At 43.2% G+C, this 72089-nt stretch overlaps 4 protein-coding genes across 4 annotated transcripts; all 4 read left to right on the top strand.

The window, feature by feature from the left end:
• On the top strand, positions 514-10245 carry LOC8073907 (lysophospholipid acyltransferase 1). Its single transcript, XM_002454443.2, has 8 exons — positions 514-977; positions 4166-4221; positions 6714-6934; positions 7010-7406; positions 7831-7916; positions 8745-8808; positions 9347-9459; positions 9865-10245. The coding sequence occupies exons 1-8, from the start codon at positions 676-678 to the stop codon at positions 9997-9999; spliced, it is 1374 nt and encodes a 457-aa protein (XP_002454488.1). The 5' UTR covers positions 514-675; the 3' UTR covers positions 10000-10245.
• Positions 35454-37554, top strand: LOC8073906 (protein DETOXIFICATION 49). The gene has a single exon (XM_002454442.2). The coding sequence runs from the start codon at positions 35649-35651 to the stop codon at positions 37350-37352; it is 1704 nt and encodes a 567-aa protein (XP_002454487.1). The 5' UTR covers positions 35454-35648; the 3' UTR covers positions 37353-37554.
• On the top strand, positions 52312-56993 carry LOC8073905 (RING-H2 finger protein ATL72). Its single transcript, XM_021458257.1, has 3 exons — positions 52312-53167; positions 55017-55114; positions 56189-56993. Exons 1-3 carry the CDS (start codon positions 52943-52945, stop codon positions 56526-56528), a joined length of 663 nt encoding a protein of 220 aa, XP_021313932.1. The 5' UTR covers positions 52312-52942; the 3' UTR covers positions 56529-56993.
• Positions 65336-67506, top strand: LOC110434463 (ethylene-responsive transcription factor ERF027-like). Its single transcript, XM_021458549.1, has one exon. The coding sequence runs from the start codon at positions 65928-65930 to the stop codon at positions 66834-66836; it is 909 nt and encodes a 302-aa protein (XP_021314224.1). The 5' UTR covers positions 65336-65927; the 3' UTR covers positions 66837-67506.

Here is a 72089-nt window from a genome sequence, read left to right as displayed (position 1 = left end):
AAGGCAAGGAAGGGGGTGACATGTAGGCTCCACGTGTTATTGGCTGTTAAACTGAATATGAAGCCACGATTTAGATAGTATTGCTGGAACTGGAAGCAAAATTTAAGTAATATAAAAATAGTTGGGTAGCTAAACAGACATCTAGGTCTACTAGATATGCTCTATAGCATAATAATTCAATCAAAATAGTGCTAGGGTTGTGTTATAAGCTAGCTAAATGCCGAGTTAGAGAAAATAGGAGAGGAGAAAAGGTGTAGAATGTAAGCTTACAATCTAGCTTAAACCTAAAAAACTAAAAAGATTTTTATAAAAGATTGTAAGCAATGCTTGGGACTTGGCATACGCGGAAATTCACTTGTAACCTGCGAAAAGGACAAGATTGCCTCCAAGACTCATGGTTGGACCATGCTTTTAAGTCAAGGATTGATCTAGGGAAAACTTGAGTGTTCTTTTCCCCTCTATTTCTACAAAATTTGATTAACCAAAAATAGAAGGGAGTTTTCTACAAAACCGTCTTCAACATGTCTGCCGCTGCCGCATCCATATAGACACACGCCGCTCGGAACGGAATCGGAGCTCGCATCCGACCGCGAGCAAGCGGACCAAATCCTCCTCCTTATTCTATCGCGCGCCCGCATCTGGCCGCCTCGACCATCGGCGGCGGCGGCGGCGACGATGGGGCTGGAGATGGAGGCGATGGCGGCGTCGATCGGCGTGTCGGTGCCCGTGCTCCGGTTCCTGCTCTGCTTCGCGGCCACCATCCCGACGGGCCTCCTGTGGCGCGCGGTGCCCGGCGCCACGGGGCGTCACCTCTACGCGGGGCTCACGGGTGCCACGCTCTCCTACCTCTCCTTCGGGCCCTCGTCCAACCTCCTCTTCGTCGTGCCCATGACGCTCGGTTACCTTGCCATGCTCTTGTCCCGTCGCCACGCCGGGCTCATCACCTTCCTCGGCGCCTTCGGCTTCCTCATCGCATGGTGAAACTCTCCCTTCCATCCTCTGTCTACAATCTCTCTAGCGGGTTAATACCAGGGCCTAGCTTCTGGGGATTAGGAACAGTGGACCCATACTGGTATGTTGAAATCTGAGTAGAACCGAACACGAAAATTACACTGACTGCAGTTTATTCGGATGAGAACTTAGTAATTGTGGACGAAGCACGGGGGCGTGGTGGCGCCAGCAGTGGTGCTCGAGTTGATTGAGTGTTTTGGACCTTTGTTCTGGGGTCTTGTGGTCCTGCTCGAAGTCAGATTTTGAAGGGGGCAAACTGTGGCCTTGCATTAACTCCACACCAATTTGCCTCTATGCCTGCAAACTTCACTCCACACCAATTTGCCTCTATGCCTGCAAACTTCTCGATAGGGGAACTCTTATTGTTCCCAATGAATAGGTTCAAATAGTTTAGTCATTTTCCCTTGTGGTCTAGTTATTAACCACAAAATATGGCAGTGGCTTAGAATAGAAGTTCATAATGTATGGATTGCATGTTCTAATTCAATCATATCCTCGTAGACCCGGAGTTAAAAGATTTTTGGTAGTGGCCTACGCTTGGAGTTCATAACTGCTGCATGGATTGCATCTTCCGTTCGAAATTCGATTGCTTATTTGTAGCATCTAAACCTGTTAACATTTGACCAGTAACCCGTCATATGTTGTTTTGTTTTATACACAGCCAAACATTAGAGTTCTAGGTCCTATACTATGGAGTGTAGAACCCTATGTAATCACTGGTGGTACTGTATTGATTTTAGCACTAAGGCGACTGTTTCGAGACTTTGAGTTGAAATTAGTGTCCTGCTACCAGAAAATTGTGGAGCTCCTTTATCCATACCTTCTCTTTTTCTTTTACAGTTTTGTGTGATTTACTGTGTATATGGCTACAAGCAGTTCTTGAGCTATCCAACCAAACAATTGTCTTTTCATGTCTCACTTCTATGGTTTCCTTTGCAGCAAGTCTTGGTTAGTTGTTATTTGGGTCTGCGTCGCTCTAATCTATCAGTTGTTTGAGTTATGCCCTGAGCATTAGGTCATGCATATGCCTCTGTATCCATCGGTTTACCCAATGGAACGTGTGCGTGGCTGTGGATGAATGGAAGTAAAGTGGGACCTTATAAGCTACACTTTTTTTAACTATTTGTTCAAACCTTAAGTCACCAGGTCCAGTGTTTTGTTCTGTGTGTGAGGTTGATTTTGGTTTGTATGGTAAGTAAATAGTAATACCGAGATTGTATTTATGATTCATTGCAAGGAGTAGTTGAGTTTCTACGAACATTGTTTGGCTAACCATGGGAAATAGACTAAAGAGTAAACCTCTCATCAAATTGTAAAGCTTTACATCTTCTGAGGGTTTCCCTTATTCTAAAATACACCCGGCTCCAATGAATAAGTAAGCACAATGTGTATTTGAATGGTTCAATGCTGTAGTTCCTATTTGGGTGTACTAGCTAGAGATATCTGTGAACACGCAAACAACCTTGTTAGGCACTGAGGTGATATTACTTTAACTTATTGTGTGTGTGTGTGTGTGTGTAAGATGGTATTGTGCATGGTAGCTGCAAGAAAATGCAACATTGCAAAAAGGTCAAGGTGCCATGAAAAATGAAGGAGCATGATGCATCAGCGTGAGAGAACCGCTACCCTACGCTAGCCATATTTCAGTTTGAAGTAATTCAAAAAAATTTAGATTATCATCCAAATGTCCAGAAAAAGGTGTGGTCTTTTTTTTTTGGGTATGCTTTGATGAGATTTCATTTTTTATCTGTGTAATCCAAAGACGCTGCCAAATTATTCTGTTATCATGTTCTGTTTATTAGGATTGGACACATCAATTCAACACAAACTTTTTCATAACTAAAAACAATCTTAGAATTATATTGTTGTTGTTTTATACATTGAATGAATTACTTGTAACCTGATTAATCCAAACCCACCTGTAGTATACTGTAGGGTCTTCACTGTTGTATACCACCCACATCCAATGAAGCCTGAGTATGTGACCACAGGTGAATCCTAGTTTCATTCTCATCAACTGACACTCCCTTGTCCTCTAATGTAACCTCTTGTGAAAATTGCGCTATACCAACATATTAGATTAACTTGGATCATCAATTTGATATTTAGGCTGATATCTGGTTAGAAGTGTAAACCAGGAGAGGGTATAAAATCAGATCAAAACCGCTGACAGACCATTCTAAGAAATCAGGCATTTTTAGTCCCCTTTTATGGTAACATTGAAGGTTTCAACATATGTAATAATAATGTGGAGGTTGCATCTAATAGACTTCTTTTTCTTTGGGTGAGGTTATACGGGTTCAATTATTTTTCCACATGGTGCTGAATACTATGGTGCCCTATTAGCGGGCCAACTTTTTGCAATTAGTTTCTTATTATCCTACTACGCTCCAAAACAATGGCAAGGCATTTTGGCAGGTCCTCGTACCTCATGCATTCTAGCCACATTAACCTTTATGTAAATAAGACACAATTCCTGTTTATATGGCAACAACAGCTCTAATGGCTTAACTTGTGTCAAACTGGGACCATATAGTGATTATCTGTAACTGAAATTAGGACCTTTCATATGCCAATTGAACACTTTTATGCTTTCCCTAAAATGATGTAGCTGTCCTCTTTTTGATCTCTGTACGTTCAGCTTAGGAATTAGGCCAACCTATCCGAGTACCTGTCTCTAGAATTGAAGCATGGGTATGAATATATTCTTTTTGTTGTCCAACCTTTGCATTGACATGTTTTACTTGCATGGGTGTAGTACATAGTAATATTGTATACTATTGATTAGTCTAAGCTTTTTTCCCATATTGTGTTTGCTACTGTGCCTTAAATCCCATGTGTCATATGCGAAGTTTTGAAAAGCGAGGCAAATCATTCAGCTGTTGTTGGAAATATAAGAAAGTGTGACCTTGAGTTCAAAAGGGCTTCTTGTTTGGGCACATTTGGTTTAACGCTTAGATCTTACTAAGTAAAATCTTGACCATGATATAGAATGTTGGGACTATTTTAATTTAGATATTGTTTGAAACAAAAGTGTTGACCATACTTTTTTCGATGGTCAGTATTTTTTTTCAATGGTCAGTATTGACCATATTGCATAATGATAATCAATTAAAATATTCTAAGGCCTTACATCTTCTCCTCTTATTACTAGTCATGTGTACTACATGAGCGGGGATGCATGGAAGGAGGGAGGCATTGATGCAACTGGTATGTCTATTGCTGTTTGTACATCAAATAGTTAACTTAGTGTTTGCTGTGCAGCTTTCTGGATCATTGCTGATACACATATGAAATAATGCACAAAAAAAGATTTCATGGAATTCAATCCCCCATTCCTTTGACACCGAAAGATGACTTGGTTCCTTATTTGACACTGAAAGAAAATCTTTCCCTAAATGACAATTTATTTTTATGCCCAATTTGACACTGTCCACTTCTGTTAGTGCTTGCTGTTAGATTAATCACAGAAGGACGAAAATGCCCTTGCCCAAAAACATGGATGGAACATTTCCCAGCTCTGTTTCCTGAGGAAACGCTCGGTCGCCTTTTCTCTCTATCTCTATCTCATCCTTTTCCATGTTTCTCAAGCTCCCCAAACCCTAGACCAGATCTAGTGCTTGAAGGCTGTTGGCGTGACATCAGAGAGGCTCCGGCGGCGGCAGCCCTTGCAGCATGGCCAGCCAGGGCGGGCGGAGCCCCGTGGCTGGCTGTACCCATTGCAAGCTGCGCCTCATGGCCCGCGGCGAGTAGAGCAGCTCAGTCAGGGATTTCTTGGCCAAACTGATAATCAGGAAGGAAGCGTGCTGCGAAGCGGTTATGTGAGTACTCTGGGAGATAAATTAAAGCCTGTACTTGCTGGTATGCTATGCAGCACGGATACGGATGCGCGTATCAGTATCGGAAGGATACGGATACACGGATATGGCAATTTTCTAAAAAATCTGATACGCGGATACGTTTTACTATTTTAAAAATTAAAAAGATAATAACTACTTAAGTTCTATTATTATGTTTTACTATTAATAAATGGCATTCAGCCTCTCATCAGCTCTCTATTTCCTCAATTGTTTCACTCATCCAAAACAGCGAGCTGCAGAGTAGATCGAGAATGGAAAAAAGAGACGCCATCTACTCATATTTGGAGACATGCCAGACACCATCCACTGCATACAAAGAAAATCAGGCAACAAGAAATTAAGAAATGCAAAAACAGAGTAGATCGAGAATGGACAGAGGAAGAGGAAGTGCGGACCAAAGAAATCAAGCAACAATAAGTCATGAACTGCAGAAATATAGTAGATCGAGAATAGGGAAGGGTATGAACTCACGGGATGGGAGGTCGGCAGGTCGCTGGACACCTGGATCCAAGTTGCAGGGCAGAGACTTTGCCGGCGGCCGGCGAGTAGGGGTGGAGCTCATCGCCGGTGAGCGCGGGCGGAGCTCGTCGCTGGCGAGCGGGGGCGGAGACTCGTTGCCAGCGGCCGACGGCCGGCGAGCAGGACAAGACATCACCACGCATGTTCGCTGGAGGTGGCACGAAGTGCGGGAGTGTGGGCGTCGGGGCCTGGCATTGGGGATAGAGGGAGTGCACGCGTGTTTGTTGGGCTGGGCCGTATCGAATGGGCAGATACGTATCGGTCGACGTACTCAATATTCATGAAATTAACAAAAATTCGGATACTCTTCCAATACGTATCCATCATGTATCCGTATCGGATATGTATCCGATACAGGATGCGGCACCTCCCTGGCGTATCCGTGTTAAGTAGCTGGTATGTGTGTGTTGTTTAATCTTTCATCGCATTTTGCGAATAAGGTACACACAAATGCAAGGATGTGAAAGTTAATTGATATATGGTGTGGCTTGGCATGCTATTGAACAGTTCCAAACCATGGTCTAATATGCAGGCGGCAGATGAGAAAATTGTCTCCTAGACTACAGGTGTATGACAAGGACGAAAATTAGTGGGTATTATTGTATACCTTGGGACCACTTTATTCGGACACATCACAAAATTAACTGATTAAAAAAATGATTCTGCCCCGAAAACTCATCATAAAAAAATATAGAACACAACAAATCTACCATAACTTGCTGCTGCAAAAGCTCATGATCTGCTGCTGTGAAATCTCAAGGTGCTGCACAACCACATCAAGGGAAATATTGTAATTTCCACTGGCTGTTAACAGTGTTAGAAGCCAAAACTAATGGTAGTGTCAAATTGGGCACCATAAATAAAGTTAGTGTCATATAGGGGAAGATTTATCTTCTAGGATCAAATAAGGAACCAAGTCACCTTTCAGTGTCAAATAAGGAACCAGGCTAATCATGGATTTCAATTCATTTCCTTGTATTGTGCTGCTGATAGTTAACAATGTTGCTTAAGGATTTTTGTTATCACCAGATAGTTGAGAGCAGTGCTCATTTTTGTAGGAAGCAAAGGTAATATTTCATACTGCTCATTTTCTAGAAGCGTAGGCATAGTGCTAAAATAATGGTTATATAGAGGCAAAGGCAAGGATAGTTGTAATTTGTAACAACATAACTGAAGGAAGCAAGCACATGTTCCTTCATTTTGGCATTAGTCAACTTGTTCTTTATGTTTGTATCTACAAAGTTTTGTTTGTTCGAAGGAAAATTAGCATACCCTGTTACATTATAGTGACCTTCCAGAATTTAATTTGTTTGTGCAATGCAGGCGCTTTAATGGTTTTAACGCTGAAAGTCATTTCATGCGCAATAAACTACAGTGATGGTATCTTGAAGGAAGAGGGTTTACGCGATGCTCAGAAAAAATACCGACTGACTAAGCTTCCTTCTCTAATTGAATATTTTGGGTACTGTCTCTGTTGTGGGAGCCATTTTGCTGGACCGGTATATGAGATGAAAGATTATCTTGATTGGACTGAGAGGAAAGGAGTAAGTGTCCTTCAACTACTATGTGTGGGTTATACTATCCTTTTGCTCTTTCTGATATTTGTTAATCTTTTGCAGATATGGGCTAGCCCAACTCCTTCGCCATTGTTACCTACTTTGCGTGCTCTAGTTCAGGCTGGTGTATGCATGGGGTTATATTTATACCTGTCACCTAAATTTCCACTCTCACGGTTTAGTGAGCCCTTATATTATGAATGGGGTTTCTGGCACCGACTCTTCTATCAGTACATGTCAGGCTTCACTGCTCGTTGGAAATATTACTTTATATGGTCAATTTCAGAAGCCTCAATTATCATATCTGGTCTGGGCTTTACTGGTTGGTCAGAATCTTCTCCCCCGAAAGCCAAATGGGATCGTGCGAAAAATGTTGATGTATTAGGTGTTGAATTAGCTGGAAGTGCAGTTCAAATTCCCCTTGTGTGGAATATTCAAGTGAGCACATGGTTACGATACTGTAAGTTCTGTCTTTTGGTAAAGTCCATTACATCACTGCTTTGTTGAATGATAGACTGATTCTTTTAAACATGATAGAATGATATTTTGAAACTGAATTTAATCTGTCTGTATGGACGTGCTTTAATCCCCACCCCACCAAAGATTAAAAAGCATAATCTCAAAGGAATTGAGAGTTTGATTTGCATCCAACTGGTATACATGATTGCCTGTACTACTATCCATGAACAATGATTTGTGCTGCTTGGTTTGGGAGATAATATAAAAATTACTTATTTATGGACAAACTAAGTTTTGTACACCTTGAAGAATTTATGCTACACGAGAGCCACTACTGAAATAGTGGATTTTCCTTAAATTTATTCAGACTACAGTTTATTATTCATTACATAAGACTAACTTTTATGGTTCCACAACTGTTTCAGATGTCTATGAGAGGCTAATTCAGAAAGGAAAGAAACCAGGTTTCCTTCAGTTGTTGGGTACACAGACAGTCAGCGCCATCTGGCATGTGAGTTATATAACTTATACTATTTCTGACTTCTGATTTATTTATTTTTGGTGATTGCAGCTTGTACTTTTTGTCATGTTGTAGAGCAAGCTGATGTTAGTTGGACCAGTAGTTCCTAGTTACGCTAGAAGATTACTTTGGGAAATTAGTATTGCTATATTGTTCTGGTGCCTTAAGCAAGGTCATCAAGTTGTCCAACTAATTGCAATTATTCACTATTAGTCGGGCTTATCAGTGCCATGGCAATCAATTATGCACTACGAGTTGTCCCAACTAGTTGCAATTAGTCAGGCTAATTGGTGCCATGGCATCTAGGGCAGATTAGACAGTTTGAAAACATATGCCTTAAGTGCCTTAGTATCTACCTTCGCAAGTAGAGTTCACATGTGAATTGAACTTGTTTGACTCCTAGCCTCCTAGGGGGTGTTTGGATTGAGGAACCTGAACCACCCCCATGGTGGTCCATCATGAGTTCATCCCATGAATTTTGGTGGAATGACTATCCCTCATGCTTAACTCCCTCAGTCCCTCAATGCTAGTTCATTTGCTTTGTCCTTAATGTGTAATGTCAGCTATTGTTGACTGGAGGGAGTTCTTGGTGCCGTGGTGGTGGATGTGGATCAATCCATTCCATTTCACAAACCAAACAGTAAAAGTAATGAGCGAGAAGATAATGGACCATCCCATTCCTTCTACCAGACGCCCCCTTAGTGTATTAAGATCCTCTCTTAATGGCATTCTTATCCCACCAGCTTATCTTGTGATTGACACTTTGCACAAATTTACCCACATTGATTTGTCCTTTTATGTGATCTTTTCATTCTGCAGGGACTGTATCCTGGATATATCATATTCTTTGTTCAGTCAGCATTGATGATAAATGGTTCACGAGGTACCTCTCTATCCATCATAGTTTTCTTTTAGTGAACTGCTACCCTCTTACTGTTAGGTTTGCTGCGTCCAGTGGCGGAATGCGTTAAAGTGTGTGTGTGTGTGTGTGTGTGTGTGTGGTGTGGGTGGGGGATTTCATGCCAATTAACAGCTATAAGGCTAAAGTGCTGCATTATCTAAGGCTACATCTAACTGCATTGAACAAACAATCAGCGTGAGAAACAGACTACCTTGCGTACATACTAGAAGTCCAACCAGCAACCATGGGCTGGTGAAGTGGTGAGCTACTATGCGGAGACGGTGAGCAATTGAGATGGTGGAGGTTCATGTCTGCTAGCCCTTGTAGCCATGCAAATTTCAGCAGCTTGGGTAGGCATGCAGTAGCTAGTGCCATGAGCTCTTACTTTTCTCATCAGGGGGGAGGGGCAGGTTGGCCTTAAGGCAGCTCCGCCAGTGGCTGCGGCTAAGCAATTTTTTCTGAGCTTGTTTTGATAAAATAGCTTTTTAACTTGTAATTTTTTCCTTTTCTTCCAATACAGTTATATACAGATGGCAGCAAGCAGTGAGCAGTTCATTCCTCCGCGGTATCCTGGCTTTTCTAAATTTTGCTTATACATTGCTGGTGCTTAACTACTCCTGCATCGGGTTCCTGGTCAGTGTCAGGCTCTTCTTTATTTTGTATCATGTTGGATTTGGAAATCACAAAACATGATGGTGCTTGTCTATATGAATTTTCAGCAAAAGGTTCTTGCATAATTTTTTTGACCTGATGTCCTCAGTCTATCTCTGAAACAATGAAGTTCCCAGAGCATCTATAGTTCCATGTATACTTTGCCTCTATAGATGATGAGATGGTTGTTAGGGGGGGGGGGGGGGGAAGGAACATGTTAAGAAGTAGTATGGATATCACTGTTAATAATGCTGCATTTATTGTAGTTTTAGTTTCACGTGTCTTAATGAAAAAACTTGGTACCTACTGCCTCCACCAGAATGAGGAAACAATTCCTTTTCGGTAACGGTGTGATACTTAATATACGCTCATTTTTGTTCTCTGAAGGTACTGAGCTTCAAAGAAACCTTGGCGTCCTACCAGAGCGTATATTATGTTGGCACAATTGTTCCCATTGTGTTTCTCCTGCTGGGCAATGTTATCAAGCCAGCAAGGAAGGCGAAGGCTCGGAAGACCGAGTGAGGAAAATACACACTCAAGTGACCATTACATAGAAGAAAGATGGAGAAGCTTCAACGAAGATTACGACATTCTAGTTTTCAGTTTATTTATTCTGTCCGTATCAAACCAAATTTAGTATAAGGATTAATGTGGTGACCCCAGTTCTCCTTTCACGGAACTCGATTGCGATTGACTCATCATTAAAACGTGGCATAACCACTGGGTTTTCCTTCTACTTAATGACTACTTATACGTGTGTGCGAATGATTTTGTGTGTTCCCATCTGCATGCTGAATGTCGGTCTAGACGTCTTCCCACCTGGAGCTTTTTTTTGACTGGCAAGATCTGCTCACCGTAAGTGATATCCATGAACAAATGGATGCAGACGTCAGGAGTGAGGATACAAAAACATCGAATTGCTCAGGCACATCGCACATGCTGTGATTTTTCCTCTCCAAATTGACCATGCTGAAAGTCATTTTCTGCTGGGAATCTCAGTTTCCACTCCACGATTCACGCGCTTTGGGAATATTCATCATGCCAACTTCTTTTGCCTCCTTTTGAGCAATCAGAATTTGAACTCAGATTGCTGTTATGGTCGACCTGGAGCTTGATGGAGGTGTGAATGCCCAAGATCCTCTACCACCTCACTTCCCATCGTGGTAGTCGACTAGTAGTTTTTTCGCAAGAAAAGTAGACTAGTACAGAAGTTGTTAAACAGTTGAGCTCCCAGAAACTGAGCATCCGTGTTCTGAACCCCGACGTCGCACCACAGCTCGCTTTGAATTTCAGTGCAGTTTTGGTGCTGTGGTAGCTGAAGTTTGAAGTCGTGGGCATCGAGATGAAAAGATGGTCATAAGAGACTAGGAACCGACGAGCCCGACGTCCAGTGTTTATGGGTCATAAAAATGGTGCTTCTACTGGACTGCTGCTGCAGCGGTATGTGGCCCGGTCCAACCCAACGTGCGGCAGAGGCGGTGGCGTGGTGGTGGTGTTGGTGCTCAACTGCGGGTCGCTTCGTTCTGTCTGGGCCATGCCCTATGTACCAATGCAATACGTGGACGCTAACTCAGACGTCTGAGTTGCTCCGTCGACCGTCGGTGGTCGAGCGCACTAGAACGACTTTGGTTGTAAACGGGACGTGGCACTGGTATGGTCTACAGAGTAGAGTGTTAAGGGCGTAAATGGCGACGCGACGCGACGCGACGCGACGGGTTGTGGCTTTGACCTGGTCACGACCGTGATAGGCTTCTTGAACCACGCTGATCCATATATCATGCCCCTAGGTGCCACACTCGGCGAGTCGGCGACAATGACGCCAACAAAGATCACCAAGAACGCCGAGACTGAGGCCTGAGCAGCAGCTAGCTAGGGTATATTACCAAGTCAACCTTTTCTTTCCAGATAGAGAATATGTTCGGGTCAAGCAGCCTAATAGCTAGCTAGTTGCCGACGACGCGACGCCTTAATTCTCCGCACGGCCGGGTTGGACTTGGACTTGGAATCGCCACTTCCAAGACGACTCGACTCAAAACATGGAGAACCGGCCGGGCCTTAGTCCACCGCTGTCTTTTCACTGTTCCTGTCGATCGAGGCTGCACTAGCGCATGCACGCCCGTGTGATTGTCAAGTGTCAACGTTTGCAGCCAGCCACACTGCCGGTCTTGGAAGAGAAGACCGACGCCATACAGTCAGGGGGTGCAGCAGTGGTCGCTTTCGTCGGTCTCTGATTGCAACAACGCGGCTTGTTCGCAGTCGCACTACCACCGCCGCCCGCGCCCGGCCGTCCGTCTCGCGCTCCGTGCCGCGCACGCGCCTCCACCCCGGCGCGCGGCGCGCGGTCTTCCCACTCGCGGTGACCCGTCCAGGCCGCTGCGCTGCGCTGCACGGGGATGCATGGGCGTGCCAGGCAGCGACCAGAGCGCGCGGCAGCCGGCAGCCAGCCAGCCACACGAGAGGCCAGGCGGCCGGAGGCCGGGGCCGCGTCCGCGTCCGCGCGCCCATGCCCTGGGCGCGACACTTGCAGCCTTGATCGATCGCGACACTTGCAGCCAGTGGCTCCGTTCGAAGTCACACAGAATATATATCTCACTATTACTGGTCAGCGCAGAGAACAGTTTTATGCATGGACGCACCGGCACCAGCACGAGCACCACTGAACCAGCATGCATGGACGGCCGGGGGACGCGCGGCTAGCTAGCGAGACAGCGACCGGACAACCTGAACTTTTGCCACGATACGCGCCCAGCCGTCGATCGATGATATGATCAAGCGACTTTGCGCCCAGCCCTTTGGACACGACGATACTATTACTAGGCCAAGGGACCAGGCACAGCCTTATCACTTATCAGACTCAAATGTTAGTGGGGATAGCAGCTTTTTGTTGGGTTTTATGGCTAAATAGAAATGATGCGGTTTTCCAAAATTTGGTTGCTAATTCTTATTTGCAGGTGATTTTCAGGGGGACTTTCTGGATCAGGCATTGGTCTCTGCTGTCTAAAGAGGAAGAGAGAAGAAATTTGAATTATGGCTGCAGATATCTGGAAGGAGCAGCACTACAACTCTTTAGTTCCTGGAAACATTATAAGAGAATAGAAGTGTAGAATCCTTCTTTTGTTTTGGTCTGTGCCTCGGGCAGTACCTGTTTGATTTCCTTCCTGTGTAAGGCAACAGATATCTGTTGTGTTTGCCCGGTTCGAGTGTCTTCATGTGTAAGGTTTAGATCTGTGGTCAGTTTGCTCGCTTTAGCTGCGCTCTGGACTTTGTCATAACTAGGTTGCCCTCATGTGTTAGGGCCCAAGTTTTTATCTAGTTTGCCGCTTAGCGGATTCTGGGTTATGTCTCAACTTTTGTAATGTTTAAGCTGTAAGCATTCACTCGTGAATGTGCAGGCTGGAATGGATATTCCTTTATCTAAAAAAAGACCTCACTAGTTCGTGCTGCATGGAAAATGCGTCTATACTATACTCCTGCAAGTGCCACAGGCCACAGCATGCATGCAAACGCAATGCGAGCAGACAGAGAGAGGTCCGCAGCTTTCCCAGGCTCATCAGGCGTCGTCATCACTGAGACTGTCTGGAGTAGGGAGTACTCCTACATCAGAGCAGAGAGTTTACCCAACTGCCCGCAGGCGGCCTCTCGTTTGCCCGTCTGACGCCACCGCATGCTCCCCACAAACGCATCAACAGGCAACTCCAACTACTACAGCAACAGGAGCGACAACAAGCGAGCGAGAGGCGCTGCCGAGTGCAGCGCGTGCATGCGCGCGGGAGCAACCGAGGCGGATCGGTGGCGCGGTGCGCGTCCGCGTGCGCTATTGTTACGATATATACGAACTAGAGAGGGCCCCCAGCCAGCACTGTGCACGCGCAGCCTGCAGCAGGAGCAGGGGGCGGCTTTCACGGCGGGCTTTTTTGCCTTTTGCGCCGCGTGCAATGCACCGCGCGGCGGCGGCGCAAGAGCGTCCGTCGTCCCACTGGCATGGCATCTAGCGCTGAATCGCTGATCGATCGAGAGAGCTGCTGGTGCTGGTCCTTTGCGTGAGCATCTGGGAGACGCGTACGTTCCACGATCGTACGTCCTCGTCGTCGCGCTTTTGATTCGATCGGGTTCTGAGCTGCCCAGCCTGGTGGTGGCCGGCGGCCTGCAGAATGCAGCATGCATGCATGCAGCTAGCGCGCTTGGGTCTCTCTCAAGCCCCAGGCTAGCTCCCGCCAGTGATCTGGTTTCTATTTTCTACAGCCCACCGATCGATCTGTCAATACGATGCTATCGCGCGTGCTTTTATCCCCGTCAGCATTCACTGAAAACGGCAGCCACAGGCTTGTGGCGGCGTTGCCGATTTTCCTATGGTATATGACGCTATCGTCGGCTCGTCTTGTTCGGTCGTCATGTTGTGTTTAGCGTGGCCGTGGAGTAACAATAAGGCTCGTTTGGCACAACTCTGTTTCACATCACTAGTGAAGCTGAGCTATATTTAGAAAATAATATTTAGCAAAATAGCTTCGTTAACCGCTTCATGTATGGTTAAGAGAGGAAAATGAGAGAAAGAGCTACTTTTTCAGTTTCACATCTCTTCAATTCATTGTGAGAGCGTTAAAAAAAAGAGCTTCACCTCATGAACTCTTTTAAAAAAAAGGTGTTTGATAAAAAAACAAAAAATAGTTCACAACATGACGACATAGCCAGGCTGAATTGTACGCGTGTGACCAAGTGACTGACCGCGCGGCATAGCCCTAGCTCGCCGTACGTGCAAATCTATCGATCCTTTCCCACTTTCCCTTCGTTCTAGAAGTCATTTACCGACATGTAATCGTCGTCTGTGTCTCTATACATGCAAAGACTTCCTACCACGTGGAGGAAAAACATGCATTGAAGGTTTTTTTTTATTTGACCGGCCGGCCGTGAGTCAACAATTTTCAGGTGCAATCTGCAGTTCTCTGGGGCGTTGGGACGTCAAAATTTTCTTGCATTGCGTGCATGCATGCATAAGCATAAGCTTAAGTATAGCATATAACATAGGACACACAATTCACACAATGTGCCCATTTTCTGTCCGTCCTCTAATAATCTATCGACAACAACGGCACGTAAAACAAGATGTCACTATCACACGTGAATCATACACGGTTGTAGTAGTAGTTAAGGAGTTAGTAGAATCAATTTGATTGCACACCAAAAGGGTTCAGAAATTGCTTCGAGTGGACGCCCATCGACTCCCATGTTGCCACATGTAATCTGGAAATTAAAATGAGCAGCAGGCCAGCCGGCCGAGAAACGAACCTAGCTGACACTGCAAAATCTCACTTGGCCGGCCGTAAGCTCTATCAAACTACTACTCGATCATGCCGCCATGGCGGTTGCCGGCCCGGCCAGTTCAGATAACGAAAGCGACATGGATGCATTGCATATTATAAAGTATATGTCAAAAAGGAAGCGAAAGAAACCCTAGCTAGCGCCCACACGATAAGCTCATGCGTGCTAATTTAGCAGCACCTGCGTCATTCATGATGCGTGAACCATTTATCAAGTCAAGGTAGAAGAATCGAACTCGCGTTTTCGGTCTGCCAAATGCAAGGCTTCCTGGCCGTTCGTGTATCCAAACGGTCTCACGGGAGGAATCAGACAAACTGGGATGAAGAGAAGTCAAAAGGCACAAATATATAATTTCAAATGTAAACGGCCGGCAACGAGCCCATCAGACTACTACAAAATAAAGACTCTAACGCTAATAGAGATCACTTCATATTAATCTGACAAGACACCTTCCAAGAAAAAGGTAAAAAATCAGAAAGATTTGACTATCAATTTTGATATACTCTAATTACTTTGGCATAATGAAAAGAAACATAAAACAAATCTATAAATTTACATCCAAAGCCAGTCATTATTAAACATAATAAAACAACCTCTTAAAATTACATCTAAGTTACATATCTGATATTATAGGTGTGTTTGGTTGGTTTGCCTCACCTCGCCTCGCTCGCGGCGCAGGAAACGAGGAGCTTGCCCGCTTAGAGCAAGTTTAATAATACAGCCCACTTGCTGGCTGTAAGGTTCCTTGCAGCCTTCTCCCAGCCCACCCATACAATAGTTAGCTATTCACTATTAAGACATGGCCCACTTGTCTCTCTCACAAAGTTTCTTGGTTGTGCCTAGGGCTGTAAGCTTACAGCCCGCTTCTCCTCTCTCTCCTCCCTTCTCTCCTCCACCTCAGCATTTAGCCAGCTTACAGCCCACTATAATACTTGCTCTTAGCGAGCTAAAACTACTCTGCAAAAGCTATGAAACAGCTAGCTAGCAGCCTAGCATAAATCCAAAAAAGACCGACCCGACAACCAAACGGCAGATGCATTCCGATTCTTCGTTATGCAAGAAAAGGACTATCCTGGCTACGAAACCAAATGTGCCCTATGATACATAATCTAAGTTGCATCTAGTTTACCCACTTATGCCATTATTAAATAATTTTCACCCAACATATATAACAACTATGCCTATGTGGTTGCATAATGCCCTAGCAACCTGTAAAGCACTCAAATATGTACAACAACTTGATAAATTTGTGCATATAAGGTCCAAACATTGTCAAAATACACATGCTACACTACGTCAGAAAGGAACAACAGACATGTACATTAGAGATGGTAAATCAGCAAGTGTATAGATTTGTCTAGTTAAAACTCATTTCTGTTTTGTTTTTCAAGAGCCACGCAACAAACATACCTGTATCTGATGAGCTATATCAGAGGCACATCTATAAGCCGATAGTAGTGGCAAAGGATTTTGAAGTGTCCAACAACATAGTCCTTGATAGAAGTGTTCTATGTGAAATATGGAGAACTATTGCCTCATTCTTGATGTCACAACTCCAAAGCCATCAATGATACTAGGGAATTCCATTCTACGGATTAATAATGTGGTTTGTAACGTTGTTCTATGAGCCGCCGTGTGCTATAGTTGATTAATTAGTCAGTAAATCAAATATACTGCATTTGAACTCTTTAATGTCTCTTAGAACATATATATGGTGTGCAATGAGATATTATGTTTATGTACTAATGATTATGATTTAATGGTTGTTGTGTGAACTAATTATAAATGCATGTGAGACAAAAATTGCATTTAACACAGACATGTTAAGGAACGTCGGAGGCACGTTCTAAAAGAACATCGTCTTTCATGCAATGATATTGTAGATATACCGAAATATGAACTGTCAACTACATATCTAATCTCAAACAACGCACGTCACTAATTAAACACATCACAAACATTACAAACGATGCTTCTAACATCATGTCTATGATATTGAGATATATCGAAGACAGATTTTTCTTAGTATCTGTCGCTAGTGTGTACTTTATATTAGAGACATTTTTTCATAATAGCTGTCGCTATTGTGAACATATTAGAGATAGTTTTATTTAGTAACCGTTTCATTGCACATAGCAAGAAGGTTTTTTCCTAGCGACCGCTGCTATTGTGCGTACATCAGAGACTAGTTTTTCTCAATAACCTTCACTATTGTGCATATATCCGTAAGTGATGTTGCCCACATCACAGATGTAAATTTTAGAGACGTTTCTTTTTTTCGTCACTAATGTACATCACGGTGCTCGCGTGCAGGGATGAAAACAAAAATGGTAATCTCCAATTTTCAGAAATCGTTTTCAAGTTTTTTCTGCTTTTTAGACCTAAATGAAAATGATAACAGTAACCGAAAAACAAAAACAAAAACATTAAAAATAATTGAAACGAAAGCGAAAATGATTTTGTCTTCTTCTGATCATTTTTGAAGATTCCCTTATTTAACTGGTAATTTACCATTGATAATTATCGATTCAAAGGTCTTTAATTAATGACATGCCTGACATTCATCTTTAGGAAGCTACAGGCTACAACCTCTAAAGAGGATCTCTAATAATTCATATTTTGATCACTATGCTATGTCGAGTCAACTTGGAACATGATCATTTATATTGTGGCTTTATCAAGAATTGTCGTACTGTTGCGTGATTTGCTACTGTTTGAGACCTAAGATGGTGTGAACTGTGTCGTTTCAGCTTGTCATCTTATCAACTGTTGTGTTATTTATCATTGTTATATGAGATATGTCGAGTTATATAGATCTTTTCATCTGTTTGACGGTTTGGCATATTTATCGTTTTTAGGATATCGTTTTCATAAATTTTGATCGTTCTCGATATATTTTTCAATCGACTACTATCATTTTCAAAATTATCGAAATACCGTCACCATATTCGTTTCCGATAATATTGTACCGATTTCGTTTTAAAAAAAATATGAAAACAAAAGTGATTTACCTCCTATCGATTTCCGGTCGTTTTCATCCCTACTCGCAATATGAGAGCATAGACCGCGGTAATGGGGACACGGTAAACGCGCCATCAACAGCACTAGCAGAGGCGCTTTTTTGCTGCATGGCACAGCGCCCACAGGAACGGCGCAGTGCAAGTCCGGCCCTGTGCGTCAGTCCTTCGCATCGCAGCAGGAAGCTACTAGCTTATGCTTATCTATATTACTATTATAATTATAATTAAAAACGTCATTAAGCTAGCCGTGAATTCGATACCGACAAATGCATAGCCAAGAAACAACAAGAACTCCGTTGTGTCCTTGTTGTCACGTACGAATTCGTCTTGTTTGAGCCAAAATCCAACACAGGTGCTCCAAGAAAGCCCACTCGTGTACTCCCCATGGGCGTTTGTAAGCTTGTTTGTGTGGCATTATGTTATGTTTTTAATACAAAGTCGCAGATGCCATGGTGATGCCCTACTATGTGTGGTGTTACTGTGTGAGTATTGTAGAAGCATATAATATTGGGCCATCGCTCGACCTCTAGCTAGCTCGATCAACATGTGAAATTGTGAGTAGATGAGTACGTATATGTCTGTTAATTAACTCTAGTGCAGACAAACGACGCCTGCATGGATCGCGCAGAGAATCCGTTTCTGACAGAAGAGGACGAAACACCCTCCGCGTAGCCCCAAAAATGCTCGGCTGATGCTCATCTATAATACAGCCACACCCACACTTGCTCCAAATGACCCATTATATACTCCATTAGCTAGATGCATGGCCAAGCAAGGCGTGCATATGCTCACGCATCCGGTAGACCGGGGTGGTGGAAACCAGAGCAGGGATTCTAATTTTCTCTTCTAATATCATTTTGCTGGTTTATCGATGCTATTCTGAAGAAATTTCTTTGCTGAAAGCTATTTGGTCTTCCTCACGTCTCTTCCTTTTTTCCCACCCCTATCGAGCCCAAATCAAAGGTAGCTTTTAGTTTTCTCTTGGTGAGCTCCCACTACAGGAAACTGGAATTGTCTTGGCGGCTCCGATTTTCTTTGGGGGCTAAAATCAAACCGCCAAGAAAATGACAGTTTCCTTGGCGGTGCTACTGCACACTCAAGAAAACATATATTCCTTGGATCCATTGTTTGATAAAACCATTGTCCAAGTGTCTCAAAAATTGTTCAATTCCATGACCACTTGTAACTTTATTTAATGGAGCATCATGTAAATTTTGTGGATTTGTAGTTAATTCTTTTTTGCTCTAAAACAAACCCGGATTTAACCCATGCATGCTAAAGCCATTGCTGCCTCAAGCAGTGTTGGTCGGTTTTGTCATCGTGACAATATCCATAAGTGCTTCAAAGCCTTTAAAAAATACTATCAAACCATCACTTACTGAGTTGTGCTAGTGAGTTGTTGATCTCAAGTCTGCTACCCATCCAATGCAACTCTACCATGCACATTGTTGTCAGCTATGTTATAACCACATTTGTTTTCTCTTGTGACTTGCTTATCGTGAAGGAAATGTTGAACAATATTCATTACAATGTTTGGGAGCTTGTCATGCATGCAATCGGAAAATCGATGGACTAATTAAGCAAGGTATCAAAAGTTAACACATATTTGTCACGTGCGCCTCATAATGTCGGACCTATTTCTTGTCCCCTATGTCATTATTATGAAACCATTTGAAATTGACACATTGTGTTTGGTTTATTTCTCCTGCAGCAAGGTATATGGCGATGACAACTTTCTAGCCAACAATTTTGAGTTTCCGAGAGAGAAGATACATGTAACACCCGAAATCTGATTTTCAAGAAATAGGATTTTAATTTGATTTATTTGAATATTTTTTTGTGAGCATTTAAATTAGAAAACAAATAAATTTTTGTTGAAATTAAAATTCATCATAAGCTTAGAAACATGTTTTGTAATCATGCTGGAGCACATCTTATTCTATGCTTGCTGTTTTTTTGTGAGAGTTTATTTGCATTCAAATTATCTGTTGAAAAAGGCTTTGGAAAGTAAAATAGAAAAAAAAAACCCTTTTCTCTCACTGACGTCTCGGGCCCGCAGCGCAGTGTCCTGTTCATCTTCCGAGCGTCACCGAGCAGACACCAACCGGAAGCCAAACCGAATCGCTGGAAGTCGGGATTTCTTCCCAAAATCGTTTCCTCGGCGCCCTATAAAGCTCCCTAGCACCGCAGCGAACCCCTTTTGCATCTAAAACGCGAAGCCAAGCCTTAGCCACCTAAAACCGAGCGGTTTCGGATCTCGCCGAAAGCCAACTCCATCTCCGTACGCCGCGAGCCGTCTTCGTCATCTCTCGGACCCAACCAAGCGCTTAGACGAGATCGTGGTGAGCTCCTCTTCATCCCGGTGTTTTCCTTTCGCGAAACGGTGCTCGGAATCGAGAAGTCCGTCGTCGCCGGCGAGCTCGAAACGGCCGGCAATGGAGCCACCGCACCGGAGCTGGTGACGGCCGGTTGAAAAAAAAAATGCTTTTCTGCTATTTACAAGATTGCCACTGATTTTGTTTTGCTCATAAAATATTCGTTTTAACTCCGTTTTTATCCATTCAAATTGCGTTAGATTCGTATTTACGATCTCTACATGTTAGAAATATTAGTTTACTGTTTTGAAACTTTTTAATTCTGCAGTAGCATTTAATTAATTATTTCTTTATAGGAAATCTTAGAAAATTCATATCTTACTCGTTTTAATTCCGATTTTCGTGAACTTTACGTTTGTGTGATCGTAGCGCTGCGTAGAATATTATCATAAACTTTTATATTTGTTTTACCACTGTTTGGTGTATTGTTCTAATTATACCTTGTTTGCTTCGTGTATGATTGTCTACATTGGATTGCGTGTTGTTGATTGATGATTGGGATTAGACGGTGAGCCGTACGTTGGTGATCAAGACCAAGCTTTTGAAGACCAGCGGGCTCAGGAGAGCTTTGGTCAAGGCAAGTATAACTTGGGATCATCCTTGTTACCTATTCACTTATAACTACACATATATATCATATGCATGCTATCACCTTGTCGACCTTAGCAAAATCATAGATGATTGTTACCTGGATTCCTTGTTACCTACTTGATATGCATTTGGTGTAGATGTGCTAGTGCTTGATATAATCCATGATCTTGTAAGATAATTAATAGCTATGCAATGAACGTTAAATGATGACAAATAACTATATGAGATCTTGTCTGTAAGTGATCACCGGGACAACAGTGCAACCATGAGGGCTATAATGGCTCTGGCTTTAGCTCAGTATGAAGACCTTTTCTAGCTTGTTAGAGGTTACCCGAAAGGGCGGAGGGGCTGAACCGACACGGGTATAGTGCGAGCCCCTGTCCCTATGTGTATAGGCTGCGCGTCATTGTGCCATTCGGAAGGGGGGTATCTATATCTGCTCGCAAAGGAAACCTTGCGGCCCTAACTTGTTAGACGAACTTTTGAAAGGCTTCATAGTGATCCCTGCCGACCTCCCTAGGAAGGGGGTTAAGAGATTAGCTACCTCGGGCGAAAGGGTAAATCATGACTCATGGGTAAAGATGTACAACCTCTGCAGAGTGTAAAACTGGTATACTAGCCGTGCTCACGGTTATGAGCGGCCTTGGGGGTTCTTGCTGCGCCGACGATGAGCTTATTAAGTTGTTATGTTCATTTGATTATCGTTTATGCAATGGATTAATTATGCTTACACATGATCATGGGATTAATGGATTATTTATGCTTCCTTGACAATTGCTCATTAATTATGAACATGCTATCCACTATTAAAAGCTAATTGCAGTCAAACCAGTGTCAGCTATTTGAGCCTCATGAACCCCTGGTTATACTTGTTGAGTACGATATGTGCTCACTCTTGCAATTTCCCAACACCTCAGGGTATGATAATGAAGATGACTGGAATGAGGATTATCGGTATGAGTACTAGGTTTGGAGTCAACCAGTCAACAGTGTCCCTGTGTGGAGCTTCCGTCGAGAGCGTTGTTTACTCTATGCTATCATTTTTGTATGAGACTATGTGATTTATTATGTTTCGCTATGTAATAAACACTGCAATGGTACATTTGAGATTTGTCTACTTATGTGTGCGACTATTCCTGGGGCACATATGAGTCTTTTATGCATCCTATTTTGTTCTTAAAATATGGGTGTGACAAATTGGTATCAGAGCTTTGTTGACTGTCGGACGCAAGCCTAGTTAGAAATTGGTCGTCTTAAGGTTTTGAAATTGCTATAAAATCCTTGCTCTATAAACCTTGATATTTTCTTCTACACTATATCCTATTCATCTTCACCTTGTTGTTTATTTTAAAGACTTGTTCTCATCCCCACTCCTTGCTTTGAATATGCTTTTAGAACCTTCTCTTACCACCTGCTTACATAGTTGAAAGAGAATTTTAGGAATCTTTGCCCTTAATAGGAAGAGAACGATAGTACCGCAAGTTGAGTTAATGCTTGAAATGTTAACCTTTGATGCTTGGTTTGGTTTGTTATTATGCTTATGCTTGATTTGGATCTTTGTAATGAGTGCAATGATCTTGTGGATTTCCTCTACAATTTCATTTAGTTTATAGGCTTAAGGCATAAGGATTAAGGAACTAAATAGTTGGGGTTGGTTAAAATTCTGTTTCTGTCCTTTGCTGTTTTATGGAGCAGTCTGCAATGAATCTGGTACATCTCAAAATCTGTTCATGCAATGTCCATCAAATTTTTCTGGGAACAAGTAGACTTCCATATCTTTCCAATGCCGCAAGAATGACCATATCATCGATTATGAGCTGAGAGTTATGACTGTTTCAAGTTGAGGTTTCTGCGCAGTCTGGAATTCTGGAACAGTTTCGGTTGCACACAGTTTTTGATTAACCTAACGTTAGAATCTGGTAAAATGATCTGAATGAAAGTTGTAGACAATTTCTTTATCTTTCCAACGGTGTACAGCATGTATCCTTTTGAATTCTGGAGCTCGATATATTACTGATTTTCTGAACTGCTGATGTTGGATGTTACCCAGAAAATTCCAGATTCCGTTAACTCTTGTAATTGTCATGTTGGACATTACTAAGATGTGTTTATATACCTTGGAATGCAGATGGCAGCAAGGGGAAGAGGCAGAGGCAGAGGCCGTGGCAATGGTGACAATGCTCCAATTACTGTGGAGGAACTTATGCAAACTCAGAATCAGATGATGCACGTCTTCATGCAACACCTACAACAACAACCTCCACCAACACCACCACCTGTTCATATGAGAGATAAGCGGGGGGAATTCATGAAGGGAAGACCTCCGGTATTTACACACTCAGCGGATCCCATGGAGGCGGATGATTGGTTACGTGCTGTGGAGAGGCAACTGAACATAGCACAGTGCAATGATTTGGAGAAGGTGTTGTATGCATCTGGACAGCTTCAGGGAGCAGCCCAAACATGGTGGGAGTCATATCAAGCTGCTCGTCCCAACAATGCTCCTCCTGTCACTTGGTTAGAATTTTGCAGAGACTTCCGAGCACGACACATCAATGAAGGAATGATGGAGCTCAAGCAGGAAGAATTCAGATCTCTTAGGATGGGTTCTATGACTGTGGCAGAATATCATGACATGTTTGAGCAGTTGGCTCGCTATGCTCCAAACGAAGTCAGAGAAGATGCTGACAAACAACGTCTCTTCATGAAAGGTCTTTACTATGAACTCAGATTGCAACTGGCTGGAAATACCTACCCTACATTCCAGGCTCTGGTGAACCGTGCTATTGTGTTGGATAACATGCGAAAAGACCAGGACAAGAAGAGAAGGATGCTAGCCCAAGGGTCTGGAGGCAACAACCGCCAACGTTTCAATTCTCAGCAGGGCGATCAACAGAGGTACCATGGACCAGTTAGTCAATGGGATCGCAACCAACAATCTCAGCGTAATCCTAATCATCAACAGAGTGGACAGCAGACTTCCCGCTCCGGAGATTCAAATGCCACCTCTATGAAGAGAAGTGCTCCCAATATCCCTACTAGGTGTTTTCGCTGTGGGAAAGAAGGTCATATGTCATATGATTGTCCGGAGAGATTCAACCAGCGGAACAACAATCAAAAGTCTAATTCTCATGGAGCAAAGGTGAACCATGTGGCTGCAGAGACAGTACAAGAGGGACCGGAGATTATGATGGGTACGTTCAGTATCAACTCTATTCCCGCTACAGTTTTATTTGATTCTGGAGCTTCGCATACATTCATATCACAAGCATTTGTTAGAGTTCACAGCATACCACTAGTTGCCCTGAAAACCCATATGCTAGTAAACTCACCGGGAGGGACTATACCAGTTTCATATTGTTGCCCCTCAACAAGTCTTTCTTTAAGGGGGGTGGATTTCCCTGTTAGTCCCATGGTAATGAGAACCTCAGGCATAGATGTGATATTGGGTTTGGATTGGATGAAGAAATATGCTACGGAAATTAAGTGCAAAGAAAAAGTAGTAGTTGTGACAACACCCAAGGGAGAGAGAATCAGTGTGGATGTAGCAGTGCAGGCTCCACCCACAGCTACAGTGAATCAGCTGGATGATGGTGTTGATCTTCAGGACTGTGTAGGGAATAAATTTTCAGATAAGTTACGAGGTATGTTACCTGGTTAGAGACATTGAAGTTGCTAGTACAATGGAATTGGTATTTAGAGACACAAGCAACTTGGAAAAAAAAAGAGAATGTTTGGAGAAGGACATATCCACAGTGGTTTGTTTATGCACTGCTCAATCTCGAGGACGAGATTCTTTTAAGGGGGGTAGAGTTTGTAACACCCGAAATCTGATTTTCAAGAAATAGGATTTTAATTTGATTTATTTGAATATTTTTTTGTGAGCATTTAAATTAGAAAACAAATAAATTTTTGTTGAAATTAAAATTCATCATAAGCTTAGAAACATGTTTTGTAATCATGCTGGAGCACATCTTATTCTATGCTTGCTGTTTTTTTGTGAGAGTTTATTTGCATTCAAATTATCTGTTGAAAAAGGCTTTGGAAAGTAAAATAGAAAAAAAAAACCCTTTTCTCTCACTGACGTCTCGGGCCCGCAGCGCAGTGTCCTGTTCATCTTCCGAGCGTCACCGAGCAGACACCAACCGGAAGCCAAACCGAATCGCTGGAAGTCGGGATTTCTTCCCAAAATCGTTTCCTCGGCGCCCTATAAAGCTCCCTAGCACCGCAGCGAACCCCTTTTGCATCTAAAACGCGAAGCCAAGCCTTAGCCACCTAAAACCGAGCGGTTTCGGATCTCGCCGAAAGCCAACTCCATCTCCGTACGCCGCGAGCCGTCTTCGTCATCTCTCGGACCCAACCAAGCGCTTAGACGAGATCGTGGTGAGCTCCTCTTCATCCCGGTGTTTTCCTTTCGCGAAACGGTGCTCGGAATCGAGAAGTCCGTCGTCGCCGGCGAGCTCCGAAACGGCCGGCAATGGAGCCACCGCACCGGAGCTGGTGACGGCCGGTTGAAAAAAAAAATGCTTTTCTGCTATTTACAAGATTGCCACTGATTTTGTTTTGCTCATAAAATATTCGTTTTAACTCCGTTTTTATCCATTCAAATTGCGTTAGATTCGTATTTACGATCTCTACATGTTAGAAATATTAGTTTACTGTTTTGAAACTTTTTAATTCTGCAGTAGCATTTAATTAATTATTTCTTTATAGGAAATCTTAGAAAATTCATATCTTACTCGTTTTAATTCCGATTTTCGTGAACTTTACGTTTGTGTGATCGTAGCGCTGCGTAGAATATTATCATAAACTTTTATATTTGTTTTACCACTGTTTGGTGTATTGTTCTAATTATACCTTGTTTGCTTCGTGTATGATTGTCTACATTGGATTGCGTGTTGTTGATTGATGATTGGGATTAGACGGTGAGCCGTACGTTGGTGATCAAGACCAAGCTTTTGAAGACCAGCGGGCTCAGGAGAGCTTTGGTCAAGGCAAGTATAACTTGGGATCATCCTTGTTACCTATTCACTTATAACTACACATATATATCATATGCATGCTATCACCTTGTCGACCTTAGCAAAATCATAGATGATTGTTACCTGGATTCCTTGTTACCTACTTGATATGCATTTGGTGTAGATGTGCTAGTGCTTGATATAATCCATGATCTTGTAAGATAATTAATAGCTATGCAATGAACGTTAAATGATGACAAATAACTATATGAGATCTTGTCTGTAAGTGATCACCGGGACAACAGTGCAACCATGAGGGCTATAATGGCTCTGGCTTTAGCTCAGTATGAAGACCTTTTCTAGCTTGTTAGAGGTTACCCGAAAGGGCGGAGGGGCTGAACCGACACGGGTATAGTGCGAGCCCCTGTCCCTATGTGTATAGGCTGCGCGTCATTGTGCCATTCGGAAGGGGGGTATCTATATCTGCTCGCAAAGGAAACCTTGCGGCCCTAACTTGTTAGACGAACTTTTGAAAGGCTTCATAGTGATCCCTGCCGACCTCCCTAGGAAGGGGGTTAAGAGATTAGCTACCTCGGGCGAAAGGGTAAATCATGACTCATGGGTAAAGATGTACAACCTCTGCAGAGTGTAAAACTGGTATACTAGCCGTGCTCACGGTTATGAGCGGCCTTGGGGGTTCTTGCTGCGCCGACGATGAGCTTATTAAGTTGTTATGTTCATTTGATTATCGTTTATGCAATGGATTAATTATGCTTACACATGATCATGGGATTAATGGATTATTTATGCTTCCTTGACAATTGCTCATTAATTATGAACATGCTATCCACTATTAAAAGCTAATTGCAGTCAAACCAGTGTCAGCTATTTGAGCCTCATGAACCCCTGGTTATACTTGTTGAGTACGATATGTGCTCACTCTTGCAATTTCCCAACACCTCAGGGTATGATAATGAAGATGACTGGAATGAGGATTATCGGTATGAGTACTAGGTTTGGAGTCAACCAGTCAACAGTGTCCCTGTGTGGAGCTTCCGTCGAGAGCGTTGTTTACTCTATGCTATCATTTTTGTATGAGACTATGTGATTTATTATGTTTCGCTATGTAATAAACACTGCAATGGTACATTTGAGATTTGTCTACTTATGTGTGCGACTATTCCTGGGGCACATATGAGTCTTTTATGCATCCTATTTTGTTCTTAAAATATGGGTGTGACAATACACTAAGGCCTTGTTTAGTTTCCAAAAATTTTCAAGATTTCCTGTCATATCGAATCTTGCGGCATATGCATGGTGCATTAAATATACATGAAATCAAAAACTAATTGTACAGTTTATCTGTAAATCGCGAGACGAATCTTTTAAGCCTAGTTACTCTAAGATTGAATATTATTTGTCAAATAAAAACGAAAGTGCTACAGTGCCAAAAACTCAAAGTTTTTGCGAACTGAACAAGGCCTAAGATGGCAAGATATACTACTATAGAGCACCAGGAGAAGGAGAGGTACGAGGATTGGGAGTGCTTCGATAATGTGATGTGGTGTCTAGTTTGCATATCTCTTGTGCATGCATGTGATCTCTATTCTCTGTCATTGACATTTTTTTCTTTTTCTTAATTACTTTTTGTTACCATAGCAAACAATATTTGTAATATTGATTGAGTTTTACACAACTATTTATTTCGAAGCTTATTCTATTTATGTTATTGGGCTATTTTCTTTCCCTATACCTTGCTATGGCTTATAGATCTGGACGGTTACATTTTGGATCTATAAGGTCAAGTTGGTAGTTTTTAACCCTTATGAGGGTAAGAGATTTTTTTCAACTTTACTTATTGTATTATTACATTAACCTTTTATTGTGTATTTTTAAAACATATGAAAACTGAAGCAATCTTTTTTTGTAATTTTAAAATTTTAATTTAGCTATTTAAGGACAATAGTTTTATAGATACTATTTATTTATTTATTTATTTATTTATTCCTAATTCACTTGGATATCAAGTATTTTTTTCATACTTTTACACTAACTCTTTAGTTATATTTTTTTTTGATCTCATATGAAAATCAATGTTCCATTTTTAATTTATTATGCTATTACTATTACTATATATATTTATGTTAGCCATGGACCTTTTGGTTTAATATAAGTTGTTATTAGCATAAATCGAACAATAAAGGTTCTTTTTGTTTTTATTATTGTGGTAATTATTAATTGTATTTGGCATGATCTATTTGACTTATTGGTAGTTGTTATATCATCACAAAATCCAACGTAGTAGTTTCCTAATTTAGTTTTCAATTATAAGGTCGTATTGTAGCTCAATTTATCACTATTATATACAGTTCGTTTGAACTTATCATCACAATTTTTTAGCCATAAAATAATATTTTTCTCTTATAACAAATCAGCATTAATATTAAAGAAACTTTTTTTAGTCAGTCGAACACGCGTAAGATGTTTTTAATTTTCTAAAGACTTTACTATATACTTAGATATACATTATATTTAGATATATAGTAAAAATAATATACTCCCTATGTTCCAAACTAAGGCACTTTGACTTTTTTGATACATCCATTTTGCTATGCATCTAGATATAATAATATGTCTAGATACATAGCAAATAGATAAACCAAAAAAATAAATAACTTATAATTTGAAACAAAGGGAATATCTAGAAAAGATAAAATGTCTTATAGAAACGGAGTGAGTAGCAAGATAATACACCCTATATTCCAAATTATAAGTCGTTCCAACTTCATTAGAGAGTCAAAACATCTCAGGTTTGACCAAACTTATATAATAAAATAATAACATTTATCATACCAACAAAGTATCATTAGATTCTTCATGAATTATATTTTCTTAGTTGATGTTATAAATCTTTGTAATTTTTTCTATAATTTTGATTAAACTTGAGATGATTTGAGTCTCCAAACAAGTTAGAATAATTTATAATTTAGAATGGTGGGTGTCAGATATATAGGCATTGGGTATCCTCATTGTCCATATATTCGACCTACGACTAGTGTGACGGGTTGAGGACATCGAAGGATGAAGCCCGCCAAGCGTAAATCTATTTTGGTGATTGTTCAATTATTTCTTGGCCAACGAACGATCCGGCTAGGTCTACATTCTGCACGCGCCTGCATTACCCATCCAAGTTCATGAGGTTACTTTTATAAAGCGAAACTTATTTTCAAAATGCTATAACTTTTCAACAATGTATATGTTTCGAAGAATTTTCTTTCTAGTATGTTTATTGACTTATACAAACCTGAAACTTATAATACAATATAAGTTATACATAATATGTTACGGGTATTTCTATAACTTACAACTTGGATAATTTAATATTTTGTAGAACAAAACTTATAACTTACACTACAAGAAACCTGATAATCCATGACGGAACATTTTCGTCACGAATCACCAAAAAACCGTCACTATATAGCATCTGTGACGGTTTTAGATACCGTCATAGATTGAGCGTCATGGATTGTCCTCCGTGACGGTTTATCGAAAACCATCACAGATTAACGTAATCAGTGACGATTTTAAACCGTCACGGTAGAGCCCAAGGCCTAATTAACCCAGCCCAAGCCCATTTTTTATGACGAAAAATAACTGTCACAGATTAAACAGCCACCTCATCTTTATACTGACATGGATGCTCACGTGGATGTTAAAGCAGCAATGACGTGGACACTGACATCAGTGCTGATGTGGACACTGACGTGGATACTAGCAGCATTCTTGCTGATTTTTAAAAATCTCGTAATAATATAACAAGCATCACATGCAAATAAATCATGTTTTCATTCCATTCCAGTAATCAAATACACCAAACAATATAATGGATGAAGTGTCGTAATGACAACTTGTTTCAGTAATCAAATACAAAGTCTCACGTTAATCACATCTCACGTTTCTACTAACCAAATACAAGGTCTTGTAATGCTACACGATTCAGGCTCTGCAGCAGTTTTCTTGTTGCTGAAAACACGATTGTCTATCCTCCAAACTGCACTATTTTCATTTGTCACCCTGCAGCAAAACACAGCACAAACGTAAGTACAGTCATTCCATTTGATCTGTCTGCACGGATGAAAACGTAGCAGTTAGAAAACAACACAATTCACATAATAAAGGAATGCAAAATACAAAGCCATTTCTAACATGTGCATAGAACAATGAACAAACCGAGTCATGGACAAAGCCATTATGCCTCTAGCAGCTAAAAAATACCAGTTTGCAGTTATAGCTCAAACATTCAAGTTGTTTAGACAAAAATAAGTGCTGCATACAGTAGGAGTCCTGGATTCCCTATAAACTAGTTGGCCCCCCCACACATCGCGCGAGCTTGAGGAAGCATAATATGTCACTAGTAGGAATGGCGCGCCCCTGCGCGCCGATTATTAACAAAATAGATAAGCGGATAGAAAGTATTTGAAGTTGATAAATATGTACAGAACAACAAGGTTTGTAATAAAGTTTTAGTACACTATAAACGATGATAGGAGGTGCCCCTGTATTAAGATGGGCAAGTTTAACAGACAAAGAAAAACATTGTCAAGTGTCGAATAAAGTTGTTATGCAAGGTTAGTATGAAGTGGGTTGATGCCTAGAGTTCTAGCAATTCTACTTAAGGAAATAACAGAGGCAATATTCTACAAACATTAGTTCATGAGTAGGTGGTGCCAATTAAAAGCTACGAAATTATGTAGGCATGACCCTTGTCATTCTACAAAAGAAGATGACCCACGTTTTAAGACGGTGGTGCACCCTGCGATAGCAAAGAATAAGAAAATGGTCAAGGGATTTTATAACATATAAATCCACGAAGGATTTAGGAGTATTGTTGACAAGACAATTTATGAGGTATTACAAAACAATATTATTAGGAGTTAAAAATATCTAAGGTTGTAAAAATAATGTACACATATTAGATTGAAAGTGAGTAACTACAAATACGGCTCACAAATAATATGTGTATATGAAGTGGAGCACTAAAATGATAAATTTGAGTGTTTGATATATTGTCTACTCTAAAACTGCACATGACAGGTAGCTAGAAAATACCAAACAATAATCAGCACTAATTCTAGAATCCCTACAATATAGGAGGTATATGAGGTAGCTAGAACCAAACATATAACAACTAAAGAATCACATAACACAAATAGAGTATCCCGCTTAATGAAAGTGGCTAGAGGTCGACTATGCCCTATGGGCCCACACAAGCATACATAATATGGACACATAGGAAATACCAACACCAGAAAACGTATAAGCTGTGACTGAATGGAATGTCACATAAGGAAAAAAATAGCAGTAAGCATAACACATAAAGCTTGTTTTTTTGTTGAGCAAAAGTTTTTGACATGGCCGCTAAGCAATAAAAAAGTAATTGCAAATGCTAGTAAAGTAGAAAATATAGTAGCCTAATGTAGCAAAGAAGATAAGTCCGCAGCCATAGCCACACGCTTACTTTCTCTAGCATTGTATTGGGTTCTTCCACATTCTTATCAGTATTGCCAGCTCTAGCTTCCAGAGCTTTTTTTGTTCTGTAATATCATTGTCGAGTTTCTCAGTTTGCAAGAAGTTGGATCAGAAAGCACAACAACCAGCCCATTACCTGCTTCTCGAGCTCAACAGCCATAGTACCTATCTTATGTGATATTTCCTTGACAATCATATGCGGTGTTTGAATTGCATCATTCTTGGTCTACAACTCTAGATTCTGCTATGCAATGCATGACTCTGCAAAATGAAAAGAATCATGCCAGTTTGTCACGCTTGGAAATTTTAAGATAAATGAAGAAACATTTTTCTATGATTAGAACTTGGTACAAACTTGCACTCAGCTACACAGGGTATTTTCTGCAGAATAGTTTACCTTAGACTGAAGCTAAAACTACAGCCTACAAAATATGATAGATTGGTATGAACGTATATAATGTATTATAACTCACAGGGGGAATGTAAGCAGAATGATGATCCTTTTTTTATTCTAGAGATCAATAATTTTAGCAATGTCATAGTTAATTCATTTAAACTGTTCTTAAAACAAGGTATAAACTTGACTGCAAGATGACTGACCTTTACAAAAGGCATCCTACGAGCTCTGCCCTTGTTGAAACTTGACTGCAATAACAACACCACGCTGCCCACTACAGCTAATGTCGTAACCTTTCCTCTTTATTGCCAAAACAGTTGTTCCCACATGTCTAAAAATCTGACCTGCTATTTGGTAATTCAATAGTTTAGATAGTTGGTCAAAACATCATAAGGAAGATGACATGACAAAAAAAACAATTGCATTGGCAAATCTCTGAGTACAGAATAAGTACTAAATTCATATTCAAAAATACAATGAGACAATATTGGCAAATTCATACTACAGAACCAATTAATTGATAGAAGCTGATATAGTGAGACAATATTGGTAAATCTGCAGCTGTATGTTTGAAGCGCTACTACACAGTGCTCGCTCATGGCGAAGGTGTGGTCACGGAGGGAGCAGATCTCCTGGCCTTGCAGCTTCTGCACACTACTTACCATCGCCTCTTTCCTTGGCCTAGCCAGCACCCAACACCGACTGTATAGGCACAGGCTCGCCGAGATCCACCTCGAATGCATTCCCAACCTAGGATCTGCAGTGTAGGGGACAGTCGGAGTAGGACGGCATCACAGGGGGCCTGGCCGGCGGCGCAGGAGGCCGAAGGAGGTGGAGCTCGTGTGGGGGGCAGGGGGCCTGGCCGGCAGCGCAGGAGGCTGAAGGAGGTGGAGCTCGTGTGGGGAGGCAAGGGTCTTTGCCGGCGGCGCAGGAGGTCGAAGGAGGTGGAGCTCATGTGGGGGCGGGCTTGAGGACGGTGGCGCTTGGGTGGGTGGCACGATGGGGGCAGCGGCGTCGGTTGGGAGTCACCGTAGGAGGTGGCGGCACTCGAGTGGGAGGTGTCGTAGGGGCGACCACGCACGGCCAGGAGACGGGGATGGTGGTGCGTGGTGGCGGCCAGTGGAGATTGGGAGGGGATGGATTTAGGTTTTGCCACACTTTATATATGCAAGCAGGTTTTGGGTTTTGGGCTGGATATCCATGGTGCTGGAGTGTGTATTGTTAGTGATAATGTACAATTGGTGACGTTTTTTGAATCCGTCACGAAGAATCCGTCACAGATTAACAGGTTTCTTGTAGTGTTATGTCAATCCTTAGAAACACAAAAGTTATACAATTTTTGTATCCCCCCTTTCTCTTTTTAATTTTCATAATAGTCTATCAATTTTTTATTTTAGACATGCAACCAACATATCTACGAATAAGTTATTATATTAATTTATACATCTACTCCTTCTGTCCTAAGTGTATTCTAGAAATTTTAAGACAAAAATAAGAGAGAACATAAAAGACATATATACACTCATCTTATTTCCTAATCTGATGCTATCATAAACGTGATTGATGGTGATTTGTTGATAAATGAAAAAATTTTAATGTAAAATTAGTTTTTGTCTTCTAGAATACATTATATTTGGACAAATTTTAAATGCTAGAATGCACTGTATTACAGGACGGAGGGAGTAAGTTGTATAGAATAACTCATGTATATAAGTTGTATAGAATAATTTATGTACACATGTTGTGTTTGATAACTTTTTTTAGATAAGTTATGTTTTATAACTTTTTATGTTTCTGAGTTTTGGTTATAAGTTATATGTGATAGGTTACATATTATAAGTTAGTTTGCTATTGAAAAAATTATTCAAAATATATGGAAGTGGGATCTAATTTTGTTTGCCTTGTCACGTAGAACACACTAGTGCAGAGAATTAACAATAGATGTACCATTCAAAAGTTATAATATTTTAAAATAAATGTTTTATGTGGACCCCAACATACAGTTGAATTTGAGTAGATACATACAACAGCTCGCTCAGCAGGAAAAGAGAACACTATCTAATTACGGTTTATGTGGAAATTATTCATTCTAAAAAAGAAGGTAGGCCTTGTCAGAAAATTATTCGCTCATTTATAGATCGACGAGCGTACGTGAATTATTCGTGTCGCCAAGACCAAACAAATCTATCAGCTTAGAGATCAAGTATATTGAGAATACGCAGCACCGTCGTGTCTAGATGGTATATTCTATATATAACTAGAAATCTAGGCCTTGTTTAGATGCGAAAAGATTTTGGATTTTGCTACTGTAGCACTTTTGTTTGTTTGTGGCAAATATTGTCCAATCATAGACTAATTATGATCAAAAGATTCGTCTCACGATTGTGCAATTAGTTTTTATTTTTGTCTATATTTAATGCTTTATACATGTGCCGAAAGATTCGATGTGATACGGAATCTTGAAAAACTTTTTGGTTTTTGGGATGAACTAAACAAGGCCCTAACCTGTTAGCCGATCTTTCTTACTGTAACCCTACTCCTTCAGCCTATATAGAGGATAGGGGCCTCGCCATTAGGATCCTAACTCATTCTTCTGCACCCCATCTATTCGTAGTTATTAGGAGCAACAACCATTGTAACCGAGCAACATTACCCCCAACTGAACTAGAGCACTCTACGAGTCCATGTGTCTAAACAACTATAAATCTTGTATCTCAAGTGCTATTATCTGAATCATTTTACGTGATTAGTTGCTAGGTATTGCTAGTAATATATAAGATATCCCGGTGCTCCTAGCCACCCACGTCACATCTGACGGATCGAGCAGGTGGGGTCAAAAAAAATTTTTGCTACCCATGTGAACCAAGCACAAAGAGCATGCACACCAGCGGTACGGTGCTTAGAAAAGTGGTACTTAGTAGAAAAAAATCTTATATATATGCTATGTCATTTGCATAATGTGCTTATAAAAGAGGATGAAAGACATAGATTTACTCCTTGTGCTGAGTTAAAGCACTGTTTACATGGATGAATTAAGAGGGTGTTTGGTTGGGGTTGTTAAAGTTTAACAGATATTGTAGCACTTTCGTTTTATTTAATAATTATTGTTCAATCATAGATTAATTAGGCTCAAAAGATTTATCTTGCAAATTACTCTCTAACCATGTTTTTAGTTTCGTAAATAATTTATATTTAGTACTTTATGCATGTGTCCAAACATTTAATGTGACGGGTGGTAAAGTTTACCACCCGCAACCCAACATACCCTAATTTTCGTGTATCAGCTTATGCTTAATGATGCACATGCCCTGATCAAAACTGCTCACCTCGGCCCGCACCAACCGCTACCAAGCGACTCATGAGTAACGACTAACGACCGCAGGTCCACACACCCTACCCCAAGCCGATGTGCTGACGAGCATCCTTTGTTAGTTTTCAACCAGATAAAACAATTCAATAGATTGATCAATTGCATCGTGGGGCATTTCTTTTCTTTTCTTTTTTGTGAAAATCCATCGTGGGGAATTGTTGGGAGTGAAAAGAAAGAGAGACGAGCCGAGCCTGCTGTTGTTGAACGCTGAACCTGAATTTTCGAGGTCGTCGGCATAACAGCCAAAAAAGCAGCAACAGCCGACAAGAGGGTTCCAAAAAACCGATCGAAATGGCGACCCAAACTCCGAACCCGTGCGTGGGCACCCGCCGGCCGGCGCCGGAGCACACAGCCTTCCTTCTCTCCCCTCCTATATAAACCCTCACCCCACCTATCCCTCTTGCACTTGCAGCAACCCTCTCGCCAACCTCGCATAAATTATTCGCCTCTCTTTGTCACTACCGTCGCCTCCGCGCCGGAGACAGCGCGCTAGCCTGCACGTCTCGGGACTCGCGCAGCGGCAGTCTCTCTGCTGGCTCCCCGGGACGTCCGGTCCCTCTCTCGCTCCGAGACGCACGTAGGAGTAGAGCGGAGCGTTCCTCTGTTTCGGCTATGTCGTCTTGCGCCGGCGCCACGGTGGCGCTCCGGGATGCCGCCGAGGAGGCCCTCAACGCCTCTCTGCTCTCCAAAGCGGACGTCCGGCTACCGGTGGAGGACGTGCCGCCGGTGCTCACGAGCAAGCCGCCAGGCCGGTTCGCCAGGGCGGTGAAGGAAGCCTGGTCCGTCTCGCTGTCCGTCACATTCCCCATGATGCCGTCCATGTCGGCCGGCGCCGCGGGCGCGGAGGCGCGGTCCATCCTGGGCCTCGCGCTGCCGATGATCCTCACGGGCCTGCTCCTCTACCTCCGCTCCATGATCTCGATGCTCTTCCTCGGTCGCCTCGGCGGGCTGGCGCTCGCCGGCGGCTCCCTCGCCATCGGCTTCGCCAACATCACGGGATACTCTGTGCTGTCCGGGCTCGCCATGGGCATGGAACCAATCTGCGGGCAGGCCTTCGGCGCGGGCCATTACGAGCTCCTCGGCGTCACCACGCAGCGCGCCGTGCTGATGCTGCTCGCGGCCGCCGTGCCCATCGGCGGCCTGTGGGTGCACATCCGGCCTCTGCTCCTGCTCTGCGGCCAGGACGCCGGCATCGCCGCGGTCGCCGAGACATACATTCTTGCCTCCCTACCGGACCTACTCCTCCAGGCGTTCCTCCACCCCGTCCGCATCTACCTCCGGACGCAGTCCATCAACCTGCCGCTCACGCTGTGCGCCGCGCTCGCCATTGCGCTCCACCTCCCCATCAACTACGTGCTCGTCTCCGTCCTCGGCCTCGGCATCAGCGGGGTGGCATTGGCCTCCGTGCTCGCCAACCTCAACCTCCTCCTCTTTCTCTTGGCTTACATCCTCTTCAAGGGCGTCCACAAGCGCACCGGCGGCCTCGCGCTCTCGGCCGAGAGCTTCCGCGGCTGGGGCGAGCTCGTCAGCCTCGCGCTGCCGAGCTGCGTCAGCGTCTGCCTCGAGTGGTGGTGGTACGAGATCATGATCCTCCTGTGCGGCCTGCTCGCGAACCCGCAGGCAACGGTGGCCAGCATGGGCATCCTCATCCAGACAACGTCACTCATCTACATCTTCCCGTCCTCGCTCGGCTTCGGCGTCTCGACGCGCGTCAGCAACGAGCTCGGCGCGAACCGGCCCGACCACGCCGGCCGCGCGGCCACGGTCGGCCTCATGCTCGGGTTCGCGTTCGGTGGCGTGGCGTCCGCGTTCGCGTACCTCGTGCGCGGCGCGTGGGCGACCATGTTCACGGCCGACCCGGCGATCGTCGCGCTCACCGCGTCCGTGCTGCCGATCCTGGGCGCTTGCGAGCTCGGCAACTGCCCGCAGACGACCGGCTGCGGCGTGCTGCGGGGCAGCGCGCGGCCCAAGGACGCCGCCAGCATCAACCTCCGGTCCTTCTACCTGGTGGGCACGCCCGTGGCGCTCGTCCTCGCCTTCTGGTACCACTACGACTTCCAGGGCCTGTGGCTGGGCCTCCTCGCGGCGCAGGCGACCTGCGTGGTGCGCATGCTGCTGGTGATCGGGAGGACGGATTGGGCCGCCGAGGCCAAGCGCGCGCAGCAGCTCACCGGAGCAGGCACGGTGGAGGAGACCAAAGACAAAGAGAGCAGCGGCAAGGGCAGTCATGCCAGTAAAGTCACAGCAGCCGGCGGAGACGAGGAGCTGGGCTTGCCTATCGACGTTGTGATCGAGAGACCAAAGGATCAGTGCTGACATCCAACGGCAACCATCTGCGTGCCGTTCGACAATTCGAGCGATTTTTTGTCATATAATTTTTGGCGGGAGGGAGAGGAACCAGAGGCTGACAGAGTGACTAGTTTATTTCGAATTGGTTATTTGTAAATGATTTATTTCTGATGGTTATTATAGGAAATGAGAATATTGACAAGAAATACGAGAAACCTATACCTGTTAAGGGCTCGTTCTGTTGGACTTGTTCCTCGTAGAGAATTATTCCTAGTGAGAACTTGCTATACAAATTACACAAAGAATTCCCTGTAGGAATGGTTCTAGGGCATCATTCCTAGAAACCGAATGGTGCCTAAGGCTAGTTTGGAAACTTGAATCCCATTGGGATTTCAGATTTTTACTCGGGCAGCCAATTCATGAAAATATCATTTTAATAGCCACTTAGTTCTTTATAGGGGGGGTCTCATATCTATGTTTGTCCTCTTATTTTCAAACTAAGCCTTATATATATATACTCCCTCTATACCCATAAAGAAAGTTATTTTCTACAAGGTTTAGGTCAAATATTGGGAATATAAATCATGAATCATGAATAACTTTTAAGTTATTGAATTTAATTTGGAAATGTGAAAACCATATGAATAGATTTGTCTCCAAAATACGAACATAAAAGTATACATATACCACTTTTTGATAAATATTTTTATAAAAATACGGAGTTGAAGTTAAGGTTTGGAGACCGTGTCGTTGTCCTAAACGACTTCTTTTATGGGTATGGAGGGAGTACTCCCTCCGTCCTGTAATATAGTGCATTATAAGAAAGTGCATTATAAGAATTTTAAGACAAATTAAGAGAGAATATAAAAGATGTATGTACCCTCGCTTTGTTTCCTAATCAGATGCTATCATCAACTTGATTAATGGTGATTGGTTGATAAAGGAAAAGTATTTAATGTCAAATTGGATTTTAACCTCTAGAATGTATATATTTGAGGACTAATTTTGAATGATAGAATGAACTATGTTACAGGATGAAGGGAGTCCCCAAAAAGAATGAGCCCCACGAGCTGGTACATAGTCTAGGATTTTGGTTCGAACGAAGCATGTCACACCCTGCTTGTTCTCGTGCTGGTGCATGAAGAGCCATACCATGTTCCTTGCCTTGGTCCATTTTGCGCGACACAACACGACCCAATTAAGTGGCAACCCGAGGGCAGTCCTTTCCCCGTACGTAACCTCTGGTCCCCATAAAATAAAACCTAAATTATCCTTTTTCAACTACTAATGTTGCCTCCTCTTCATCTTAGTTCTATCTTCACCTTCTCCTCCTCCAACACCTACCACTCTGGGGGCTTCTCCTCCATCCCCTCCTACTTCGTTGGCAGTTGGGCCCTAGCCAGTGCATGGAGGCAGATGCAATGTGGATCCACCCAGTGCATGGAGGCACCAATCATGGGCGGATTTAGGGGTATTCCCCTGTATTCCCGGGAATACCCAACTATTTTGGTACACTTATATATATATATATATATATATATATATATATATATATATATATATATATATATATATATAATGCTATAATATATAGTATTTTCGCACTTTTGAGCTCAAAACATGTAAAAAAAACTGGCTTTTCAATTAGAAATCTATATTCTAGAAAGCAAATTTTGGTTTAAAGTTGCTGAGTTGTAGTACAGTTAGCTATAGTTTAAGCCTATAGATTTAACTTTGTGGAAATGGGAATACCCAAGTTTTAAATTCTGGCTCCGCCACTGGCACCAATGCTATAGAAATTTGATTTGGTTTGATTTTTGTGCATGTGAACAATGAATATATGGTTGGAGGATGTACTTCTAAGACACTAAGAATGACTTCCTAATATGTAGTTTGTTCTTCTTGCTTTTGTTCCTTGTTGGGCAAGTTAGGGCATGGCAAGACTAACCTAGCCTAGTGTCGTGCATGGGCCACTTGCCGAACCTACAGGCTAGCACGACACGATTAATAACTAGGCCACGATGACCCAATCTTAGGCAAGTTGTGCCTCATCAAGCCTAGACATGTCAAATAGATCATTTGATGATCTATACATCTCCTATACATCAAGCACCTAAAATGATGTGGTACAAAAAGATAAACCTAGTTGGATGTATATATGTGATTGTAGAAGGTATCGTGCTACCATGGATGAGATATTATCATATTAAGATAACACCAGCATAGACCAACACGGTGTTAGGCTAAAACAAATGTATTAGATCATGTCTATAGCGCAATGTGAGACCATAGAACAATTCATAGCGCTCTCTCCCCCCGCCACCCATTTGCCCTTTGCCCTAGTAGAGAAGTAACCTCAGTTTTTGTAGCGTATGCGAGGGAGTGGTTCTGAGAAAAACATGCCATAGAGTCTCGCATAGCTCCAACACATGCCCTAGTGTTTTCATCAACCAAAGTCTACATGATTCTTGAATTATCCTTTGACCACCCAGGAAGCCACCATTGAACTACTCCAAATGTTAAGTGCATTAAGGTCAGTCATGTTGGGAGCACCCTTATGAACGATCTAGAAAGTACCTTTTCAATCACTAGATGTAGATGACATTCACATAATCACATCCTCGATCTCTAGCATATACCAAAATCAACTGGCCAAAGTGTGTTAGGATAACATGGCTAGCAGATAGTGACGTCATTGACAAACCTACGTGGAGGTGAGAAGAGTCAAAAAGTAAAATGCTAGTGAGTATCTTAGAGGCTAGGAGGGAGGGAGAGTGTGAGCAGACCCCAAAGGGGGAGGAAATAAGACATTAAACGAAGACAATTCTTACATGAGGAATCCATGATGTGAGTTCGTACTCAATAGCAGTAATTAGCTTTATTGTTGAGGGTGCTCGTATAAATAGCTCGTGAAAAACCAGAAATGGAAGATGCCAATTTTTAGAAATCTAATCGAAGAATCTATTAGAGATTTTTTTTCACTAAATCAAATATTTGTCTCTATCGTTACATAAGGATATAAGGCTCTTTGCACTTTCTCTAAATCCAGTTGTAGTACATCAGCGTCGTAAAAACTACATGAATCCACTAATGGGTCAATCACGACTCACAAATTGCTTGATCAATGATAGGCCAAGTTTGTGATCAATAGGAGCACGATTACAGCTGCAATTTCCAAGGATTAACAAACGAAGATTCCCTCGTGTATCGAGGTAGGTACTCTAATACCTCTACGAATCAACAATGACGGTCTCATCTAGTTCAAAGATCAAGAACACATTCTGAGCACTAGTACCACTGCATTAATATTTGTGAGAGAGCACCTCTTATATTATAGGATATAAATAAAAAGTAGTTACACTTTATATACTAGAATGGAGGAAATAGTAGGATGCTAACAAACCTCCAGATGCAGACCCGTGCTAACAGTGATTACCGTTGAACCTTGAACATAGGAAGCACAATTCTGAGTTCTAGTTTAGTTGAAGGTTTGAGCTACGCTGACAGCTAGCATATTTAAACAAGTATACACTACAGTGTCACTAGTCTTAAACAAGAACCGCAGAGCACAGGAGGTGTGTACATGTGAAAGGCTACTTGTACTGTACAGTAGTGTACGCATCCGGCGAGCAGCCGGACAACTTGCAAGTCTCGCCGACGCGGCTCGCATCCCGGCGAAGCTAGGCGATGAGATTCCTCTGCTCCCGGCGGTGTCCGGGCGCAGGGCGCAGACCAAGCGAGCCAGCCACCGGGCGCCCCGGCGGCACGAGGCCGAGGTGGATCCGCCTGTGCCGCGCATAATTATACGCCGGGTTCGTACGATGGCGGCAGTGGCTAACTGGCCGCCAGCTCGTGGGCGTGACGGCTACCGGCACCGGCACGGCATGCCGATCAAGGGCGTGGCGCAGGTTTTTTTTTTCGTAAAAGAAAATCAAAATGGTCAGCCAGTGGCAGTGGCAGTGTGGCTCTCTCTCACTGTCACTGGCCTTCTTCGGACTCCGAGAAGATAATATTGTTTGGATGGCCCCAAGAGCCAGTGCAAGGCGTATTATATACTCCTGATATTAGTCAGTAAAAGTATGGTGCTCATCATCATTCATGCATGGATGCCCTGGATCGAAGCTGTGGATTCTGCGTATTACTTGTCGTAGAAAAGATGCACCCGTATGTATATGTAATATAGGTTAAATTAATGGGTGGTGTAGGTTAGGCCTTGTTTAGTTCCAAAAAATTTTGAGAAATCAATATTGTAGTAATTTCGTTTGTATTTGACAAATTAGACTAACTAGATTCAAAAGATTCGTCTCGACAATTCAGACCAAACTGTACAATTAGTTTTTATTTTTATCTATATTTAATATTTCATGCACGCATCTAAATATTCGATGACAGGAAATCTGAAAAATTTTATAAAATTTTTTTGAACTAAACAAGGCCTTAGTTAGCCGTAGCGGTAGAAGTAGATTTTGGGGTTGGTATACGTTGTGATTCGGCGTGGTAACATCTGGCGCTTGCGTGGAAGCAATCGACACTTGTTGCTTGAATCAACAGCCTAAGCTCGCTCGCTCGTTCGTCGCCGATGGGATAAGGAGCAGTAATGGATGTCCCTGAGTTGTGCACTCGAAGTCAATAGTCCTTTATTTCCTCGATTTGATGATTGCAAACTAACGGATTGGAATATGGAATTCGATTACGGCTATCTGATTTGAGGAGGGTTCCACCGGATAATTGGTTGGAGGTTAACAAGCAACTAGCGCCTTTTCAATGAAAGCGATCGCGTAGATTGCTTTTAGCCATCGAACTTAGAAGCAAAGAGAATTCATTACCGTGTATTTTTTTTAATAAAGAAAATAACATTCGGCTTCATTCTCTAACCAGTGGAATCAGACCAAATCTATTATAAGGTTTACCATACAAAAGGACACATGGTTCTCAAACATCCTTAATTAAAACCAAGCCTAAAAGTTAAGGGTCATCCATGAAAAGCAAAGAAGGCCGTCGTTGGAGGCTCCAGTTTGCCACATGCATGTAGGATGTGATCTTTTTCCTCGCTGCTTTGCTGCAATTGGGCCCAAAATTGTAACCAATGCGTTGGGTGTTAAGTTGGCGGTGACATGGTAAGTGATTGTGACGACACCAAGCTCTCAAAGAAAGATGGATCGATTTTGCTTGCGCTCTCTCGCGTTATGTCATCCTCACAACATTGTTACGAGGTTAGACAACATGGCATATCACGTAGGATAAGAGATGAGGTTGAACTGAAAAGATGGAGGGTTGAAACACCAACTTTAATAGTTCATGGATAAAATTATACCCAAAAAATAAAGTTAAGAGCTAAACATCCACTTTGATAGTTTTAGAACGAAATTGAGTTCAAAAGTAAATCTGAAGGAGGGAAACAACCTTCTTAAAAGTTTAGGGACAAAATTAAATCTTAAATGATAATTAATGGACCAAAAATAAGCCTTGAATGATAATTTAGGGCACAACTATCACATTCTTACTCTGATCCTATCATAGAACCTGTCATCCTCTCTTTGAAATAAGGGGCGCTTCCGATTCTATGCATACTTTAAACAATTTAGACTTTTTAGGCTCCTTTATTAATATTGAGGTATATTTAATTAGATCGGTCATCGTAATCACATAAAAATCATGATGGATAATCTTAATAATCGTAGCTTTTGTGTTTTTTTCTCGAATTGTAGCCTGTGTGTTGGATATTAGCCATAGCAGAAAGTAATGTTGACTGATTTATTGTGAGAGAAAAACACTGTTAAATGGCTGGTAGATTCGCCTGATAAGCCTAAACGAACAAGGCAAGTTTGTAATACTTAGTACCAGCCGCCATTATGACGCATGATTGGGCACTTCTTTCCACCCGCATGTCACATTCCACAAAGTCTATGTGCTTCATTTACTAAGAGCATCTCCAAGGGCTTTGCAAATCAACTTTGCATTGCCCAATTTGCAAAAAAGAGTAGAAAACATCTCTCCAATGGCTTTGCAAATGAGGTTTGCAATTTGGTAAGGTTTGCAAATAGAGGTGGAAACTTTGCATATATGCAAACCTCCTCAAGGCTTTGCATTTGGGATTCGCAAGGAATTCGGTCCGCCACGTAGGCCGCTCGGTCCCCTCGCGCGAAATATTTTGGGCGGCATCGCGGTTGCCCGACTCGGCGCGCCAAAGGACTCCCGCGCGATTTATCTCCCCCCCGCGATCTCCCTCCGCCGCCGCCACGCGACTTCTTCATCGCGCGGCTTCTTCATCGCGCGACAGCTCCCTTCGCCGCCGCCACACAACGTCTTCATCGCCCGACTGGCCTGGGCGAGTTTGGGGATGGGCGAGGAACGATGGGCGACGGGGAGACGGGGGCGATGGGCACTGGAACGACGGACTGCGAGGAACGATGGGCACTGGAACGACGGACTGCGATCTACGATGGCGTGAACACGGACTGCGACCTGGCACTGCGCGCGAAATTTTTTGGTCGGATGGCGCGTGGGAAATAATTTCGGGAAAGGACTTGATGAGAATGCAAAACGGTTGGAGATCCCCCCTTTGGGAACTTTGCAAACTCATTTGCAACTTTGCAAATCCCCTGAAATGCAAAGCTGAGAATGGAAAGCCCTTGGAGATGCTCTAAGTAGGGAGTTTCATCAGCTAAGTTTAGTCTCACAAGTTCGCTCAAAAAAAGTTTAGTCTCACAAGAATGCCTGCAACTCGATTGTAATGATTCTCCTTAAAGTGAAGTTATTTCCAAAAAAAAGCTAAGTTTGGTCTGACCTCATTGGACTGTGTTTGGGTTCCATGGTCTGCTTGAGTGCTTGGTGATTGCGCTAATGAAATCTCAGCGTTTAGTTGCCCTCAAGAGATGTGTTTCTAATCAAGTTGTCAGATTGGTGCCTTTACTGCTTTCGCCACTCATATAATCCCGTACCTCGACTTCTCTACTCATTTGCCCCATTTGTTCACCCGTTGTCGTCTCTTTGACTTCGTCACACTCGCTCCCTCTGTTGTTTCCTTCTATTGCCTCCACCCTCATACTTGGCATGAGTCATCTCTTTTTTGTAATGTACTCACATTTTGTTGTGCTCACCCTAGTCAACGAGGAGCGCTAACTGCCTATCATTGACGGTTGACGCTATCAAAAGTAATGGAATACGTGGTGCAGGCAAGCCCTAGGACTTGCAACACATTACCAATCATTACTAATATACCTTTGATTATTAAGCTAAGTGCTCCACATAAATTAGATAGGCCCGGTCAACACCGGTGATCCTTGTTGAGTATGACACACTCTCATTGTGGTATATATTTCAGACCTATTTGGTCAGAGCCTAGGCATCTCCCAGCCTCAACAATCTTAGCTCTATGTCTTTTAAAACTGGATGTCTAGGATTTATGCCTAGGCTAGGCAGGTTTGCCTGTGCTAAAACATGCTCTTGGTATGAAATTTGGTAGAGCTTATCAGCTAAATCTGTCAGTCATTCAGTAGTGTATTTCTCTCACAGCAAATCAACCAACAGTACTTTCTACCATGGCTTATCAGCCACACGAACAACCAAACAGCAAAACCACACACTAATTTTGTGGGGAGCAAACAAAAATCACTTCTTCATTTATACTAGGATCTAGAAGCTAAAAAACCTACTCATCATTGCTCCATATTCAATCCACATCATATACCCTGCTTCCACCAGAATCAAGTACAATTATTCCACCAGAGAATCAAGGAGCAGAGCAAGACAATCTAGGAGTGAAGCTCTACCAAAAAAAGCCTTAGTTGTATTCATCCTCAAACTCCACTGCCTCGAGCTTTTGGACTACCTCTAGAAATTAGAAAGATGCCAACTTAAGACACTTTTAAATTTAAATGACCGACTCTGAGCTAGTATAAACACCACATAAAGGAGAGAGTGGCCAAAAGCTTTGAATGTATCGGATACATAACTTCTTTGGAGAGAAAATATATAGATAAAAAAACATGACATTAATATCTTAGTTTTATTGTTGGGCGTGTCCTAAACAGCTACTCTCTCCATTCCAAAGAAACGCAATCCTATTATTCAAATTTTGTTCCATAAAAAAATGATGCACACACAGAGCAGAGGGTAGCGTGGGATCCATCCATCCAAAACGAATAAGCACACGGCCTCTTCTACTCGTTTTATCTCCCCTGAAAAAAGAAGTTGCCGCACTCATAAAAAAATCGGCCATAAGTTTACCAGTTCGTTTGAGTTTATCTGTCGAATCTATTAGCCATTGAGCAGTACTTTTTTTAAAATAATAAATCAGTGAATATTACTTTCAGCTATAACTTTCAACTAAACAAACAGGTCCGACAAAGCTGTACAGGGTATTTTTGTAAGTTGCCGTTACCAGTCAGAGTGATTTTGCCAGCACCTTGGCTCCGCGTGAGACAAGTTCAGAAGTTTACTAGTATATGTCTGTACTCGTGACCAAACAGAGTGTAAAGTAAAGAACATAGGAGTACGTGGAACGGAACGACAGAACAGAGTGTAAAGAGCATACGCGCGTGGAATGGAACAAGTGAAATTGTGCCATATGCCCAAGTGCGTGGAACTTTATGGCAGCCGGCAGGCAAACCTGACCGCAATCCGTCGGCCTTCCTGTGACGTACCAGTAGACAGTGGTTCCGGTGGGCGACTGACGTGCCAACCCGATGGAAGGCGGCCTACACGTACGTCCTGCTCGCGCACCAACTGTTCGCCGAAAGCACGCTCGTACTCGTACGTCCTGAATCCTGATGCGCCGCGCGTTCGCGAGCAGCCGGCCGGCCGGCCGGGGGAAGCCGTGCAGGCAACGGGGCACAGCACAGCACCGCCGATCGCGACGGCGCCTCGTGGTCTCGTGGGGGCATTTCTTTACGCTGGCCTATTCATCAGGGACAGGGAGGGCGGCCTGGGCCTGGGCGCGTGTCTAGTGGTGGGGGAGCAGGAGCAGCGCCACCGGTGGGGCGGCGCGGGGGGTTCAAAGGCCGGCCTCCCTCCACGGCTCCACCTGCGCTGGCGCTGCGGTTGCGGGCCGGTGCAAATGGAAATGGAATACACTGGATGCATGCATGCATGCGCGATGCGTCGCATCAGCACGCACCGGCCGTCGCACGCGCGGACCCGGCCAGCCAGACGTGCGCGGGACGTCGTCTCGGATCAATGAAACAGGCACGCGCGCAGAGCGCCGGTTGGCTTGGCTGGCCAGTGTAGGGGCGGTGGCGGTGGCGGCGTCGGCCGGGCTGGCGGTCGTCGATGGGGGCGGCGGCCAGCCGTGACGGCTCAGTGTTAGTGCGGCGTCATGGACCAGTTGGGGAGGTCGTCGCCGGGATGCACCGATCCTGGCTCAGTGCCGACGTGGATACCTGCTGCCGCTGGAGACGTGCCCACTAGTAGATCAAATGCACATAGCTGATGACCTGATGTGGTTGTAAAATAACAGATATTTTTCAAAGGGATAAGAATAAGAAATATTAAAGTGCATTCCAATGTGCTGCAGTACACATGCCTCTCTCTCTCTCTATATATATATATATGAGCACGGTACAATAATGAAGCTCAACAGTTCATAGCATGTTGACAGGTTGGACTCTAATGTCAGCGGAATTGTTTTTTTTTTAATAAAAAAAACTCTAATGTAAGCGGACAGCCAAAGCGTTGCACCAACGCAGCTGACATATGACGACCTGCTGCATTTTTCTATACAAGCTGACGTTCCGCATGTCAACTCGAAATGTCTATTTTACTTAACACAAGTATTAAAAATCAATAAATCATAGACAAGTACCCGATTGATACTTCATTTTATTTTATTTTTACGACGCATGCTTTGTAGATCATTTCTGAGACATGCATGGGGAGTGCCTTTTTCTGCTTCTTTTTCATTTGATTCTCATCTTTTCTTTATCGGTAATGCTTCGTTCGATGGCCACTTCGTCTCAAACATATTTCAGAGTTTCAGTTGCTAACTCTGTTCGGTATAATATCGCACTCAATATCGCTGTAGAAAACGATTTGTAGATCGCTCAAGTATCAGTACCCAATGATTTTTATTTGCCCGATTGAGGTGACAGTGTATCTAGTGTACAACACTATCACTGTATGAATTAGTCTTAGCCAGTACGGACAGAAAAGGATCCGACCGTCAGATATCGTCTGCTCCTTTAAGTTGAATCAAACAGGCACTTTTCTGTATTCTATGCTGCCGATTTCCTTGAGAATTTACGTCTAGAGCCTGCGTTAACCAGATCTAGCTAGTAAAAAGCAGAAAAGGATCAAAGTAGTACAGAGATAATACTACGACTTAATAGTTTAATTAATATAATGCATTTCCTCCAAATATTTGATGGATATGAAGGAGAAGTAGTTTCAGCATGCATTTATGCAGCTACAAGCATTAGCAGCAGTTCGCAACAGACAACCTCAGTTCCTATAATTTAGGAAAGGAAAAAGAACTTCAGTTGCAACAGAATACTTTGGATGATAACGGCCTTATTATACCTGCTGAAACGAGCCAATGAATTTTTTATCTGCACAATGAACTTCAAAGGCAAAGTACAGGAGTACAGCGATTATGCATTATAACAATCTGTTGACTTCATTTTCTTGCATTCTTCATAAGCTACTAGTACAGTAGTTTGAATACTTATAATAGATGGGTTAGAAAGTCAACACAGAGAGTATAAATAGACACACACTATAAAGTCAAACCATGACATAGCCAGTCACAGCATGCGATCTGCATCTCCGGCAACGGTTGACGACATATAAATTAGAACAAGGAAATGCATAAAAGTCAAACTATCACTAGAAGGGATTGGAAAGCATTAAGTTGAGCTCTACTTGTTTAGGTTTATATCACGTTGACTGCTCATGAGGAAGACAGTTCACTAGCTAATGTTATTCGGGTCTTTAAAATCAGTTTCTTAGCTGTGGTTTTCCTTGCTTAATTAAATTATCATAATATTGTTTCCAAAAATCCAAAATCGAAAGAAAAATAGACATACCACACTCGGTGTTGCTAAAACTGCCAAGGTGGCCCATACAAATATAGCAGAGAGCTAGCCTTTTCTCTCTATAATAATTAATTTGTCTTACTTGAAAAATACCTTTCATCCATAATTTTGTTTTTTCTTTGATTGTATTGGTTCTCTCATCATGCACCTCCTCCGAATCTATCTGTGTGAACTCCTTATAGCTATTGTTGATGTTTTTTTCACTGAAAGTGCTCTCTCTCTCTCTCTCTCTCATCTTATTTCATCCCACTATTACCCATTGCTACATAACCGTCCAAATTATAAGTCACTTTGACATCCATGATATGGCCATATTTATTCCTGCTTATGATACGCTTTTTTCAAAGAAAAACCGAATAGTGTTAGTCGTCTACTGTGAGCTTCTCATGCATGCGCAACATATAATCAATGGAACAATTACATGAAGCTACTCTCTCCGTCCCATTGAAAGTGTCGTTTTTTACTTTTAAATTTCTTGTTTGACCATTCATCTTATTTATTTTTTATACAAAGAGCAAAAAAAGATAAACCATTGTTAAAGTGTTTTTATTGACAAACAAGTCATAAGAAAATAAATAATGTTTATACAAATATTTTGAATAAGTCGATCAAACAATAAGTGTCAAAAAATGACACTTTCAATGGGACACAGGGAGTAAGTATCAAAGGCTAATATGTTTGTCCATGACTTGGCCATAAACTAGGAATGACTTGCCGAGCTTCATAGAAAAACGGGATTTTTCTCACATTTCGTGGAGTCCAACAAAATTAGATTTTATATTTTATAATTTTTCTAAAATTTACTATAATTTTTAAAAAATTTAGCCGAAATAATTAAAAAGGGAAAATACAAAAAAATTATAGAAAAAAATTTATACTAAAGTATATCATATTATATATTAACTATGTAGATCTACTCATGTGGAGTCCAACAAATTTAGATTTTCTATTTTATGTTTTTCTATAATTTATTCTGTTTTTTCAAATATTTAGCCGAAATAAATAAAAAATAAAAAGACAAAGTCAACGTCATTGTAGCAAAACCATCATTTGTTGTAGCAAAACCGCCTCCAAAACCGCTCCAGAAAGATAAAATGCATGGTTTGAAAAAGTTAAAGAGAGGTGGTTTGTCACGGTTTAAAAAGTTAAAAGAAGTGGTTTGTCTGGTTTTGATGTTGAAGGAGAAAAACAGACTTTCATGAAAGTTGGGAAGAAAAAGTAGATTTTTTCCGCTGTCTAAAACGCAAGGTATATTTGGGCTGTAACATATCCTTTTTTTTCTGAGTGGAAGGCCAGAACTTTTTTCTTTCTTTTTTTTTGAGAGAGAGGCCGGAACATATCTGGTACCAGTCCGCTGAGCACCAAGTAGTCGCGGCCCACCAAATCCAACGAACTTTAGATATGTGTGTGTCAGTGTGTGTGGCCCGATGAGACGAAAAAAAATGGACGGATGAACATCTTCCAGAGTCCAGACGTGCAAGTTGGCGGCCTGGCCCGTAGGATGCACATAGCTGCTACTAATACTTCCGGTTCGTTTAGGCTGAACATCACCTCGGCCTGCATGGAGTGATACAAGGAGCAGCGGGCCCCCAACTTCCAGGTTCCAGCGGCAGAGGCTCTCAGCCCACAACGTGTTGGTTTGCAATTCCGTTTTTCTTTTCATCTAATCTAATCACATGATTCACATCATGTAAGTTTATCATTTACACCTTCAAATTCTGGAAACAAAACTTTAATATTTTTTAAAATGTAATTGATTATTTTGAGTGTCTGAAATAGTTCGATAAAAATTGGAAGTTTGAATCTAATATGAGAATGTAGAAAGTCATGATATCAAAACTCGAACTCTTACTAGTACAAAATCAGTTTTAACTGTCATATTTCTTTTCACCGGCGGTTCGCAAACAGCAGGCACCACTACAAAACAAAGAGTGGGTCAATGTTGACAAACCACATGTAGATATATTTTCATTGGTGGTTCCCTTAAACCAGGTACTAGTATAAATAGATGTATTTGTATTGGCAACTGTCTTAAACCACCGTCTGGTCTATAGATGTGGTTACTTAAAACATCAGCGTATAAAAATTTTCTTACTTCTAGTGGCGGACAACTTAAGCATCTCGGCCTAAAAAATCAGTTTTTACATGTGGATATCTTAGTCTATTGCTAGCAAAAAAGATTCGTATTAATGCTCTAGATTAAATCCACCAAGTGTATACAATCTAATTAAATCTCTATTTAACACAGCAAACTTATGAGATCTTTAATCATATTGTCATTCAATCCACCAAAGGGCTAGATGCACTTAAACCTCCGCAAGTTGTATGTCTTCGCTGCCTTCTTCGGTTTGGCGTCTTCGAGGGCCACTTCGATTGGTAAGTTAAAAGATGGTTTGCCTCAAACACTTACTTAGCTTTCAAAGTCCTAGCAAATTTCTTCCTTTGCAAGTGGCGTTGGCTTGTTTCTAAGGGTGTCGGCTTATGAGGTAATTTGATGAGCCAAAATGAACAGTCAAGGGAGCCAACGGATGGATGTGCCCTCTAATATTAGAGACCTTTGTATAGTAGTTTCGTCTTTAGCAAAAAGAGTTAGCAACTAGAAATTAGGGCCCTAATCCAAAACATGTTGCGTTGTCATGTACGTTCGCCTGTCGCACCTCTGGCCTCATACGGGTGGGTGTGAGGGCAAGATTGAGCCGCTGTATGATAGTCCTGAGTCCTGACCAAGTGACCATGCGAGTCGCCACCCCTGCTCGCCACCGTCGCTCATATGCCTGCCTACCCACCCGAGTCCCCCATTCGCCCACCAGCTCCGGCAACCCCATTGCTTGTGTCCGCACCCCACTTACCGCACACCCAAGCAATTGCCCATGCACTTGCTATCTTGGTGGTTTAACGGGGCCTAGTGGCATGGTGGTGAAAGATAAGGATAAAGGGTAGTGTGGTCATTTCCTTATGTTTACACTTTTCTCTTTTTTAGTTCATTTAATCTCACAACTAACCTCTATCCAAAATGGACAAAACTCACCAACAATATTTTTATTTTAAAATTATATGGATATAATCACAAAGTTGTAAAACATGAGGTAAGCTTCTGTAAGTCTATGTAGCAAGAGGGAAACATTAAATTCTCACTACGAAATGGGGCGTAACAATACAATACACTCAAATTGGATTTGAATTGAAAGGAGAAAATCATCTGGTTCCATATTGGGCCATAATAGGAGCTCATCGAGTACACTCTATGGAGTACATACCACACCGACAGCTCCGAACTTATGTTTTCAACCATCCTATCCAAGAATTTTGAAAAGTGAAAGCATAAAATTTAACCAAAATTATAAAAAAAAACTACAAAGTTTTAGGGCATCAAATAGATATACTATGAAAATATAATTAATGAAGAACCTAATGATACTTAGTTGATATCATAAATATTATTATCCTACCATATAAATTTGGTAAAATTTAAGATGTTTTGACTCTTTAAGATTTTTAGAATAACTCACAATTTAAAATGAAAGGAGTAAGTTTTTTATGAGAGAGAGAGAAAATGTAGATTTGTCCTCGTACAGACGCGAACTGTACCGAACATACTCTAAACCTAACAGATCCGCGGTTGTTCACGAACACGATGGTGGTGGCAGTTCATGGTACTTCCAGCTTCGGGTATGTCGCGAACCGTCGTTTCGTTCGGGGAAAGAAGATTTTTTTTTTCTTTTGACACGGGGGAAAGAAGATCTTTGCAAAGCTGAAAAGCCCGTGCACGCAAACGCCGCTTCTTCCCTGTCCCGCTCGCGTGGCAGTGGCGACTGCCAAATCTTGGACGATTCCCCGGCGCGCACCTGCCCACACGGCCACACCACCGCGGCGGGGCCCGCGTGCCTCCCCTACCTATCGAGACTGTGGCTCCGGCCACGGCGCTCCCGTTCCGTCCATGACAGCTGACCCCGCCGTGGACACCGGTCCCGCGCGTCATACGCAGTCGAAACGAAGAAGTCCCACGGTCGCCAGAGCAAAAAAAAACAGCGGCATCACTGCAGCAGATCCGGCGTCGTCGCAGAACGCTGTGCTGAGCAGCATCGCGCGGGCGCAAGGCAGGCACCCCCACCCTCGCAAGTCACGCACACAGGAGGAGAGGAGAGGAGACGAGACGAGGGGCGAGGGAGAAGAGAAGATACTTGTTTCTCCCAGGACCTCGCTCACGGCTCACCATTTCACCAACTCCCGGAATCCGCCAACTCCCGCCGCCACCGCCGCGGGCGCATCATTCCTTGCCAGCGGCCCACGCAAATCCCAGGACAAATCCCAAACCCCGCGCCGATGGCTACCAGCCCCCTGCAGCGCGACCCCAGCAGCCGCCCGCCGCGCCGCTCTTATACGCCGCCCGCCCGGCAACTGCTCGTTGCTTAATCCGTCCGTCGCGTGCTGCTGCCGCGGGCTGTTGATTCGAGTGTGCGTTTTTGGGAGGGAGCGGGGCGTCAGCGCAGTTGGACTGGGGGGAGGCGAGGCGAGGGGGGGCAGTGCGGCCGTGGCGGCGCGGCGGGGGAAGGGAAGGGAAGGAGGGGCGGTGGCGGTCGAGTGGAGATGCTGGGGTCCGGGCTGAATCTGGTGACCACGGTGATCGGCTTCGGGATGAGCGCCACCTTCATCGTCTTCGTCTGCGCGCGCCTCATCTGCGGCCGCGCCGCGCGGGCCGACGCCGACGCCGCCGACGCCGCCGCGGTCGCCGCGGCGCGGGCGCTGGCGCAGCCACCCGTGCCGTTCGACTTCGACGTCGAGTTCCGCAACGTCGCGGATCTCGACCGCACGGTGAGCCGCCCAGCACCTGCCACCCTGCTTTCTGCTAGCGTGTGCGTGTGTATCATTGCGTTTGTGAAGCACGGAAGCGACCCCTGAGTTGCGTAGTGATCCGGTGATCCCAAGTCATGCACGGGCCTGTTATGTTCAGGAAAATACTCCACTGAATGCTTGTTTTTATTTTACACACTGGAACACCGTTCGATCTTTTCATTCACATTGCTGTTTTATATTAGGAGTCATGTTTATTATATGGGCTACAACAGAACTTGAGGTCGCATGCGCATTATTTGTGTGATATAACTTGTAAGTTGGCTTGGTTATGGCCGAAAAGTAAATATCTCGACCAAATTCGCATCAAATACTTACGAAGGTCACCACCAGCAGCGGATAGAACTATAGAAGATGTTGAAGGGAAATATCATGGCACAGATGCATTAGGAACTAACCAAACTGCCTTCTCACTAATAACTGGAGATGCTATTTAAGTGTGATGCTGCTTTCCCTTTCTCTGCAGAGTTCTTCTAGCTACTGTGCCATGTTTAGTTGTTCCTGTTCCCCTCAGTTAGTCACATATTGCATCAACTCTTTTAGTCTCTACATTGTACAAATTCTTGATGAAGTTGCAAGTTCATTGGCATGACAAAACATAACCACAGTGTCCAATTCAGCTCTGTCACCAGAATATGAAAACAGTCCACCTTGACCAAATAATTCAGCCCAAGATGGGCCAAGTCGAATTGGTTAGTCATGGCAATACCATGTTACTTACCATTATATTCATGATCTCCGTATCGAGAACATTCACAGCAGGTGTTTAGATTGTCATCTTGAAAAATGGTGTTTTTAGCCCTGTAAGTTATGGCCTTTCGACTGGCAGTGTGGTTATCAAAGATGATTTGATTAGGTACACTGTACATTTGAGTATCTGGCAGTATTTTCACCCTCAAAATTTAGGTATCATGTGTGGTTCTATCCTATCATCTGATTTGTCTCAACCATGGACAATACTATCAAGCATGTTATTATTTTGTCGTTTCAATTAACAGGCTGGTGTCTATGTGCATCATCTCTCTCAACTGCGAATATGATGTATACAAAATTATCTTAGTCTTTTAGTGATAAGTTAGGACTTGGGTCCATATTATGCCAGCATTTTGTACTATCAGTCCTTTACGATTGCTTCCATTTGTAATTGAAAGTGGAATGCAAGGGTTTTTTTCTTTTGAATCTAAGCATGCACATTAGGTTTTCCATTTGACTATTTCTCAATGTTCTATGCTTTCTTTCATATCCCATGCATTAGTGGTTGAGTGAATAACTCGTGCAGAAACCGGAATAAAAGTCCCTTTTTCTAATAAAAAAATTCCATGCATTAGTATGTATGTGGTTTTGCATAGCTAAATGGCATGATATGCACATTATGTATGCTCCTTTCTTTATCTGCGATCAGAATACAGATAAACAAAATCTTTATGCAAATATATGTATGACCAAGGAATGTACTTCAATCAATGCTTAGCTCGGGTATCTGAAAGTTTTAAGATAACTCTTCCAACTTTCGTCTAGGAAGTCACTCTAAAATGCTATTGCGCACTCAGATTAAGTCGTTTTTAGTTTGCTTGTTTCACTGTTTTCAATGCGATGCTTGAGATGACTAAACAATTGAGGGGTTAAAATTATTAACGGTATGTGTCCACAACTCACAAGCATTATGTTTCTGTTATGTGTTCGTTGATTACTAAATGTTATGTGTCGCAAGCATTATGTTTCTGCTAGGTGGTCGTTGGTGTCAGTTTACTTACAGCAATTCAGACAAGACTTAAAAAACTGACATGGTTCCTTTTGCTCTGTTCAATAGATTGAACGCTCCCGCTGTGGGTTGGACCCTTTTGCTGTTGCTGCAATTCCTACAATGAATTATAGTTCCGAGGCCTTCCATTCAAAAGATGATGCTCAGTAAGTACATAATGCATGCTCTATAGTTAATTTACTTCCATGCTTGCAAATGTACCATAGCTCCTTCAACCAAATTGCCTATTCTCAGAGGCAGAGGGGACTTGTACGGTTCCCTTTTGTATGATTGTCAATGAAATTTGATGCAAAGAACATGCGACATATCAGTTAGTGTTCACAAATATCAGTGTTTTTTTCTCTTTTCCTCACACACTCTTCTTTATACCTATTTTAATATTTAACAAGTAGGGGGAAACCTCTCCTGTTGTTTTCAAAAAAGATATCAGTGTGTATACCAATGAGTTGAAACGGTGATAGCTTGATCATCAAAGCCTCCAGAATTTCTAGTCTTTTGTTATTGGGTGACTTAAGTTCTAAATTACTGTATGCATATAGCTGCTACATGGTTTGTATAAGTAAAGATGCTATAACTTAGTGAAGCACTTAAATGGACAGATTTTTAGTTGTATTATCTAATGTAGAACCATACTTTCTTGAACAAGAAGTACAGCTACCCCTTGTCTGTGTTTTGTCTCTTATAAATTATGAGAAGGTGGGCAGGGCTGATAATTGATCCTTGACATGGCATTCAATAATCTTTCATGATTGTGCATGACATATAAGTACTCAACTGCATAGTTGTGATAGAAAAATAATCTTGATTATTTACATGTACATGCACTACTTTTTATTTGCATAACAGAAATTTATGTACCTGCAGAGGAAGCATTTATTGATGAATATATTCATCAAATAGTTCTAGTATCTTTTGGTGGTCAGCCACAACTAGCATGCACAGCTCTGTTATTGAAAGAAATGAAATATCTAAAATGAGACATGACTTATTATATTGGATATATCCTATACGATAATTTGGCACATGACTTATTATATTAGATATATCCTATATGATAATTTAGCAAGTTAAGAGAGACATATTTCTGTTAAAACTATAATACCACTTGCTGATTGTTGATGGGCATCATGAAAATTAAGGAATTGGATAGGTTACCTTTATGTGGTATGTTTACTTGTAACTCAAAAGAAAATAATATGTTCCTTATTTTTCTTTGACAGGTGCTCCATATGTTTAGGTGAATACAATGATAAAGAGATACTGCGCATAATGCCTACATGCCGACATAACTTCCATCTGGAATGTATAGATGTATGGTTACAGAAACAAACTACTTGCCCAATATGTCGGATCTCATTGAAGGACCAACCCGGTGCAAAATCTACAACATCCCCTCTCCGTACCCTCCCTCAATTATTGGGACATGCCGAGAGCTCTGTTAATAGATCGCCTCATTGGATACTTCCAATTCATCGTGATCGTGCTGGAGGTAGACAAAACAGTCCAACCTCGCAGGAATCATTAGAGGTGATAATTGAAATCCAGCCACAAAGACAATGAGGGATACAAGGTTGGAATTGGTGAAGCTATACTCTTCCTGCCGGGCGTCAAAAGGATCTGCCATTGCAGAAACCATGCTTGGGCTGTTCGTCCTGCAGCACAGTAGTTGGGTACATGATGGGCCTGGTGTCTAGGAATTCTTTGTACATTTGGGGCTGTAGATTAGCGGATGCATTTCACAATTTGGGTACCTGACTTTGGGTTTTCTTTTTGACGTGTTGTCATTGTATTCTGTAAAGAAATGATAAACTGTTCAGATTTGGAGCTGCGAAAATATTTGCAGTGGCTCCGCCCGCCAATAAATTGCCAGTGCTCAAGGGAGCATTTTGGCTCCTGAACCTGTGGAAACTGCTGCATCTCCTAGACGGCTAGGTGGGTGGTTCTGTGAGGGCTATCACCTTGTCACTAAGCACTGCAAATATTTGTTCTGGTTTGGGAATGGAACGGTTTATAGTAGTAGTTTAATAATAAGGCATGGGTTCATCCCTGCAAAATTCATTGGATAACTCATGGCTCCAACTCTCCAAGTTCCATTCTTAGGTGAGGTGATTTCTCGAACACATGTCGTTTTCTCGCTGTTCCCCTGTTGGCCTGTTCCAATCACCCTGAAGGCTCGGGGATGAAATAAATGCATTCACTACTGTTTTCTCCTGACGAATGACGATTTGCAACTTCACTTTCCATCCAAAATTCTAAAACTTGCTCCAGTGTTGACTGCTTGCTGTTCCGGTGTTCCCTCCCTTTCCGGGGCTGTGAACGCGGCTCCTACTCCTGTACCAACAACCGTGACATTTCATCAGCGACCCGGACGGACATGCAGTTTCTCTTTCCCCTGTGTTTCGTACTGTGAGCGGCTGTAAGGACACATCACCTTCCACGAACGTTTGTTGCGACACTTGATGATCGCACGGACACAGTCCTGGATCAGCCTGGCAGTGATTCCAAACCGTGTCAAGGAGCCTGAAAGACACCGATCACTGTAAAAGTTAGGAAAGCTACACGAGTCGCGAGCAGCAACTGTGGCGGCGCTGCGCGGGTGGGTTGGATTGGATGCGCGCGCGCGTCAGGTCAGTCGGCGTCCAGTCCAGCGGCAGGGGCTGCAACCTGACGCTGACGCCTCTCGGCCGTGCGTAGCGTGCGTGTGGAGAGCCTGGCTGAGCAATCGGCGCATCTCACCTCGCACAGCACAGGCCGTGCGTGAGCGCTCTCCAGCAGCGTTCCACGCGGCTTACTGCGTGCAACGAACGAATATAATCCGCCGGATTTGACGTCGCCCGAAAAGGCCCGGCTGGGCTCCCGGCCGACTTGTACCTCCGGAGCGCCGGCTGGATGCCATGACGCCGTCGCCGGAGCTCCGCCGGGTTTTCTTGACGGTCGTGCTCATACATGGACATGGGGTCGAGCACTCGAGCTAATTAACAAGACTCTAATTTGGGAGCAGAACAGTGGACATAGAGATTCGGGGCAGGTACAAACTCGCGTCGCGTACCATACCACCACCTTTTTCATACGGAGAAGCTGTGCCGTACGTTTGCCGTATCACTATCAGCTGTGAAGAACCGCGGTAGCACGCACCGGCCACAGGAAATGAAGTGCTACTAGGGGCGATGCACTGACGGATGCACAGCAGACAGCACTCGGCAGAGGCCTTTTTTTTTTGCTGGTCGCACGGCTGGGTCGGACGGACTCACGCTGCATCCAGTACGTCGCCATGTCGTGCGCTTAGCACTTGTCTAGTTCAGATTCGAAGATAAATAGTACCCCCCTCGTTTTCGACTGGAATCACCATCTGCTCGAAACATGCTGCCACGGCAGCTGGTTTTCTCAGCGGCGGACTGGACTACGCTGGGATGATCTGGCTCCTTCCTCTCTCGACCTGATCATCTCATCGGATTGGACAGGCGGCGGCGACGCGCGCTCATTGTGATTGTGGACGACGACGACGACGACCCCAACGCCCAACTCACGTCCAGGCAGCCACACGGGCCGGCAGCCGGCTGGCCCAGTCCGGCAGGGGCCCAGGGGCATTATGTCGGCCTTTAGTTAGGCCTTGTTTAGTTCACCCAAAAAGCAAAAAGTTTTCAAGATTCTCCGTCACGTCAAATCTTACGGCACATGCATGAAGCATTAAATATAGACGAAAGCAAAAATTAATTACACAGTTTAGCTGGAAATCGTAAGATGAATCTTTTGATCCTAGTTAGTCCATAATTGGATAATATTTGTCACAAACAAACAAAAAGTGCTACAGTAGCGAAATCCAAAATCTTTTCGGAACTAAACAAGGCCTTAATTAAGTTTTTAAAAATCGCTTTTTACGTCGTGTATGTACATGGATACAGTATATAGTAGCATATGGATGATGGGAACGGATAAGAAAAAGGTGCAATTTGCTGTTTTGCGCACGCAACGACGACGGCCGCGGAGACGACGTGGACGATCCGTGGCTGCTCACTTTTAGACGCCTTTTAAGCGTGCCACTAGTATCACTGGCGGACGCAGTATATGGACATGGGTGTACAGATATACACCTAATAATTTTGAGAAAAAAATTACAGGCACTATACATTTGTATGTATTGTATATATAAATAGACCAAATTATGTATATTTGATCCAAGTAAAGGAGTGTTTGATTGGAGGGACTAAAGTTCAATAGGTATTGTAGCATATTTGTAACTATAGCAATTAATGTCTAATCATAGACTAATTAGGATTAAAAAAATCATCTCGCAAATTACTCTCTAGTTGTGTTTTTAGTTTTGTAAATAGTCTATATTTAATACTTCGTGCATATATCCAAATATTTGATGCGATAGAGACTAAAGTTTAATATGGGTAACCAAACAGGGCCTAAGAGTAAAAAGCCCACGTTTCTTGCCACCAGTGGCGAAGCTAGAGTAAATTAGAGGGGGGTGCACTTGCCTTGTGGGTGCATAAAGATAGTTTGTATGGAGTGCATATATGGTGAAATTTAACCAAATCTATTCTTTTTGAATTTTTGGTGGGTGCATTTGCACCCCATATGAGCAACGCAGCTCCGCCCCTGCTTGCCTCCTCGCCTCCACCATCTAGCTGGGTCTGACTGCTAGCTCAAGAAGCAAACTCACGGAGGGAACCAGCCAACTAGGAGTAATGCCCTCTGCTCGTCCGTGACGGTGCCTCAAGCACTTGCTCTGCCTACTTGAACTCACCTTTCCTAATCGACCAAAAAATTTTGTTCCCCACCCGCGGCCACCTAGGGTATGATTTCAATGACATTGGTGCAACGTCGGCACCACTAGGCGGCACGACAGCCGCACAGAGAACATACCATGACACAAATAAATTTGTAATGTTTCTTTATCAGTTGAGATTTTACAAATACTATGTATTAACTAATTAATTATACTAATGTACTCTATACTCAAGTACTGTTTGCTTTAAATTGATGGACATTTAGTTTTACATATGCTATAATGGTTTGGTTTTGTATGTGTATCTATGTACACTATGTACACCTAATATTGAATTCCTGCGTCCGCCACTGACTAGTATGCGTTGGGTCCTATACATGTCGCTTCATTGTGTGTCCGGAGTTGTTCCGTCGGAACGTCAATCACTGGACCCGATCGATCTGTTACTGTGGATCAGGCCAAATTATTGCATGCAATGTTGGCATCACGCGGGAGTGGCATGTTACCGTCGATATACTTCATCATTAACATTAAGCTAATTTTGTATATGTTGCGTCTACCATCACTGTGCACTTGCACTACCTACCATAAAAAGGATATATTTGTCGTAGGGTAGTAACCGTCCTAGCTACTTGATCTGATCTGATCTGGCTGCATAGGTAGAATCTCATCTTAATTGGTACTCTCCTATGTATGTAGCCTACAGGTTAGAGTAGTCGATCAGATTTACCGGTCCAACTCGGTTCTTCGGAGATATTTATAGGGTATGTAGAATGTACGTATGTGCGTTCAGTATGCGCCAGTGTATGTGAGTGTCTGTGTCTGAAAAAAAAAGTAGATGCTTCTTTGGGACATACTAGTAGTAATTAAGTAGCTTTCATATGCCAATCAAGGCCATAATCCTCGCTTTTCCTGTCGTCTCTGCTGACGTGCTACTGAATCTTCAGTCGATCTGAACGTCGCCGCCGTATGTTCACGTGGGTCAAAGCCAGAGCGTCCGCACATGATCGGCTAGTGCAACGCTGGTACGTTATAGCGTGGATTCCGCGGTGGATCGGATAGGAAAAGGCCCGGTAGTGAACGCTTGGTCTCGTGTGAGGTGTGACACCCGCCGCATGCAGCCGTCGCTGCTTCCGGTCCTCGAGCCAATTGGGCCTTGTTTAGTTTCCAAAAATTTTGCAAAACTTTTCAGATTTTCCGTCACATCGAATCTTTAGACGTATGCATGTAGTATTAAATATAGATGAAAATTAAAACTAATTACACAGTTTGGTCGGAATTGACGAGACGAATCTTTTAAGTCTAGTTAGTCTATAATTAGACAATATTTGTCAAATACAAACAAAAATACTACTATTCACATTTTGTAAAAAATTTTGGAAGTAAACCAGGCCCTCTCGGAACCAAAACGAAAAAAAGGTCGCCGAGGGAGGCATGGGGCAGGAGCCGCGCGCGGGCCCGTGACAAACTGCACCGACCTGAACCTGAATGCGCGCGCACGGCCTTGACGACCGGCCACTTGCCTGCGGGCGAGTGGGCGCGCGAGGGGCGGCGGGGTGATCTATATAGCTATCTAACGCGTACTACGCTTTCTTCGTTCCAAAGGAAGCACTGTAATCCCTCCGTCCCTGAAAACTGCAATTTTTAGAGTTGTTCTAAGTCAAATTTTTACAACTTGACCAAATTTATAGAAAAAAATACTAAGATTTATACTACCAAATTAATACCATTAAATTTATTATAGAATATATTTTCATAAGATACTTATTTTATGTCTTAGATATTGATACTCTTTTCTATAAAGTTGGTCAAAGTTAGAAAAGTTTGACTGGCACGGATTCTAAGAGTTGAAGCTTTCGAGGGGACGGAGGGAGTAATTGATTCCCACCAAAAAAAAACACACCGCATGCATACGCGTCTCCATCATCGAACTATCGGAGATTACGTCGTACAGTACGTGGTACTCGGGTTGGGATGTAAACTGGACGCGCGGCGCAAGCCTATTCGCTTATATTAGACCTGTTTTGCTCGGTAGAAAAATTATTATTGAAACTATTATTTAATAATTTATTATAGAAGAAAAAGACACAGACCCGTCTTAGCATACAGCTTCCAAGCGAATGCGTCTTAGGTCTTGTTTAGTTCCAAATTTTTTTGAAAAAACGACACTATAGCACTTTCGTTTTCATTTGACAAATATTGTCCAATTATGGAGTAAATAAGTTTAAAAGATTTGTCTCGTGATTTATAGATAAACTGTATAATTAGTTTTTATTTTCATATATATTTAATGCTTCATACATATGCTGCAAGATTCGATGTGACAGAGATCTTGAAAAGTTTTGAGATTTGGAGGTGAACTAAACAAGGCCTTAGCATACATACATACATACGAACCATCAGCACATACCAACCATCAGCAAGTCGACGCAAGAATATACTGAATGAAGTAAAACAAAAGTCAAATATACTGCGCCCTTTCCCTTCAACCAGTGTGCCATCTGGTGAGATAACGGATTGTACGACCACCCACGACCTTTTTTTACACTAGTATAATCCGTCCCGAAATGATACTCTCTCTATCGTAACAATGCCCCCTAATTAATGAGGCTCACACTTGCAGCTTTTAGGCAATATAGATTAGTTAGGTCTTGTTTAGTTCATCCCGAAAACTAAAAAGTTTTCAAGATTTTCCGTCACATCGAATCTTTCGGCACATGCATGAAGCATTAAATATAGACGAAAATAAAAACTAATTGCACAGTTTACCTGTAAATCACGAGACGAATATTTTGATCCTTGTTAGTCTATAATTAGACAATATTTGCCACAAACAAACAAAAGTGTTACAGTATCGAAATCTAAAATCTTTTCACATCTAAACAAGGCCTTAGCTTGTGAGATCTGGTGCTTGTTGTCCATCTATCAAAAAATTAATAATTTAGTTAGCCTTGCATTATGTGCTTGTTGCTTCCGATCTTTAGTACTAGTAGTATGCAGGCAGACTGCTTTGACATCTAACACTGGTGATAGCAAAATACAAGCACACCACCAATCGGAGTCCGGCTGGTTATTTTTCATTCTGTTTTTAGGGCAAAGGGCTGAAGGCTTTAGGCATCAACATGTCCGTATCTTGTTCTGGTGTCTTGGAGAATACTAAATATGGAGATATAATTGGAAACTCCATTTCAAAAAAATGATGCTTTTCAGTAGAACTTGAGTTCAATAATATTTTACTATTTTAGAATTAACATTTGTTCTATTTATACATATTATATGAAAAAATACATACTCCAATTATATTGATAAGTGAATGTATATCTTAATTTATTAACCTTACAATTTTTATAAATTTTGTGGCCTCAATTTGCATTTCACTCTAGGGACTCTATTTTCCGGAGACGGCCCTACTTCATGGGCACCTTCCTTCTTCACTCTTCAGTCAGGGAGGTGGACAAATATAAAAGCACTGCCTCTGGAGAGGGTCAGATGACAATAGTAAAATCAATGCTAAAGCTGCTTGCCCACTAGTTACTAAAGCAAAAGAGGCTGGAGGACTAGGAATTCTTGTTTTAAAAACTCACACTAAGACTCTTCTGCTCAAGCAGTTACATAAGTTTTTCAAACGTGCTAATGTTCCTTGGGTCCATTTAGTCTGAGAGAAACATTACTCCAAAGAGAGATTGCCAAGTCATACAAAGGAAGGATCATTCTGGTGGGGAGATATCTTGAAACTGCTTGATAAGTTCAAAGGTCTAGTCGTTAAGGATGGATCTTCGTGTCTTTTCTGGGATGATTGCTAGTTTGGTCAACCTCTCAAGCTATCCTTCCCAGAATTGTTTTCTTTTGCCAAAAGGCCAGCTATCTCTTGCAAGCGTGTGTTTACTGTGAGCCCTCCTTCTAGACTCTTCAATTTGCCCCTACCAGTTTGGGCCTTTGCTCAATTTCAAGAATTGTAGCAAATTCTACAAAATCTTGTACCCAACAACGTTTTGGATACCTGGTTCTATATTTGGAGAAATACTTCTTTCACATCCAAACAAGCCTATACTCATCTAATGGGAAGTAATGTGACAGTTCCAATCTTCAGCTGGATTTGGAAATTTTCTTGCCAACCAAAGCACAAAGTATTCTTCTGGCTCCTTGTGCATGATAGGGTCAGCACTAGAAATTTACTGAAAAGGAAGCATATGTTCCTCCCATCTTATAACTACATCTTGTGCAATGCAAACTCTGAAGAATTGTGGATCATTTGTTCTTGGAATGTAATCTCGCCAGGAATTGTTGGGCCTTGATTGGCCTAAGTGTGATTAGCTCTCCTGATCTGATTCAAAGATTTGAGACTTTTAAAGCACAGATTGTGAAAAACTTCTTCATAGAAATAATTATCATCATATGCCGGAGCATCTGGACTATTAGAAATGATGCCATTTTTAGAGGAATTCCGCCCGACAGCCTTCGTGGCTTAGAAATCTTCAGGAGCATCTTCAAACAAATCCTTTGGAGGACGAAGAAGAAATATTTCCTAGCTATTGAACTATGGCTAGAGCAAGTTGTGTAATTTCCTTATTTATTTATTTTTTGTTTCCTGAATCTCTCCTTTCTCCTATTTTCGTTTTGCCGCTGTAACTTATCAAGGTTTTGGTTTTAATAAATTCCTCTTAGAGGTCCCCTCTGCTCCTGTTCGTTAAAAAAAAAATACTTTCTTTTGTTTCGTAGGGCTTTTTCAGAGACTCCAGTTCGTCTGGCTCTTGTTGGCGGAAACCTAGTAAACGCTAACTCGAGAAGAAACAAATTTTGTAAGAGAAATTCTGGATATGAGAGAAGTCGTTTAATTTTTACTATGAATGAAGTCAACTAAACGTGACTGTCTCTAGCTTTTTGGACGAGGCCGGTTGTTTTTTTTTTTTGGTGCCAAATAAACCTTTGTAACATTAGAATAATGTTCAGTTGAGTTGAAGGCGTAGTACTAGTTGCTTTATGCGTATTCTTATATGTTTTCCCCCGTTGAGAAGCTGAGCACCAAAGCAGGTTCATGCATCTCTGTGCGCTGTTCCGATCCCAAGTCCAACAGAGAAACACAGCGCAGCTGCAGACATAATATATTGTCAAACCCCGTGTCTGAAATGAACAGGACGCCGCTATCCCGAGACGCATTAGCATCATTAGCCTGCAAGGCTATTGGCCGCTGCTACTGCTTAGAGGAGGAGTTTCCTCGTCCAACGAAAGCTGCGTCCTGCGTGCGACCACGACAGCAGCCTTCGGGGAAGCAAGCAAGAGCGCGCCTCTCTGCAGCAGTCCGATCCGGCACCCGTCAGGCCGTCAGCCACAGAACCTGCCCCCACGTCCGGCCCGCGTATATATCTCGCGTCACCCACACAATGCAACAAGCGAGGCGCGGCCGTCAAAGAATTAGCACCAATCACCTGTCCGCGCGGTCTAGCTAGCTAATGACAGTCCTCAACCCACCCCGCCAAGAGAGAAAGCAGGCTGACAGCGACGGCGGCATCTCGCTGTCTGCTGCCGCGGAAGATAAGACGAAGCAGCACGGGGGTGTGGGGGATCGGAGAGCAGAGGCAGAGTGAGAGAGAGAGCTAAGCCAAGCTACTACTAAAATCTACTTAAGCTAGCTACCGGTGGTTTTATCCTCCGGCTTAAGTTAGGTGGGCGGGCGTCTGCCTCGTGCGCTTTGCATTGCATTTGCTTCCCAGGCACCAGCTCAGCGCAAGCCATGCATACATCCCCTTCCCCGCTCGAATTACGCGTCTCTGCCGCCTCACCATCGTCGTCCCGCCCCCGCGCCTCCACCTCTCTGCAACTGCGGTGCCGATCGAGAGCTAGCTAGCTAGAGATCTTTTCATTTCACCATGGCGGCCCGCACGCTTCGTTCCCGCTTCTTTACCAACCCTTATATACCCCCCCTCGTCCATCTCATGACACCTACCCATAGCTTGCTTCCTTCCTTTCCTTCCTTCCTTCCTTCTTCTCTTGCTGGCTCTGCAAACGCACGCACACACAAATCGAGACGCACGCACAACATCCGAATAGTTGACACCTGCTGCTGCTGGCGACTCGGAGGGGATATACTACCTGCCTCTGTGTGTGCGTGTGCACCATACTCTAGATAGGTAGGTGCATAGATAGGTGCACTGCTTGCTGCAGCTGAATTTGGCACATGTCAGTAGCAGGTGCCCAAATAGATGGTGGGCGTGCCCTAACGGTTCATGGCTGAGCAGCCGCTGCCACGACCCCATTCTCCTTCCACGCCGGCGGCGGTGCAAGTGCAAGTGCAACCGGGGCCAGCAGCAGCAAGCCACCAGGCGGCGCCCTCGTCGGGTTCGGCTCCAGCCTCGCCTCGTTCTCCTTCTCCGCTGCTGCTACTGCTGCAGGGCGGCGACGGCGGGACGTCGTCGGCGGGGGCAGCAGCAGCATCATCGGTTGCCACGGCGCCGTCGACGACGATGGCGACGAGCTCGGGGGAGCCGTCGCCGCGGTCGTCCGGGAAGCACGCATTCTACCGCGGCATCCGGTGCCGGAGCGGCAAGTGGGTGTCGGAGATCCGGGAGCCCCGCAAGGCGCGCCGGATATGGCTCGGCACGTACCCGACCGCCGAGATGGCCGCGGCCGCCTACGACGTGGCTGCGCGCGCGCTGCGCGGCGCCGACGCCGTGCTCAACTTCCCCGGCGCGATCGCGTCGCGCGCGGCGCCAGCGTCCGCGTCCCCCGCCGACATACGCGCCGCGGCGGCGGCCGCCGCCGCCGCCGCGCAGCTCGAGTACGCGCAGTCGTCGCAGGGTACCGCCGCCAATCATCCTCCTCCTGCCGCTGCACGACAGGACCACCGGTGGCATCATCAGCAGCAGCAGCACGGCGTGATGATGAGCGGCGGCGCGAGCGCGACAGCTGACGCGGCGGCGAGCTTGTACAACACGCCGCAGCAGCAGCAGCAGCAGCAGGAGATCGGCGGTGATGAGTTCATGGACGAAGAGGCCATCTTCGAGATGCCGCAGCTGCTGCGGAACATGGCGGCGGGGATGATGATGAGCCCGCCGAGGCTCAGCCCCGACACCTCCGACGAGTCGCCCGACCCGTCCGAGGCCGGGGAGAGCCTCTGGAGCTACCATGACCCGTAGATTGTTGCATTGTTGCCCAATTGGCCAGCGGCCCAGCACTCCACAGCAGTGTGGTAATAATACAAACTCGACTACAGTGAACTACTAGCACACCGGACGGTAGCAAACCAGAGAGAGAATTGATTACTATGGCAACAACAACAACAACAACAGGAGGTACATGGTACTGTTGGTACATACGTACTGGACCCAGGCCGGTGCAGCGCAGTCGCAGCGTCCTCTATCTGGTAATACAAGTGTATGCCATAAGCGTAGTGTGACATGCTCGCTAGTAATAGTATAGTTACCAGAGCATCCATTTCAAGTGCTATTATTACTACCCTTTCAAATTTATATCTTTTTTTTTCTATCCCACTCCTTCATTCCGTATTTATTTCCAAATTTTACTGCGCTGTGATTCGGCATGATTGAGAAAGTACAATTATTGTTGACGCAGTTAGCTAGCTTATTTCTAGTTTTGGTCTAAGAGCAAGCACACATGTTTTTTGATGTGCCAAGTGGATCGTAGGGAGACGTACGCTAGTGTACAGTATATATATATATGTGTGTGGCCGTGTGGGTGCCATTGTGTCTGTAGACAAGAAAAGTATTTGTAATTGTATGGGCCCATGGATCGGATAAGAAAATATATATAGGTGTGCACATGCATGCTCCACTTTCCCTTTTTAAACACAGCTGTGTTTAAGTTTTGGTATTATTTATTTGTTTATATACATATTGGGGAAGTTGGCAGTTGAGATTATAAAAGTGGCAAGGAGTTAGGTCGGCAACCTCTCTTGGTCCTTGTTGGTTACCATATATAATTTTCACCAGTTACTATATATAGTGGGTAGCTTGTTGTTTATAATTAATAAAAAGATGTGCTTTCTTACCTTTTGTGTGTGTGGGCTCACAAGTTAGGACCAAATGTTTCCGGCTCTTTAGCAATATTATTTATGAAGACATGTTACATGTTATTAACATTCTTCCTACGCACTCCCTCTGGTTTAAATATAATTCGCTCAAACTTTTTAAAATACATAGTTTTTACTTTATATATCTATACATATAATGTATATCTAGGTGTATAGAAAAAAAAATTATGTTTTCTATAAAAGGTAGAATAACTTGCAATTTAGAACGGAAGGAATTGAATAGAACACATGTTCCCTCCAAAAACATCAGTTTTATGAGCTATAAATCTGATTTTTCTAAGAATTATGAATTTATCAGGAATCATATTGATCCACGGTTGGAAGCACCATTTGCTATTACTTTAGTAGTTCTTATATTGTTCTCCCAGTAGCCAAATGTCAGGCAAAACACTGGAAGATACATATCGCAGGCTTCTAAGGATCAATAATATATAGATATAAAGTACTTTTTTTATAGAGAAGATATATAATTCTCAGATTTCATATAATATATTTTTCAACATAGTGAAATTTTAAACAAATAAAATGGTTCTTGCATAGTCACGTCTTCTCTCGGGATAAAATAGATTGTAACCTGCACCAATGTGGGGGTGATTTATGATTGGGTTCCTGAATCATTCTTGTTTTGTCAAGATCTTTGCTTACATGCATGAGCCTGTCCAGCATAAACCACTGGATCTGAAGTGTCAGATGTGGAGCATATATAGGAGTTAGTGATGAGATCTATATCCTTTGGCTCATTCCCTTGGTGTCTTCAGTTTGCACCCAAAGACACCCACAAGATTGACAAAAGTTTATCTCATCTCAATCCATAAGCGTCCATGTGAACACAGTGAAAGCCTATAAACAAATATAGTACTGTATGTAAGGTGGGGAAAGCAGGTAAGATCTCTCTAGTCTCAAAAAGGGAAATAGCTATAGAGTAAAAGATCAGTAAAACCAAATGCTCTTGAGAATTCATAGCTGAACTGTTGAACAGCAGTAGGCAGAGCGCTTCTTTAGGAAAGGCAAAGGGCCAAGCCTCTGACACTATGTTTCCCAGGGTTTATCGTTAAGAGTCTGCTTAAACAGATTTGCCAATTGGGGTGGTCCAAAACTGTCTGTTCCATGGTGAAGAATGAGTGAACTGGCCTGGTTCTACTTCTTAGTCTACGTACGTGGGTCATGATTATGGGAGAATTAAGGTTTCAGAGTACTAATAAGCTGCAAGCATCTAAAGACCCCTTAGTGATGTACTGATGTCTACTTAAGATGAAGGCGAATTTCTTCTAATTTGTAGTTTCACACATCACCAAATACCACATACCAGTACTAGGAGGGTTATATACTAGAACACAAAATTACATATTGCCTTGACAAAACCCTCGGCTTTCTAGTGAGTTTTTGATTTGAAATTGGGGTGATTATATTATTAGCTCTCCTTTTCGGCCGATTTGAATATATATATATAAGCTGTTGCAGTTATATGATTATATCACATCACCCTTTGCGCCAAAGTTGTGTGGCCAAAACCCTAGCCGCCTTCTTTTATCATCGTCCCTAATTCCCTATAGGACTGCAATCGTGAGGTATAGTATAGCACATCTATATACCATGTTTCATCCGCCGTGAGGCATTACTGGATTACTTTGGTGCTGAAATAGTTGTTGTGCATGACTGCATAAAAAAAACGAGTCCCATACAACACAAAAAAAACAGAGATTGATCACGCGTCCCTCTTATTAGGATCAGAGGTAAAACATGCATGCAGCAAGGAGTTGCTGAACAATTCGCTTGTACTGTAGACCGTGCACTGATGATGACAAACTGTTTTTTTTAGGAAAATGATGACAAACTGTTTCACGCATGCATGCACTTTGAAGGACCATATGTTGACATGGTCCAGTGGCATCTTTTCTAAGGTTCTTCAGTGAATTGATGAACCTATACACGTCCTTGGCAGGTTCTTTTCTGCTCAGTTCGAGCATACACTTTGAAGGACCATATATGTTGTTGACATGGTCCAGTAGTGGCATCTTTTCTAAGGTTCTTCAGTGAATTGATGAACCTAATACACGTCCTTTATTTCAGAATGTTGTGAGCAGCATCATTTGACAGGTTCTTTTCTGCTCAGTTCGAGCAAACACCTAAGTCAAAAGCTAGACGTTGCATGTGGTACGGTTCTCCGTACGAAAATCTTGTTTAGGTCTTGGTTTTCTCATCGCAGGCTGTCCTCTCTCGCATGTTACAATATTCATGATTTCAAATAAGTTTGCTCCGAAAATTGAGAGGTTTTTGGAGAAAATTAATGTAAGGCACATATTACATTAATTCAAATCCATAAGGTCAACCACCATACTTGTTTTTGCAAGCTACTAGACGGCGAGATATGCATAACTTCAATCAGAAAACATGGAATGAACTGCGGTATACTCCTTGGCAAAAAAAAAAAAAAAAGTGAAGTGCTGAGAACAATACTTATTTTGAGCACTGAAGTGGAAGAAATAGACCGTGCTCCCTAAAGTCTTTGGTACTTTTTCGGATCATTCTCTAATCAACATTATTAGGCCTTGTTTAGTTCTAAAAAAATTTGTAAAAAATTTCAGATTTCGCGCCACATCGAATTTTGCGAGCTCATGTATGGGGTATTACATATAGATAAAAAAATAAGTAATTGTACAGTTTATATATAATTTGTGAGACGAAACTTTTGAGTCTATTTAGTCTATAATTAAACAATATTTATCAAATACAAACGAAAGTACTACGGTGTCCATTTTACAATTGTTTTCTTAGAACTAAACAAGGCGTTAGTAAAGTGCTAGCTCTCGGGTACATCGAATAATTAATATGGCTGATGATGGTGGAGTGACTATCTATGATGGAGACAGCAGTCTCTTTTATTACCATGGCCAAACAATAATCCCGTACGTTTGGTACTTGCATTTGCGCTCTCGCGTACGTATACAACAATGAGCTATAGGAACAGCCACAGGAGGAACTGCATGCTCCTCCAGGCTAGCTAGGCTACATGAGCTAACCACTGGCGGATGAGGCACGCACACAGCGACATGCTCACATGCATGATGACGGTGGATCGACAAGTACCGATCAGATGCATGGCAGACGATCCAACTTTCCGCTGCTTGACAGAGCGCTCCACACATAATCCGCCCTGTCATTCACGACTCGCACAGTGAACACAGCACACAGTCGATGGCCGCGCGCGCGGCGTGTGCGTGGAGGCATGCGCGGACATTCGCCCGCTAGCCGGGACGCCGATGCATGGCACGGGATCGATATGCATATGCATGTCGATCGTGCATGGTCGTGGTCGTAGTAGGAACTAATCGACGTACGGTCCCAAGGGCGCGACATGCCCCGTCGCCAGGGGGTACGGCACGACTGTCGCGTCGGGGTCATGCGCCGCTGTGCGCTCCGGAACTCGACGACGACGAGAGCGTCCGGCCATTTGCATGCTCCAGTCCAGGCAAGAGCGGCGTGTGTGGGGTACGTACTGGGGGGTGGGGGTGGGCCGGCGGCCGGATAGAATTATCGTCCTCGCCCCCTCACGGACGTGCGCGTGCCGTGCGCCTGTCGCCGGCCGGCGGGGCGCGGCCGGCCGGGGGTCCTGATGCGCGCCGAGCCAGAGCCAGAGCCAGAGGAGCGAGGACGTACGCGTCGTACACGGGCTACGGCCGGGCCAACGGACAAGGGCAAGGGCAAACGATGCGTGACGCCCGGGGCGACGATCCTACCACCATTGCATATATACTCCTATATATCGAGCGCGAGCGCCGGAGACCACCAGCTGCTACCTAGCCCGCGCGGCACCGGCAGCACCCTAACAAGTGCTGGCCTGCCTACTGACGATGGAGTGATGGATCGATCGGCGGTCAAATTATTGTGTGCGGCGATCCGTACGTGACGACGCGCGGCCCAGCCACATGCGATCGACAAACGCCAAGCAATGCGAGAAACGCCAAGCAAGTTGCTAGGGAAGAACGTATGCTAGCAAGGAGTCGCTTGTCGAAACCAGAGAGACTGATGGTGATGGGTGATGGATCGGTGGGCAACCGGCCGGCAGCGTTTACCCAGCAATGACGAGGGAACAGTGTGATCTACAGTACGCTCTTGCCAGCAACGCGCGGGCCGGCACTTCACTTTCCTATCGTGTCCGTCTGCCAGGACGGATTGGAGGAGCCGCCGATCCCAGAACGTACAGTCAGTTCTAGAAATCAAGATTGTTCGTGACATCGAATATTTAGATTTATACATAAAATATTAAATATACATATAAAAAATAACTAACTGTATAGTTTATCTATAAATATTTGCGAGAAAAATCTTTTAATTCTAG

The sequence above is a fragment of the Sorghum bicolor genome, chromosome 4 (assembly GCF_000003195.3).
Source record: "Sorghum bicolor cultivar BTx623 chromosome 4, Sorghum_bicolor_NCBIv3, whole genome shotgun sequence".
NCBI lineage: Eukaryota > Viridiplantae > Streptophyta > Magnoliopsida > Poales > Poaceae > Sorghum > Sorghum bicolor.
The sequence above is the reverse complement of the archived record's forward strand: the minus strand, read 5'-3'. Positions and strand labels throughout refer to the sequence as shown.

What these genes read in the sequence shown, in the direction of transcription:
- LOC8073907 (XM_002454443.2), top strand. Translation starts at nt 676, where the DNA reads ATGGGGCTGGAGATGGAGGCGATGGCGGCGTCGATCGGCGTGTCGGTG. An exon ending in GAGCACATGGTTACGATACT is followed by an intron (nt 7,407 to 7,830) that starts GTAAGTTCTGTC and finishes CAACTGTTTCAG; the next exon opens with ATGTCTATGAGAGGCTAATT. An exon ending in ACTCCTGCATCGGGTTCCTG is followed by an intron (nt 9,460 to 9,864) that starts GTCAGTGTCAGG and finishes TGTTCTCTGAAG; the next exon opens with GTACTGAGCTTCAAAGAAAC.
- LOC8073906 (XM_002454442.2), top strand. Translation starts at nt 35,649, where the DNA reads ATGTCGTCTTGCGCCGGCGCCACGGTGGCGCTCCGGGATGCCGCCGAG.
- LOC8073905 (XM_021458257.1), top strand. Translation starts at nt 52,943, where the DNA reads ATGCTGGGGTCCGGGCTGAATCTGGTGACCACGGTGATCGGCTTCGGG. An exon ending in TCGCGGATCTCGACCGCACG is followed by an intron (nt 53,168 to 55,016) that starts GTGAGCCGCCCA and finishes TCTGTTCAATAG; the next exon opens with ATTGAACGCTCCCGCTGTGG. An exon ending in CATTCAAAAGATGATGCTCA is followed by an intron (nt 55,115 to 56,188) that starts GTAAGTACATAA and finishes TTTCTTTGACAG; the next exon opens with GTGCTCCATATGTTTAGGTG.
- LOC110434463 (XM_021458549.1), top strand. Translation starts at nt 65,928, where the DNA reads ATGGCTGAGCAGCCGCTGCCACGACCCCATTCTCCTTCCACGCCGGCG.